Raw genomic sequence first — 72089 nt, 5'->3', positions numbered from 1 at the left:
TGAGGGTAGGTAGCAACACATCTGCCACGCTGATCCTCAAACTGGAGCTCCCCAGAGGTGCGTGCTCAGTCCCCTCCTGTACTCCCTGTTCACCCACGACTGCATGGCCAGGCACGACTCCAACACCATCATTAAGTTTGCAGACGACTCAACAGCCTGATCACCAACAATGACGAGATAGCCTATAGGGAGGAGGTCAGAGACCTGGCCAGAATAACAACCTATCCCTCAACGTAACCAAGACTAAGGAGATGATTGTGGACTACAGGAAAAGGAGGACCGAACACGCCCCCATTCTCATCGACGGGGCTGTAGTGGAGCAGGTTGAGAGCTTCAAGTTCCTTGGTGTCCACATTAACAACAAACTAGAATGGCCCAAACACACCAAGACAGTTGTGAAGAGGGCACGACAAAGCCTATTTCCGCTCAGGAAACTAAAAAGAGTTGGCATGCATCCTGAGATCCTCAAAAGGTTCTACAGCTGCAACATCGAGAGCATCCTGACTGGTTGCATCACTGCCTGGTATGGCAATTGCTCGGCCTCTGACAGCAAGGCGCTACAGAGGGTAATGCGTACGGCCCAGTACATCACTGGGGCTAAGCTGCCTGCCATCCAGGACTTCTAAGCCAGGCGGTGTCAGAGGAAGGCCTTAAAAATTGTCAAAGACCCCAGCCACCCCAGTCATAGACTGTTCTCTCTACTACCACATGGCAAGCGGTACCGGAGTGCCAAGTCTAGGACAAAAAGGCTTCTCAACAGTTTTTACCCCCAAGCCATAAGACTCCTGAACAGGTAATCAAATGGCTACCCGGACTATTTGCATTGTGTGCCCCCCCAACCCCTCTTTTACGCTGCTGCTACTCTTTATCATATATGCATAGTCACTTTAACTATACATTCATGTACATACTACCTCAATTGGGCCGACCAGCCAGTATCCCCACATATTGGCTAACCAGGCTATCTGCATTGTGTCCCACCCACCACCCGCCAACCCCTCTTTTATGCTACTGCTACTGTCTGTTCATCATATATGCATAGTCACTTTAACCATATCTACTTGTACATACTACCTCAATCAGCCTGACTAACTGGTGTCTGTATGTAGCCTCGCTACTTTTATAGCCTCGCTACTGTATATAGCCTGTCTTTTAACTGTTGTTTTATTTCTTTACGTACCTATTGTTCACCTAATACCTTTTTTGTACTATTGGTTAGAAGCTGTAAGTAAGCATTTCACTGTAAGGTGAAATACCTGTTGTATTCGGCGCACGTGACAAATAAACTTTGATTTGATTTGTAGCTGTTGAATATAACACTGAACAAAAATAGAAACGCAACATGCAACAATTTCAACGATTTAACTGAGTTACAGTTCATATAAGGAAATCAGTCCATTGAATTGTATTCATTAGGCCCTGACTAGGCAGGGGTGCAGCCACGGGTGTGCCTGGGAGGGCATAGGGAGGGCCCAACAACCCCACCTCAGACGATCCAGCAGGTGAAGAAGGTGGATGTGGAGGTCCTAGGCTTGCGTGGTCTGCGGTTGTGTGGTCGGTTGAACGTACTGTCAAATTTTTTAAAACTACTTTGTAGGCGGCTTCATTTTGTAAAAAAAATTGTTCAGTACAACAAAGAGTAGCTAGGGAATTATATTACATGTTTTTTTTCCCCCAGCGATCACAATGACAATGTGTTCCCCAGGAAACTAAGCTGTGGAAAATATGAAATATGAGATCTGATTTGATATGAGAATGTTTCATATAATGGGTTCAGCTTGTCAGTCAAAAGTTTGGACACACCTACTCAAGAGTTGTTCTTTATTTTCTACATTGTAGAAGACATCAAAACTATGAAATAACACATTTGGAATCATGTAGTAACCAAAAAAAGTGTTAAATAAATAAAAATATATTTGTAACCTCATTGAGGATAGTCCCACGAAGCGCAAGCCAGATGGGATGGCGTATCGCTGCAGAATGCTGTGGTTGCCAGTCTGGTTAATTGTGCCTTGAGTTATAAATAAATCACAGACAGTGTCACCTGCAAAGCACTCCCACACCATTACACCTCTTCCTCCATGCTTCACGGTGGGAACCACACTTGTGGAGATCATCCGCTCACCTATTCTGCGTTTCACAAAGACAAGGCGGTTGGAACCATAAATCTAAAATTTGGACTCATCAGACCAATGGACAGATTTCCACCGGTCTAATGTCCATTGCTCGTGTTTCTTGGCCCAAGCAAGTCTCTTCTTATTTTTGGTGTCCTTTAGTAGTGGTTTCTTTGCAGCAATTCGACCATGAAAGCCTGATTCACACAGTCTCCTCTGAACAGTTGATGTTGAGATGTGTCTGTTACTTGAACTCTGTGAAGCATTTATTTGGGCTGCAATCTGAGGTGCAGTTAACTCTAATGAACTTATCCTCTGCAGCAGAGGCAACGCTGAGTCTTCCTTTCCTGTGGTGGTCCTCATGAGAGACAGTTTTTTCATAGTGCCTGATGATTTTTGCAACTGCACTTGATTGACTGACCTTCATGTCTTAAAGTAATGATGGACTGTCGTTTCTCTTTGCTTATTTGAGCTGTTCTTGCCATATTATGGTCTTGGTCTTTTACCAAATAGGGCTAACTTCTGTATACCACCGCTACCTTGTCACAACACAACTGATTGGCTCAAACAAATTAACTTTTAACAAGGCACACCTGTTAATTGAAATGCATTCCAGGTAACTACCTCACGAAGCTGGTTGAGAGAATGACAAGAGTGTGCAAAGCTGTCATCAAGGCAAAGGGTGGCTACTTTGAAGAATCTCAAATATAAAATATATTTTGATCTGTTTAACACTTTATTTGGTTACTAAATGATTCCATGTGTTATTTCATAGTTTTGATGTCTTCACTATTATTCTACAATGTATAAAATAGTAAAAATAAAGAAAAACCCTTGAATGAGTAGGTGTGTCCAAACCTTTGACCGGTACTGTACATGTCATCAGACATAGAGCATAGTGTTGTGTAACCTCCACTATAAATTGACAATGATATTGTATGACATGTTTCCATATTCTGCATATTATACAGCATATTGTGCAGTATGCTTCTGAGAAAATCATCATGAAGGTGAGTATAATACAATGACTCCTTGTAACCTATAATAAAGTGTACCTGTCCAGTGTTTTTATTGACGCTCTAGCAACATGACATAGAAACCAACTCGCTTATGCTCAGACATTGTCTAACATCATCTATAGCGCTACGGCCAATTCCCACACAAAAATATTTCACATCCCCCATCTCTCTCAAAGCAAAAGTTTGACCTACGTAAGCAGGCCTATGACATCATAACGAAGTGCCCTTGTGTCTGAGATAGGTGAGAATAAGCAATCGCAGGTTGTGATCGGTTACTATGCACAGTTTCATTAGAACACATACAGAGGAGGATGATGACGGTATATGAAGTATGGTAGTTATCTTGTTGGGAAGGTTGTATGAAGTTCCTATGAAGCGTCTATAGGGAACATTGAAAATAATAGTGTTACGAAGGAAGTTATGGAGGAATCAGGGTTGGTTCAGTTCGAATTGAAGGCAGTCAATTCAGGAAGTAAACTCATTTAAAAACAGGCATTTATTGTGAATGACTTCTCAGTATGCTGAAAAGGAGAAGCTATTTATGTCAAAGGTTTTTACATTTTGGGAATTTTAATTCAAATCCCATCCTTCAATAGGAATTGACCTCAACGCTGTCGAGAAGTGATATTGGAAGGAGTATCTAGAGTAAGTTGCTTATACAGTAATCTTACATTCTAATGAGTTCGCTTCCTCTACAAAAGCTACATTTAAATATGTGACGGTAAAGGTTAAATGTAGCCAAAACTATGCCACCTAAGTTTGCTAAGAGCTTAGGAAATATTTCCAAACAATTACAGTCCACAAATACTTATAAAAACCTGGTGGGAGTTTGCAACCTGCTTCACACAGAGTGGAGGATGTGACTGAATAACTTTAGGAATTTATTTCAAATGTCTCTTTTAAAATGGACCAAATATTCAAAGTTAAGAGAAAACTAATGAAATACTGAAATGCAACAATAATGAAAATACACAATACACTAAAATGACAAGTCCTTGTTGACGTTCCCAATATAATGTAGGCCCGTTGTGCTGATTAGCAGTTGGTGCACTCAAGGAATAGGCTGTGGCGAGAGTTCAAAGGTCTAGAGCAGTAGCATCAAATCCACCAGTAACATCCACATAAGAACTGCATGACAGAGAATACTGGTGACAGTAGGATGCTGTCCAGTCACAGCAAACACAGTAAACCAGAAACTCTACCCTCAGCGCTACAGCAACACAGTAAACCAGAAACTCTACCCTCACTGCTACAGCAACACAGTAAACCAGAAACTCTACCCTCAGCGCTACAGCAACACAGTAAACCAGAAACTCTACCCTCAGCCCTACAGCAACACAGTAAACCAGAAACTCTACCCTCAGCCCTACAGCAACACAGTAAACCAGAAACTCTACCCTCAGCCCTACAGCAACACAGTAAACCAGAAACTCTACCCTCAGCGCTACAGCAACACAGTAAACCAGAAACTCTACCCTCAGCCCTACAGCAACACAGTAAACCAGAAACTCTACCCTCAGCCCTACAGCAACACAGTAAACCAGAAACTCTACCCTCAGTGCTACAGCAACACAGTAAACCAGAAACTCTACCCTCAGTGCTACAGCAACACAGTAAACCAGAAACTCTACCCTCAGCCCTACAGCAACACAGTAAACCAGAAACTCTACCCTCAGTCGCTACAACAACACAGTAAACCAGAAACTCTACCCTCAGCCCTACAGCAACACAGTAAACCAGAAACTCTACCCTCAGCCCTACAGCAACACAGTAAACCAGAAACTCTACCCTCAGCGCTACAGCAACACAGTAAACCAGAAACTCTACCCTCAGCCCTACAGCAACACAGTAAACCAGAAACTCTACCCTCAGCCCTACAGCAACACAGTAAACCAGAAACTCTACCCTCAGCGCTACAGCAACACAGTAAACCAGAAACTCTACCCTCAGCGCTACAACAACACAGTAAACCAGAAACTCTACCCTCAGTGCTACAACAACACAGTAAACCAGAAACTCTACCCTCAGTGCTACAACAACACAGTAAACCAGAAACTCTACCCTCAGTGCTACAACAACACAGTAAACCAGAAACTCTACCCTCAGCCCTACAGCAACACAGTAAACCAGAAACTCTACCCTCAGCCCTACAGCAACACAGTAAACCAGAAACTCTACCCTCAGCGCTACAACAACACAGTAAACCAGAAACTCTACCCTCAGTGCTACAACAACACAGTAAACCAGAAACTCTACCCTCAGCCCTACAGCAACACAGTAAACCAGAAACTCTACCCTCACTGCTACAGCAACACAGTAAACCAGAAACTCTACCCTCAGCGCTACAGCAACACAGTAAACCAGAAACTCTACCCTCACTGCTACAGCAACACAGTAAACCAGAAACTCTACCCTCAGCCCTACAGCAACACAGTAAACCAGAAACTCTACCCTCAGCGCTACAACAACACAGTAAACCAGAAACTCTACCCTCAGCGCTACAACAACACAGTAAACCAGAAACTCTACCCTCAGTGCTACAACAGTAAAGTATGAAGAAAAAAAAGAGACCAAAAAAATGTATGAAATGTATGCATTCACTACTGTAAGTCGCTTTGGATAAGAGCGTCTGCTAAATGACTAAAATGTAAAATGTACAACAACACAGTAAACCAGAAAGTCTACTCTCAGCGCTACAGGAACACAGTAAACCAGAAACTCTACCCTCAGCGCTACAGAAATCCGATAAATCTCGGGGGCCTCTTCACTTCTTCTTCATATCCGCCTCCACTTTTCCACCACACACAGAAATGTTTAGGACAAGCTGATGTCGACAGGTGTACTGTGCGTGATGTTTCTCCTTGAGGAGGATATAGCTGAGCATGTGTCTACTTCTTCACTGTTTGCGCAGGTTGGTAGGTATAGTTGGCAATGGCTGTGGTTGTGGTGATCGTCTGCTGGGAGCAGGAACTGTGTATGAGTCAGTTTCTCTTATAAAGGAACCGCCACTGGCTGCAGGTATAGCCACTCAGGTAATCACCAGGCAACCTAACTATGAGACACACACACACACAATATAAGATTGCAAAACCAAACAGCAGATAGACAGACTTCAGAGATGTTTTTATTTCGTAGCTAAATAAGAAAGGCAACATCAGAAAACAGAACAACAACAAGCTGAATCTGCTAGGGTACTCCACTGAGATGAAAGTCAATGTGGTCACATTGGACTGCTTTATTTCCCATGGTATACCACAATCAATCATCTGAACCACACATCGCATCAGTGCAACAGAGTATTTGCCACCTGTTGTCACATATTCCAACAGGGACGTCAAGTGAAATCAGTGACTTTTGGAACTAACATGTATGAAACCAGCATGTCAGCCAAATGTGCTGACCTTTCGGCAGTTTGGAGCGGATAAGCGAGACAGAAGATTATTGACCTTTTTTTTGCTGATTTCGCGCTAGTTGACAACTCAACCAAATGTAAATGAAAACTAGACCCAGTGGCCACAGAGTACTCTGGGGACATTTTGACCATCTAAAGACCAAATACGCTGACCCTCTGTCATGTAATTCTGTAATAACAGAGCAATAATAGGAATTGGGTCTGGGTCTCTCTCCAAGGTCCCAAGGCTTTATTGCTGGAATGCCCAGAGATTACATGTCCTTGGGTAAACACAGAGCACTTGAAATGGATTGAATAAGGTTGACTTGACTTTTTTGAATCACTTCAAGGACAATTGTTACAGCAAAACAAGTTATATTTGACAGAATTCTATTACGTTAAGATTTCCAACAGTAAGGTTTCAAGAGCAAAGCCGCAATCATTGGAATGAAACCTCAATCATTGGAATGAAACCTCAATCATTGGAATGAAACCTCAATCATTGGAATGAAACCTCAATCATTGGAATGAAACCTCAATCATTGGAATGAAACCTCAATCATTGGAATGAAACCTCAATCATTGGAATGAAACCTCAATCATTGGAATGAAACCTCAATCATTGGAATGAAACCTCAATCATTGGAATGAAACCTCAATCATTGGAATGAAACCTCAATCATTGGAATGAAACCTCAATCATTGGAATGAAACCTCAATCATTCGAAATGACTCCTGCGACATGCTTGAGTGCCGCCTTAATCATTCTTATTAATTCCCGGCATGTTCATATCGTAGTACTGGCCATTTACTTTCAACTTCTCCATTGACAAAATTGCTGCTTTTGAAACATATCCAATGATACAGATTACCAATGCACATTCTAGTATTACCCCATGCGGAGTTGTAATTTCGTCCATCAAGAATCCCAGGCAATCGCTTGCAATCAGTCGTGAGTGAGCCCGTTCTTAGTTAGCTTTAGTTGCACAATTTGACCCTCTAGCGTTGATAAAGCAAAGCTAAACCTGGCTACTGTACCTTCCCAGTGACATGCCAACAGGTAATAGGAATCTGTGCCCACTAAGGAAAGGGCCATCGTTGTGTTGGGTCCTTGATAACTTTGTGTTGATACCTTGATAACTTGTTAGTTTGCAATTGACTTCATACACAGGTTAAATAGGGTCTTGTGTAGACTCATGAAGTTAAGTTTTGTAATACGGGGGGGGGGGGGGGGGGGGTTGATTTGTTCAAAGCGGAGACAAAATTAGCAAATATATCAACTATACCTTTGATGCACCAAGCACTCCACTGAGCTACTTTCTTCCAAGTCTATTCTCCTTGTACTTGGCTTAGAAGATTAGCAGAGCATCATTGATGATGCAACATTTTCAACATATTTCTCCCTTCCTATACATCATTCACCTACTTGGTCAACTTCATCAACTTTTAGACAGAATCCATGATCATGGACACATGGACATGTTATGTTGCCCTCAGGTGAACAAGAGGTTGGACATTTATCTTCTTCACAAACTGTTTTTTATTAATCTGATGTCGTGATGTAGTGGTAAAAAAAAATGGTGGGTGAACTGTGATCGCCTGTCGCACGGAAGAAAATAACACTCCCTATTCTTTCAATGCCCTTTTCTGCAAAAGGTGGGTCAACTGTTGGCCAAACAAAAGGTGGGTAAACTGTTGGGTAAAAGGTGGGTAAACTGTTGGGCAAACAAAAGTTGGGTAAACTGTTGGGTAAACTGTTGGGTAAACAAAAGTTGGGTAAACTGTTGGCCAAACAAAAGGTGTCTAAACTGTTGGCTAAAAGGTGGGTAAACTGTTGGGCAAACAAAAGTTGGGTAAACTGTTGCCCAAACAAAAGGTGGGTCAACTGTTGGCCAAACAAAAGTGAGTAAATCATTCCACCTAAACCCAAGAATCCAGCAATGTTATGTTACAACAGGAAATATACATTTGGTCTCAGTAAAGACACATTTTGTCACTGAGTCCTTGAGAGTTTTCTCTCTTAAAATGCAACTGCCAAGGGATCAAGAATGGAGAGAAGGAGAAGGTTAAACACTGTTGCTCTTTCCTGTTGTTATGGAGGTACATATTCTTCCCCACTGTTTCCACTTCTGGTGTGTGGCATGATTGAGGTGTAACTTCAAAAGAGTTGTGCTGACACACGGATGGAGACAAATGACCTACCAGAACGGATTACTGTGATATTACCTGCTTGCTCCCTGCGGAGAACACAGCATTAGAGAATTAAATGCACTGTGAGCAGGATTGACAATGCTCCCCAGCCACTGCATGCGAGAACGAGCACTCCATCCCCACACTGTGCATCTCACACTGGAGCAGTTTTAGTGGGTATTCCTCTTCTCTATCAATCAAGTTTAACTGCAGGGTAGAATGGAGGGTCTACTTTACGGGCTTGCAGGGTAGGATGGAGGGTCTATTCTACGGGCTTGCAGGGTAGGATGGATGATCTACTTTATGGGCTTGCAGGGTAGGATGGAGGGTCTACTTTACGGGCTTGCAGGGTAGGATGGAGGGTCTATTCTATGGGCTTGCAGGGTAGGATGGAGGGTCTATTCTACGGGCTTGCAGGGTAGGATGGATGATCTACTTTATGGGCTTGCAGGGTAGAATGGAGGGTCTACTTTACGGGCTTGCAGGGTAGGATGGATGATCTACTTTACGGGCTTGCAGGGTAGAATGGAGGGTCTACTTTACGGGCTTGCAGGGTTGAATGGAGGGTCTACTTTACGGGCTTGCAGGGTAGAATGGAGGGTCTACTTTACGGGCTTGCAGGGTTGAATGGAGGGTCTACTTTACGGGCTTGCAGGGTAGAATGGAGGGTCTACTTTACGGGCTTGCAGGGTAGCATGGAGGGTCTACTTTACGGGCTTGCAGGGTAGAATGGAGGGTCTACTTTAAGGGCTTGCAGGGTAGAATGGAGGGTCTACTTTATGGGCTTGCAGGGTAGATTGGAGGGTCTACTTTATGGGCTTGCAGGGTAGAATGGAGTGTCTACTTTATGGGCTTGCAGGGTAGGATGGAGGGTCTACTTTACGGGCTTGCAGGGTGATGTGGAGGGTCTACTTTACGGCCCTGCAGGGTAGAATGGAGGGTCTACTCTACGGGCTTGAAGAGTATGATTGAGGGTCTACTCTACGGATATTCAGGGTAACATGGAATGTTGTCTACGCGCATGTTAGGGTTAGTGCTAAGGTTAGCGTTAGGGCTAATGTTATGGTTATGGTTTCTGCTGGAAGTACAGTGTTCCAATACTTGCTATATTGTAGTCACATGAGTAGTTGCACAGTAATAAGGGCAGTGTAAAGCATTACCTAACTTTGGTGTATCTTAACCCAAATCACAATGTTCCAGGTGTGCAAGTGTTGTTTATCACAACTTTACCTTAGAGCCATTTCGATGTGCCTCATTACTGGAATGTGGAATGGTACGTTTTTGCATAAAGGCATAGACTAAATAAGAAGATGATGGTTAAGATCACAGCATTGTTTCACACTGTAGTTAATTAAGGTCCCTGGTTTCCTGTGAATCCTCCCTCTGGGGAATCCAGTGAAAAAGTATATAATCCAATATGCAAAGTAAGCAGTTTACATCAAATCCCCCTAGCTTTACAACTCTCTGTCCCCAGTTTTAGCTCTCTCTCTCCCCAGCTTTAACTCTCTATTCCCAGCTTTATCTCTCTCTCTCCCTCCAGCTTTACCTCTCTCTCTCCCTCCAGCTTTACCTCTCTCTCTCCCCCCAGCTTTACCTCTCTCTCTCCCCCCAGCTTTACCTCTTTCTCTCCCCCCAGCTTTACCTCTTTCTCTCCCCAGCTTTAACTCTCTCTCCCCCCAGCATTACCTCTCTCTCCCCCCAGCTTTACCTCTCTCTCTCCCCAGCTTTACCTCTCTCTCTCCCCAGCTTTACCTCTCTCTCTCCCCAGCTTTACCTCTCTCTCCTCCCAGCTTTACCTCTCTCTCTCCAGTGAAAAACTGTGAAAAAACGGTTTGACGGGGGCCTGATGAAATATGGATTTACAGACAACTTGACAATTTCTCAGTGTATAATTGTATTTTATCCAATTTAGCTAACCTCGATTCTCCCACCTCACAAATCAAGACAGATTCCCTCGCAGCCAACTAGCTGATGGCTGGGCTTTCATGTTGCCTCCTCAGTGTTCAAACCAAGTCTCTTGGGACTTCACACCGAATCACATTTACTTTGATCAGAAGAAATCTGAATAAAATGTAAATAAATTAAGGATAAATTATTAAACTGGGATGTGTTTAACTGTTTAATTAGATGTCAGAGAGAGAGAGAGAGCGAGAGAGAAAGAGAGCAGTGCTTTTTGTCGAGTTTTAACATGGCTTGCCCTTGCTAATTAATCGAGAGCCAGGGTGTTCTACTCTGGGAAGTGTCTGCCAAATATCCTGCAGTGATTTTGCACATCCCAGAATCCCACCAGAAAATATGGTCATGTCTTATTTTCTTTGATTATTCCTTTTACAATTTTTTTGCCAATGAAATGCCTTCACTCACTGTCATATTGATGCCTACATCTTTGACTTCTCCAGTTCTATCCCTGATCCTGATTTTGTTTCAAGTATGTTGCCTAGTCCAACAGAAACATACTTCCAGCTTTACTGTTAGCAGGCCCTTACTGACATCCATGAGAATCTCTTAAATTCTCATTTACATGTTGCACATCTTCAAAGGTGTGATAACCCACAGACGAGGGCCCAAGTGAGAACAAGAATGCCACGTTTAAACCACAGGAGGCTGGTGAGAGGAGGACGGCTCATAATAATGTCAGGGATGGAGGGAATGGAATGGTACCAAATACATGGAAACCACATATTTGATGTGTTTGATACCATTCCATTTATTCCCATTCCAGCAATTACATTTGAGCCCATCCTCCCCAATTAAGGTGCCACCAGCCGCCTGTGATTTAAACATCCCTCTGACTTTCAGAGCTTTGGAAGTCACTTCTTCCTCTTTCACACACAGAGACATTTCACATCCATCACAATTAACGACCTTGTGTGTTTGCTGCAAATGTGTTTTGGAAATGAAAATGTAAAATGATTTAATACACTAATTATCTGTGTGCTAATTAGGATTTAGAATGTAGCTCCTTGTTAATGGAGACAGACATGGCATTGGGCACCTTGGCTGCTGAAGGGGAAAAGCTCCTGTCAAAAGAAGTGTGACTCCCTCTCTCTCACATGCCTGCTCCGGACTCATTAATTACACTCACTATATGTGTGTGTGCGTGTGAGTGTGTGAGTGTGTGTGTGTGTGTGTGTGTGGTAATGAGTGTGCAAGAGAGGACTTACACAGGGGTGCTGGGTGAACTAGAGAATGGGGGGAAGGAACAAAGGGCCATTTTCTGTTTGTAAAACTCTTCCTAGTGTAAAGATGATCTGTCATGTCATGTACAATAGGTTATTTCTCATAGTGACAGCAGGAAGTAGCCTAGAGCACTGTTGTTATGGTAACATTGAAAACATGGTTTACGGTTGTTGTCAGGTTACAGTTCGCTTGTTCAGGAGGTATTTACATTTTTCTAATGTGGATATGTTCTGAAATGTTTGTTTGACCCACAGCTAGCCTCCCAATTTGGCTTTGGGCACATGACACAGGACGTGACTTTGTCCTTCTCTGTTGAATTCTGGGAGTTCAGTTAAAGCTTGAGGCCATTTTGTCCACTGCTGTATCATATAAACATATATTTTATTTTGCCCGATCAATGAGATTTCATATTTACAGTAAGAAGCAAAGTAAACATCCTTTCCATATGATTTGTCCAATATTGTTTGATTCATACGTATGGAAGATGTGTCACAATTGCTAATAAACACAACAGGAGAAATTGATAATTTGTGGAGACATGTTACTGACATGGTAGCGCTACTGTAGCTAGCAACATGATTGCTTACTATCTGCAAACAATATTTGCTAGCTAGCTAGCTAACTATGGGATGAAACAATTGAGTTATTTACCATTAATTAGAACCACACGTCCTTACTAGCAAAACAGATGCTGTCTCCAAAACTGCAAGGTGTCTCCTGCAATTTTACTTTCCAAGGGTATTGATTTGATGGAATGTATTAAATGTCCCTCTCGTCATCCTAGTGGTTCAATAAAGAGCACACTATAATATATGGATTTACTCATTACATTTTTTTTTAAATCTAGCCAATTTGAAATGAAGGACATCACCTGGAATCACTGAAACAAGGAATTCAGTAGCAGGAAATAAAATGATCAGCAAGAGAGAGCGACCTGACAGACAGACAGACAGACAGACAGACAGACAGACAGACAGACAGACAGACAGACAGAGACAGACAGACAGAGACAGACAGACAGACAGACAGACAGACAGACAGACAGACAGACAGACAGACAGACAGACAGACAGACAGACAGACAGACAGACAGACAGACAGACAGACAGAGAGAGAGACCTGAGAGAGAGACAGACAGACAGAGACAGAGAGAGACCTAAGAGAGAGAGACAGACAGACAGACAGACAGACAGACAGAGACAGAGACCTGAGAGAGAGACAGACAGACAGACAGAGAGAGACCTGAGAGACAGACAGACAGACAGACAGACAGAGACCTGAGAGACAGACAGACAGACAGACAGACAGACAGACAGACAGACAGACAGACAGACAGACAGACAGACAGACAGACAGACAGACAGACAGACAGACAGACAGACAGACAGACAGATAACAAGAGAGAGAGAGAGAGAGAGACATAGAGAGAAAGAGAGAAAGAGAGAGAGAAAGAGAGAGAGAAGATCATGCTGCTGCTGATTGAGCTACATTAAAATGTGCACACAGTGAATATGTTCCCAGTGTTGAATTGTGAATTAGTACCTAAACGATTTTAGATTACATCAGAGGAAATGTATATTTAATCTGTATCTGATGTCAATGTTTACCTCATCAAAAACCTAGGGAGATAGATATTCAGTGTAATTTTCTTGGATTATGATTAAGACAAAATAGATTGGTTAAAACAGATGTCTTGCTAGCAGCTTGTACATTGCATTGTATTGTACATCGACAATGGCTTTTTCAAGTTTTATGTGTGCATTTTTTTAAATGGTCTAACTAATAAAATAAACTAACCTAAAATGGAAACTATCTAACTCCCTGTGTGTTTGAAAGTACAACAAAACAATAGTTATAAATTCTAGTAAAACTAAGTGCATGCTCTTCAACTGATTGTTTCCCGCACCCTCCCGCCCGACTAGCATCACTACTCTGGACGGTTCTGACCTAGAATATGTGGACAAGTACAAATACCTAGGTGTCTGGTTAGACTGTAAACTCTCCTTCCAGACTCACATTAAACGTCTCCACTCCAAAATTAAATCTAGAATCGGCTTCCTATTTCACAACAAAGCATCCTTCACTCATGCTGCCAAACATACCCTCGTAAAACTGACTATCCTACCGATCCTTGACGTAATGTAATTTACAAAATTGCCTCCAACACTCTACTTAGCGAACTGGATGAAGTCTGTCACAGTGCCATCCGTTTTGTCACCAAAGGCCTATAACTTACCCACCACTGCGACCTGTATGCTCTCGTTGGCTGGCCCTCACTACATATCCATCGCCAAACCCACTGGCTCCAGGTCATGTATAAGTCTTTGCTAGGTAAAGCCCCACCTTATCTCAGCGCAATGGTCACCATAGCAACACCCACCTGTAGCACGCACTCCAGCAGGTATATTTCACTGGTCATCCCAAAGCCAACACTTCCTTTGGCCGCCTTTCCTTCCAGTTCTCTGCTGCCAGTGACAGGAAGGAATTGCAAAAATCACTGAAGCGTGAGTCTTATATCTCCCACTCTAACTTTAAATATCAGCTGTCAGAGCAGCTTACCAATCACTGTACCTGTACACAGCCCATCTGTAAATAACACACCCAACTACCTCATCCCCATATTATTACTTACCCTCTTGCTCTTTTGCACCCCAGTATCTCTACTTGCACATCATCATCGGCATATCTATCACTCCAGTATTAATGCTAAATTGTAATTATTTTGCTTCTATGGTCTATTCATTGCCTACCTCCCTACTCTTCTACATTTTCACACACTGTACATAGATGTTTCTATTTTTATTTTCTATTGTGTTATTGACTGTACGTTTGTTTATGTGTAACTCTGTGTTGTTGTTTTTGTCGCACTGCTTTGCTTTATCTTGGCCAGGTCGCAGTTGTAAATGAGAACTTGTTCTCAACTGGCCTACCTGGTTAAAAAAAGGTGAAATAAAATAAATACATAAAAAAGTATATGTAATAGAAGTTATGCTAACCTCAGAGACCAATACCCACATAAGCAGCTCATTTATAGGTGAGCTTTTGGTCCTGGTCAGACAGTTACGGTTGAGTAAGTCACATCTGTACACACCAGATGACTTGCTGAGGCACCGGCTGTAGTTTAAAATGTCATGATTTAATGCATGCACAAGTACAAATGTCTTTCTTGCAGCTTCAAACCCAACAATGCAGTAATCAATATCAATGTAGCACTAAAAATAACATAAGGCAGAACAAAAACACACAACAAATAAAAATATGAAATAAGAAGAACACGAGTAAGTAAGAAGCTACACTATCGGTCAAAAGTTTGGACACACCTACTCATTCCAGGGTTTTTCTTAATTTTTACTATTTTAGTGAAATAATAGTGAAGACATCAAAACTATGAAATAACACATAAGGAATCATGTAGTAACAAAAAATGTGTTAAAAAAATCAAATTATATTTTATATTTGAAATTCTTGAAAGTAGCCACCTTTTGCCTTGATGACAGCTTTGCACACTCTTGGCATTCTCTCAACCAGCTTCACCTGGAAAACTTTTCCAACAGTCTTGAAGGAGTTCCCACATATGCTGAGCACTTGTTGGTTGCTTTTCCTTCACTCTGCGATCCGACTCATCCCAAACCATCTCAATTTGGTTGAGGTCGGGGGATTGTGGAGGCCTGGTCATCTGATGCAGCACTCCATCACTCTCCTTATTGGTAAAATAGCCCTTACACAGCCTGGAGGTGTGTTGGGTCATTGTCCAGTTAAAAAACAAATTATAGTCCCACTAATCACAAACTGGATGGGAGGCCGTATCGCTGCAGAATGCTGTGGTAACCATGCTGGTTAAGTGTGCCTTGAATTCTAAATAAATCACAGACTGTGTCACCAGCAAAGCACCCCCACACCATAACACCTCCTCCTCCATGCTTCATGGTAGGAAATACACTTGCGGAGATCATCCGTTCACCCACACCGCATCTCACAAAGACAAGGCTGTTGGAACCAAAAATCTCAAATTTGGACTTCAGACCAAAGGACAAATTTCCACCGGTCTAATGTCCATTGATCGTATTTCTTGGCCCAAGCAAGTCTCTTCTTCTTATTGGTGTCCTTTAGTAGTGGTTTCTTTACAGCAATTTGACCATGAAGGCCTCATTCACAGATTCTCCTCTGAACAGTTGATTTTGAGATGTGTCTGTTACTTGAACTCTGTGAAGCATTTATTTGGGCTGCAGTTTCTGAGGCTGGTAACTCTAATGAACTTATCCTTTGCAGCAGAGATAACTCTGGATCTTCCATTCCTGTGGCGGTCCTCATGAGAGATAGTTTCATCATAGCTCTTAATGGTTTTTCGACTGCACTTGAAGAAACTTTCAAAGTTCTTGAAATGTTCTGTATTGACTGACCTTGATGTCTGTAAGTAATGATGGAATGTCATTTCTCTTTGCTTATTTGAGCTGTTCTTGCCATAATATGGACTTGGTCTTTTACCAAATAGGGCTATCTTCTGTACACGCCCCCTACCTTGTCACAACACAACTGATTGGCTCAAACGCATTAACAAGGAAATAAATTCCACAAATAACTTTTAAGAAGGCACACCTGTTAACTGAAATGCATTCCAGGTGACTACCTCATGAAGCTGGTTGTGATAATGCCAAGAGTGTGCAAAGCTGTCATCAAGGCAAAGGGTGGGTATTTGAAGAATCTCAAATATAAAATATATTTTGATTTGTTTAACACTTTTTTGGTTACTACATGATTTCATATGTGTTATTTCATAGTTTCGATGTCTTCACTATTATTCTACACTGTAGAAAATAGTAAAAATAAAGAAAAACCCTTGAATGAGTAGGTGTGTCCAAACTTTTGACCGGTAGTGTATATACAGGGTCAATTCCAATACCATATTTACAATGTGCAGGGATGTAGGTAGATATGTATAGGGGTAAGGTGACTAGGCATCAGGTGACTAGGTATCAGGATATATGATAAATAGAGTATCAGCAGCGTATTTGATGATTGTATGTGAGTGTGTGTCCGTGTTATGTGTGTTGGAGTGTCAGTGTGTGTGAGTGTGTCGAGTCCTGTGAGTTTGTAGAGTACTGTGAGACTGTAGAGTTCTGTGAGTCTATAGAGTTCTGTGAGTGTGCAGAGTTCTGAGAGTGTGTAAAGCTCTGTGAGTGTGTAGAGCTCTGTGAGTGAGTAAAGTTCTGTGAGTGTGTAGGGTCCTGTGCAGCCCTGTCGATGTGGATGGGGGCCTAAGGCAGGTGTTCAGTCACTGGGTCCTAAGCTTTGTGACGAGCTTGGAGGGGACAATGGTGTTGAACTCTGAGCTGTAATCAATGAACAGCATTCTCACATACTGTAGGCATTCCTCTTATCTAGCAGTGTGGAGTGCACTTGAGATTGTGTCGTCTATGGATCATTCAGGGCGGTTTGCAAATTTGAGTGGGTCTAGGGTGTCTGGGATGATGAAGTTGATGTGTGCCATAACCAGTCTTTCAAAGCATTTCATGATTACAGATGTGAGTGATACAGGGCGGCATGAAGCCTTAGAGATCTTAGGAACAGGAATAATGGTGGTCAGTTAAAGACGTGAGGATTACAGACTGGGACAAGGAGGGGTTGACAATTACAGTGAATATGCCTGCCAGTTGATCTGCGCATGCTCTGAGAACACACCCTGAAATACCGCCCGGCCCCTCGGCCTTCTGAGTGTTATACTGATTAAAGACTCATGTTGGCCTCGGAGAGCGAGATCACCCAGTCCTCTGGGTCCATGGGAGCCCTCATGCATTGTTGTTATTGTCAAAGCGTGGATAAAATGCATTGAGTTCCTTTGGAAGAGAGGCATCATTAGGCGGATCACGGCTGGGTCTTCCTTTGTAGTTCTGTAATGGACTGTAGCCTCTGCACAGCCTGTGTAATATGATTCCACCTTATTCCTATATGTGACCCGATTCAGGAAACTAGCCGTATGTCATAAGTCACGACTTCACAGGAGAGCTGTTAGAATGTAAAAAATATTTTTTTAATCAAAATACGTTTTTTTGGCCAGAAATGTCTACTCGAACATGTGAGCTTCCATGTGCCTTAATATCAAACTTGTATGCCATCTGTAAATACAAATAAAAAATTGAAATTACAAGCCAAGTTGGTTTAGCCACAGAAAAAGTGAGTAACCTTCCCACTAGCCATGATTGGCTGAGATAATGAATGGGCTGGACATGCCGAGAGATGAGTTTGGATTGGTCTACCATATAGCACACGTCTGTCTATTGGAGCTGGTCAGTATTTTTAGGTAATCGTTTATCGCGTAGTAAAACTGAATAAACCTAATGTCAAGTTAAAGTGTACTGTTAGCTAGCCAATGTTAGCTGGCTGGCTCACTAGCTAACGCTATGTGTATGCTCTTCACTTTCTGGAGTTTTGAAATCAGTGGAATTCGATGATGATAGCTAGGAGATAGGAGATGGAGAAAACACCAGTCTGGATTACATCGTCAAACTAAGGCAACCATGCATGGCATTAAACAGGAGACGCGTCCAACCATGATGTATACTGGTAAGATTTTGAGATATTACACGTTTCTAATTTTGACAGAAAGTTTTTTCATTTCAGGTGTACTGTTAGCTAACTAATGTTAGCTGGCTGGGTCGCTAGCTAACGTTATGTGTATGATGTTATTCTTCGTATCTCAGACACATTTGCTTGACTAGTTATAGCCATAGAACCTGGTTGGTTAGCTACCTGCAGATTCTGGCAGGGTAGTAATGCCATGAGTTGGGATTATGGTCCATTGTTTAGCTAGCTAGCTACATGTCTTACCAAAGACCACTCTAATTTTGACAAAGCATTTTCATTTCAAGTTAAAGTGTACTGTTAGCTAGCCTCTTGATGGGCTCGTCCCGTATGCGGGACGGACATCCAGCGAAAAAATCCTATCGCCATTAGCATAACGAAATGTAATATATATATTTTTTCAAATATAGGACTATGTTATATCGTTTTATAGATACACCTCTCCTGAATCGAACCACGTTGTCCGATTTCAAAAAGGCTTTACAGCAAAAGCAAAACATTAGATTATGTTAGAGGAGTATATCGTAAAAGTAGCCACATAGCCATTTTCCGACCAACCACATGCATCACAAATAACCAAAAAACAGCTAAATGCAGCACTAACCTTTTACAAACTTCATCAGATGACACTCCTAGGACTCCTAGCATCAGATGACACTCCTAGTATTGTTACACAATACATGCATTCTTTTGTTCGATAAAGTTCATATTTATATATAAAAACAGCATTTTACATCGGCGCGTAACGTTGACTAACTATTTTCCCTCAAATGCATCCGGTGAAACAGCGCTACAATTTACTAAATTACTATTCGAAAACATTTTTAAAATGTAATATTGTCATTCTAAGATTTATAGATGAATATCTCTTGAAAGCACCTGTAATGCCAGATTTAAAAAGAACTTTACTGGGTAATCACACTTTGCGATAAAAGGGGATGCGATACTCAGAAAATAGGCTAGCAATACAGGTCAGCGCCATCTTGGAACAATCGCATATCAAATCTAGTCTTGTATACTATTGTCAATAATTCCTTACCTTTGATTGTCTTCATCAGAAAGCACTTCCAGGAATCCCAGGTCCACAACAAATGTATTTTCGTTCGAAAAAATGAATCCTTTATGTTCCAATAGCTTGTTCTTGTAAGCGCGTTCTGAAGGCTGCTCCAAAACTTCCGTCGGGCGCGGGACACCTCTTTCGAAAAAATGAATTTTTTTTAAATTTAGGTTCGTTCAAACATGTCAAACGTTGTATAACATAAATCTTTAGGGCCTTTTTCAACCAGAGCTCCAATAAGATTCAAGGGGGATGATTGCATTGTCTTTCAAAACGTTTCGAAAGGGGAGGGTAGCCAGGGGCGCCGGTGTCATAATGGTGATGGCCCTCCTCATGTGATCACTTTCCACAGCGTCTCATTCATTCAGTTTTCACAGTAGAAGGCTCAAATCACTTTGTAAAGACTCGGGACAGCTAGTGGAAGCAATAGGAAGTGCTCAATGAACCATTACTCACTGTGTGAATTACAGGCAAAGTGGTGAAGTTGAGTCCGCAATTCAGAATTCCACATCCTGTTACGATCGGTCTCGGGGTTTTGACTGCCATATGAGTTCTGTTATACTCACAGACACCATTCAAACAGTTTTAGAAACTTTAGGGTGTTTTCTATCCACAAGTATTAATTATATGCATATCCTAGCTTCTGAGTTTGAGTAGGAGGCCGTTTAAAATGGGCACAAATTTTTTTCATAAATCGCTGTAGCGCCCCCTATCCTAGGCGACAGTCAAGAGGCTAGCTAGCTAACAATAGCTGGCTGGCTCGCTAACTAACATTACGTCATGCGTTGGGATTCATTATTTACCTAGCTAGCTATCTAGCTACATTTCTTAACAAAATACTCTCATCTTAGTGTGCCAGAGCACAGAATAACTGAACGCATTTCTGAACGCTCAACACCAGTGGAATATGTCGAGTGTCAGTAAACGTTGGCAACAAAGCGTAATTCAATTGTTGCCAACTGCACAGTTATGGTCACCAACTCTCTGGATAACATGAAAAAAGCATAACCAGCTTTGCTAGGGTGAGTAAAATGGTCAGAGTGGGGTGTTCTCTCATTATGTGTCTGGAAGTAGCTAGCCAATGTTAGCCAGTTAGCTTGGGTGCTTGACTGTAGTTCTGAGGTCAGAGCTTTCGGGACAACCCTACATATTGGCCAGAGCGTCCAGTCTGCACTCTGAATGCGAAACCACAGACAGAGCGATAGGGCGAGTAATGTTCAGTGAGCTGTTCTCTCTCTCTCTCTTAGATGTCTGAAAGTAGCTGGCAAGTTAGTACAGAAGAGTTGGATCAACCCTTAAAAATATGGGTGGGGCTAAGGCTTAAGAGGGTGTGAACAATGCTGAATGGGTGTAGACAAAGAAGGGCTCTCCAGTAGTAGTACTAAAACATTGAAAGACGTTTTTCTCAAAAATGTACAAGTTGATCAACTTTCAAAGCAGAATGACTTTCCCATTGTTTCCTCAAATGCAGTGTACGATATACCATTTTGTAGCTCTGAGTCTCAAATGTTGCTACACGAGACCAAATCCAGGTGGTGAGTCACATATTGTCCTTTTGCTCATTTGATGACTGCGGAGGTCGTACAGGAACTTCTACTCTGTCTCTCTCTGTCTCCTCCCTGTCCCTCTCTCCTTCCTGTCCCTCTCTGTCCCTCTCTGTCTCCTCTCTGTCCTTCCCTGTCTCCTTCCTGTCCCTCTCTGTCCCTCTCTGTCTCCTCTGTCTCCTCTCTGTCCCTCTCTGTCCCTCCCTGTCTCCTTCCTGTCCCTCTCTGTCTCCTCTGTCCCTCTTTACATCAGCTGATGTCACAAAGTGCTATACAGAAACCCAGCCTAAAACCCCAAACAGCAAGCAATGCAAATGTAGAAGCACGGTGGTTAGGAAAAACTCCCTAGAAAGGCAGGAACCTAGGAAGAAACCTAGAGAGGAATCAGGCTCTGAGGGATGGCCAGTCCTCTTCTGGCTGTGCCGGGTGACGATTATAACAGTACATGGCCAAGATGTTCAAACGTTCATAGATGACTAGCAGGGTCAAATAATAATAATCACAGTGGTTGTAGAGGGTGCAATATGTCTGCACCTCAGGAGTAAATGTCAGTTGGCTTTTCATAGTCGAGCATTCAAAGTTAGAGAGAGCAGGTGCGGTAGAGAGAGTCGAAAACAGCAGGTCCGGGACAAGGTAGCACGTCCGGTGAACAGGTCATGGTTCCATAGCCACAAGCAGAACAGTTGAAACTGGAGCAGCAGCATGACCATGTGGACTGTCCCTCTCTGTCTCCTCCCTGTACAATGCATAATTGACATGAAAGCTTCCCTGTAGCTACATTTTTACATTTTAGTCATTTAGCAGACACTCTTATCCAGAGCGACTTACAGTAGCAAATGCATACATTTCATACATTTTTTATTTATTTTTTCCCCCATACTGGCCCCCCGTGGGAATCAAACCCACAAACCTGGCGTTGCAAACACCATGCATTGCAAACACCATGCTCTACCAACTGAGCCACAGGGAAGATTGCTTTTGATGGTCCATTCAGGGGCGGCAGGTAGCCTAGTGGCCTAGCATTGGCCTAGTAACCGAAAGGTTGCAAGATCGAATCCCTGAGCTGACAATGTAAAAATCTGTCGTTCTGCCCCTGAACAAGGCAGTTGACCCACTGTTCCTAGGCCGTCATTAAAAATAAGAATTTGTTGCCTAGCTAAGTAAAGGTAAAATTTAAAATTCAAAAATTCAAATTCAAATGGAGGTATGAAATTGTGAGATATGTACCCTGTGTGCATGGATACAACAAAGTGATCTTGACCCACGACTGCAATGGTTAAGGGAACCCGTCTCCTCACTCCCTGGTGAGTGTGCCAGTCATTCCCAAGTGGTTATCCTGTGCAACATGTCATAGAGGAACACAAACCCTCTTATCAGTCTGAGACATAAATGGACTGGCCATACTCCAGTTCGGGCAAATGCCAGATGGGCTGGTTCAACTTTAGCTCTGTGGGACTGTGTAAATTCCTGTTTTTTTATGTGCAGAATGATCATTATTTAATCTAATAATGGTCTCAATGAAAAACATTGGCATGTGTGGCAGGGCCTCAAGAAAGAAAATTGGCCGGTGTTGGGACCTCAAGGAAAAAAATGGGCCGGTGTGGGGACCTCAAGGAAAAAAATGGGCCGGTGTGGGGACCTCAAGGAAAAACATGGCCCGTGTGGGGACCTCAAGGAAAAAAATGGGCCGGTGTGGGGACCTCAAGGAAAAACATGGCCCGTGTGGGGGCCTCAAGGAAACAAAAGTGGTCTGGTGTGTTAGAAATGCCCGAGACAATTTTTTATCCCATTCCGTCCCTGTTTTGAGGCAACACAGAAGAGTGCAGAGCGTGTGGACAGGTGATGCTCTCCTCTCACCCTCAAGTAACTACTCAGTGACCTGAAACAGCCAAAACTGTCTTTGTTTCAACATGTCCACAAAGTCTGAGGTCATGAGCCGCAGTGAGTGAGTTGATTTTATCCAAGCCAAGCGTTGCACTAGGTAGATTTGTGTTTTTATTATATTCAAGAAAAGACAAGAAAAGCTCTGTTACAGTCAAGTAAACTCAAAGTCTTCAGACCTTGTCATTTTTTATTTAATTTCTGTCAAAAACTCACCCAGACATTGTCGAGGGGCATTCATTTCATCCTGAAATGGAAACCAGTCAAGTTTCAATGCGTGCCCCATTTTCAGAACGCGGCACATGAGTCTCTCCGCGGCTCTGCAAGACTGTTAGCCTAGTGACCTTTAGCTGATTGGCAAAGAGTGCCGGCTATAATAAAAACACCATTGCAAAAGTTATTCTCTCGCTAAACTAAGGTGCTCAATTAAATGGCTCAAATGACTCTGTCTAATGGCTGGTGGGACGTCTATGGTAATGCACTCGTAATGTGATGATGAAATGCCATTGGACGCAAGGCGAAGCACGAGAACGCCCCAATTAACCTTCAGATGGCTGATTTCTCTGCAAGTCACTTTACATACTATAGCCTTCACACTGTATAGTTGATTCTCTGTAGAGGCACATTTCTTTGAACTTTGTAGCTATCTGAATGGTGCTAAAACAACACCATTGTCTGGTTTAAGTTCTCGTATAAGTTCTCCAAAATACTTCCTGAGTTTAGTTATAGGGAATGATGAATATTTGTATTCTAGTATGTTTCCATGAAAACTCTCTGAATTGTGCTTGCTTTAGTCAACAATATTGTCAACAATATTGTCTAGTATGGTTATGGTGCTCCAAAATGTTTCCAGGTTTAGGGTAGCAATGTTGAATATTTAATTTCCCCCAAGAAAATTTTTATTTTTTAATGAATTGGGACTTTTTGAATTGTGATTACTTTAGACAACAACTGTGTCTGGTGTGGTTGTCCAAAGTGTTTCCACGTTTAGGGTAGCAATGTTGAATATTTTTTTTAAACACTTTTTGGCTTGGCTAGATAGCTTTTGTTTAAAAAATGCATCTGGATACAGTACCATCTTCTTTGGTTCACCTGGCTGCCAATTCCTGATCTTTTGAGAACATCATTTGAGGAGTTGCCTGAAGCGTAAGAGGAATGGGAGACAGAGGAATACAACAGTGCTGAGGCAGAGGGCTCATAGTGAGGATGACTGGCTACTATTCTGAACTTTGTGTGGTGAGCTTTCTGCCACCCGGAGCTGCTGAGGGATCACGCATCAAGTGGTGTTACACAGAGTGGAAGAGGACAAGTCCAGTGGCTATAAGAGTCAGGCTGGTTCCCAGAGGTGCCCTCTACAAGATCATTAGCACACTCCGTCACTATCATCTACCATCCTCTGACCAGCTCTCTCCACTCAAGCCATAAACTGACCCTCTCTATCTTCGTAGGATGCAGATTTCAAAGACTTGGCCTCTATTGGTTGACCTGTCATGATATATTGCTTGTTTGTTTTTTGGGATTCTATGAAAAGCGCTATAGAAATGTAATAAATGATTAATATTATTATCCTGAACCTCAGCAGTCTCATTATAGTGGCTTCGACAAGCCTCACAGGAGACAGTGGACCTGCACTGTGAAATCATTCTGTGAGCTTCTCGAGTTGACACAAACATGGAATATTGGCAAGATTTGCTGCCTTGGATTATGCTAGGATTCCTCGCATGATGACACTTCCTTTATAACATCATTTTTTAACATACTTTTTTTTTGTCGATTTAATGTAAATGAGCAGTCCAGTCACAGTTTATTTAAAGTGCATTTAAGGGCTCATCTAACACTTTTTAAGATTAAAAAGAGGAAACACAACAAAGCAGAAAGGAGAACAATGTCAACAATAGTAAAACAAAAATCAACAAGAGTATAAACAATAAAAAAACAATAAAAAAATTTTTACCTTATTTTTAACTCCTCCATACCAGGCACACAAAACTCTTTTTTTTTACATATCCAAAATCACCTGAGGCATTGACATTTTTCTTCCTGTATGATTCATTCACCCATGTCATTCATAACCCATATCATTCATAACCCATATCATTCATAACCCATATAAATTCATAGTATGTATGCGTGGGTCCCATTTTTCAATCTGGGCTTGTTCAATTGTGTGTAGCCTCAGTGGCAGGGGAAAGCTGTTCTGACATTGTGATTCCCAGTGAAATTGCTCCGAAGAGTTCAACTACAAAAAAAAAAACCAAAACAGTGACAACATTTTGGCATCCCAATTGACATTCTAGAGGAACACATGATTAGAGTGATGGGAGCTGTTGGCGAAAATGTAACTGCTTTTGACAGTTATTCTTCTGGTTTGTACAAATACATGCCTGGAGCTATTTGAGATAGGCCTACAGGCTATGGTGGGGCAAAAAAACATACTGCCTAATATTTTAGGAGCCCTACCAGTGGATTTACAGTTCCATGCTGCAGTGCAGTTATAATTTCCATGGGTTTCCGTCTCTTTCTTGATAAAGTGGAAGAGGTCTGACGTGTCACAAAAGAACAGTAGGTTAAAGGTTAAACCTTGGGTCTTGATTTGCGTTGGTACACTAATTACAGCAACTACATTTGATGTTCTTGCTACCAAGACAGGTGATATACATCCAAGGTTATTACATTTCTGAATGGACGAAGCAGCTTGCAACAATTAGATGAGCCAGCGCTGGTAGAGAGTTCTGTGTTGGATTGGTCATGCAAATGGAAGGTGCTGTAAGTGCATCAAACTTAGCATACTTAAGATGGGAAACCGATGGGTGGACGCCATGGTAGATACGTCTAAAGAGACAGTTAACTTGTGTTTGTCTAGTAGCTCTTTCCTGCAGTCAGATGACCTAGAGGCGTCGGGGGTGCATGCAATGTTAATCATATTTTTCAGAATGTCATAATTAATAAACATTATTTTAAAAACCCGCCGAAAAACCAGTGTTTCTATGTCAAGCGGTTTTGTTACATTTCAGTCTTCTGTGATGTATATGAAAAGTAATATTGGGATGCAAACTCAAAATGTAATACATTTCACCTCTATATGTGACATGGTACAGTTTTTTTAAGCCCATAACCATGTGTGAGGTGTATACTTTTGTTTCAAAGTAGATTTGTTAAAGACGACCAAGAAACACTGTGTGACTCTGATTTAGCCCACCACAGTAAAAGGTTAAATACCATCAGTAACGCAACACAACTAACACACAACACAACTCTGATGAACGTACAATGAATGTATTTGTTATTACCCTGCTACAAAATGGTGGTCGCTCTACTTCAATTCACAAACAATTGTGGTAGCTCTACTTCAATACATTTACAGTTGTTCTGGGTAACCCAATACACATCATAGAGCGGTTCTCCCAAGCGATTCAACTCCAAAAGTCCAATAGAGGTCAGGCAGCCATGGACTGAGCAGAAAACACGAGGCCATCACGTTGACCCGCAATAACATCTGCTAAATATGTGTAAGCAACCAATAAAATGTGATTTGATTTACTTTCCTCCATTGTACTATATGTCCATACTGTTCAGCATTCCATAGTACATGCAGCACCTTAGCTGGAAGCTCAGCCAGTACCTTGCCCTGAGGCTCACCTCTCAACTCAAACCTCATCACCTTCCTTTTTTTCACCCCCAACTTTAAAGGGGTACCATAGGTACTGTAGCAGCAAGAGGAGACATAGAAATACCAATGGGATTGGTTTGAGAGGTTTGAATAGCCCCACACCAAGTACAACTAATATACTGAACAAAAAATAGAAACGCAAGTGTTGGTCCCACTTTCCATGAGCTGAAATAAAAGATCCAAGAAATGTTCCATATTCACAAATTTGTTTACATCCCTGATAGTGAGCATTTCTCCTTTGCCAAGATAATTAATCAACCTGACAGGTGTAGCATATCAAGAAGCTGATTAAACAGCATGATCATTACACAGGTGCACCTTGTGCTGGGGACAGTAAAAGGCCACCCTAAAATGTGTAGTTTTATCACACAACACAATGCCACCGATGTCTCAAGTTTTGAGGGAGCTCTGGTGGGCAGGAATTAAATGTTCATTTCTCTACCAAAAGCCACCTTCAACGTCATTTTAGAGAATTTGGCAGTACATCCAACCGGCCTCACAGCCGCAGACCACGTGTATGGCGTCTTGTGGGCGAGCGGTTTGCTGATGTCAACATTGTGAACAGAGCGCCCCATGGTGGCGATGGGGTTATGGAATGGGCAGGCATAAGCTACAGACAACGAACCCAATTTCATTTTATCGATGTCAATTTGAATGCACAAAGACTGTGACAAGATCCTGAGGCCCATTATGTTCTGTATTCCCAGTCATGTGAAATCCATGGAATAGGGTCTAATTTATTTATTTCTGTAGTGAACACGATGGGAGACAGAGAGCTGGTTTCAAGCGCAGGGCGCAGGAGGTGGTTATTTATAAAGGACCACAGGAGGAGGCAGGTAGCTGGGTCCAGGGGCAGGCAGAAGGTCATACACAGGGGGTCCAAAAAGGCAACAGTACAGGCAGGGAAAAGGCTAGTAACATTGTCCGGGATATCAGACAATAGGTTGATAACAGGACATCCGATAGGCTAAAGTACAAGCATGGAAAAAGGCAGGCAAAAACTATCATACACGGGAGGATTAAATGACAGGAAACCCATCGCTCCAAATAGAAGTGTGCCACAAAATAAACAACACCTCACAATGATGGGGTGCAAAGAACTGAACTAAATAGTGTGTGATAATAACATACAGGTGTGTGAACAGGTGATCAGAATTCAGGTGATTGGGATCTGGAGAGTGAGCTGCGTTCAGGGGATCTACGTGTTTGAGAGTGTGAGTTGGAAGCAGACGTCACAATTTCAATAGACTGATTTCCTCATCTCAACTGTAACTCAGTAAAATCAATGAAATTGTTGCATGTTGCGTTTATGTTTTTGTTCAGTATATTTGCTTATGGAAATAAAGTGCGAACACACAACTGTTTTTGAACAAAAATATTCTTCTTTCACAAGAAGCAGTTGACAGACTCAATGAAAATATAGCCTTTTACTTGTAACAAGACATTTACTTAGAAAAAGACCTAGCAACTGTCTCAATACAGTACTGCAGTCCTACAACTGGTTTGAATGGAGCCTCCACTATGCATAGAAAAGGTGGAGGAAAACCTTGACCTGTCTCTAGCTGTGGCTGCAGTAATGGGAGAGGGGGAGTACAGGGGGAAGAGAGGAGAGGAGAGGGGAGAAGAGGGGAGGAGGGGGGAGCGGAGGGGGAAGAGTGGGAGTCACAGATGACCCCCCTCCCTAGAAAACCCTTCCTTTACCTCTCAGTGTAATAAGTGCCTCGGAGTGAAATTGGAGTACAGTATGTCCTTCCTAGCCCTTTCTCAGATGGAATTAGTTTCTGCTATGACATGTGGGGCCTGGTCTACCACATCTCTGCTGACACTGGCACTCATTAGAAGGAGACCTGGTGTCCGTAACCATGGAGAGCAGGATGGAGTCTAGGCTGACCAAGCCAGGCTCTGGGGACCATTGTACTTAAACATGAATCGCAGCACATGAGACAGATGGTTTCCATGGTAATGCATGGTCCCACTGCTCCTCGCAGCCACCCTCAACAGTCCCCCCCCCCCCCCAAAAAAAAAAACACTGTATTCCAATCAATGGTGAAGCAGTTAGGGGTTGGTAGGGAAGTTGTTACCAAGGTAAATAGCAAAGTGGATATGCTTTACTTTACAGTGTAGGCAAGTACAGTAACTGTTAACTGTGCATAATGCTGTATGTTTAACTGACTTTTATATTTCTTTCAAGGCACTTGAATATAGTTTTGAAATCCAAGGACAAGTTATTCACACAGCTTTTGAAATTCAAATTCAATCATAACATAACATATTGTTCAAATGATGTCCTTATTTTGCAAAACCCATGCACCAACACACAATTACTTTGTGGAGGGCGTAAGGACAAGGATTTTCTGCTTTCTTTCAGAGTGTAACCATTGGCGTGGTAAAGGATATTTGTATGGATAGTTATGTAAGCTATTTATCTACAAATAAAGCCCATTGAATGTACTGTAACATGTGAGGGCATTTTCATTTTGTTATATAAACTCAGCAAAAAAAGAAACGGCCCATTCTCAGGACCCTGTCTTTCAAAGATAATTCGTAAAAATCCAAATAACTTCACAGATCTTCATTGTAAAGGGTTTAAACACTGTTTCCCATGCTTGTTCAATGAACCATAAATAATTAATGAACATACACCTGTGGAACATTTGTTAAGACACTATCAGCTTACAGACGGTAGGCATTTAAAGTCACAGTTATGAAAAATTAGGACACAAAAGAGGCCCAGGGTCCCTGCTTCTCTGCGTGAAGCAGAAAAACACAAAAAAAAGATGCCCAGGGTCCCTGCTTCTCTGCGTGAACGTGCCTTAGGCATGCTGCAAGGAGGCATGAAGACTGCAGATGTGGCCAGGGCAATAAATTGCAATGTCCGTACTGTGAGACGCCTAAGACAGCGCCTCAGGGAGACAGGACGGACAGCTGATCATCCTCGCAGTGGCAGACCACGTGTAGCAACACCTGCACAGGATCGGTACATCTAAACATCACACCAGCGGGACAGGTACAGGATGGCAACAACAACTGCCCGAGTTACACAAGGAATGCACAATCCCTCCATCAGTGCTCAGACTGTCCGCAATAGGCTGAGAGAGGCTGGACTGAGGGCTTGTAGGCCTGTTGTAACGCAGGTCCTCACGAGACATCACCGGCAACAATGTCGTCTATGGGCACAACACCACTGCTGGACCAGACAAGACTGGCAAAAAGTGCTCTTCACTGACGAGTCGCGGTTTTGCCTCACCAGGGGTGATGGTCGGATTTGCGTTTATTGTCAAATGAATGAGCATTACACCGAGGCCTGTACAGTACTCTGGAGTGGGATGGATTTTGAGGTGGAGGGTCCGTCATGGTCTGGGGCGGTGTGTCACAGCATCATCGGACTGAGCTTGTTGTCATTGCAGACATCTCTTAAATAATTCTGAATAGATCCACCATTGAGCACAAAAACGACCCTTTCCTCCTCCCTCATGCGGTACCCTTCCTGCAGGCTCATCCTGGCATGACCCTCCAGCATGACAATGCCACCAGCCATACTGCTCGTTCTGTGCATGATTTCCTGCAAGACAGGAATGTTTCTTTTGTTGCTGAGTTTATTACATGTTCCTACACAATACCATGCAAGAGCTGTACAAATACATCAATTGTGAAAAAACATTTAACCTGTTGGGTCTAGGGGGCAGCATTTGCACGTCTGGATAAAAAAAATGTACCCGATTTAATCTGGTTACTAATCCTACCCAGTAACTAGAATATGCATATACTTATTATATATGGATAGAAAACACTCTAAAGTTTCCAAAACTGTTTGAATGGTGTCTGTGAGTATAACAGAACTCATTTGGCAGGCAAAACCCTGAGACATTTTCTGACAGGAAGTGGATACCTGATGTGTTGTATTGACTTTAAACCTATCCCATTGAAAAACACAGGGGTTTAGGAATATTTTGGCACTTCCTATTGCTTCCACTAGATGTCACCAGCCTTTACAAAGTGTTTTGAGTCTTCTGGAGGGAGATCTGACCGAACAAGAGCCATGGAACGATGATGTCCCATTAGACACCTGGCGCGCTAGTTCATGTTGGGTACCCTCGTTCCAATACGTTATAAAAGAGTATGCATTCGTCCACCTTGAATATTATTCATGTTCTGGTTAAAAAAGGCCCTAATGATTTATGCTATACAACGTTTGACATGTTTGAACGAACGGAAATATATTTTTTCCCCTCGTTCATGACGAGAAGTCCGGCTGGCTTACATCATGTGCTAACGAGACGGAGATTTTTGGACATAAATGATGAGCTTTTTTGAACAAAACTACATTCGTTATGGACCTGTGATACCTGGAAGTGACATCTGATGAAGAGAATCAAAGGTAATGGATTATTTACATAGTATTTTCGATTTTAGATCTCCCCAACATGACGTCTAGTCTGTATCGCAACGCGTATTTTTCTGGGCGCAGTGCTCAGATTATTGCAAAGTGTGATTTCCCAGTAAGGTTATTTTTAAATCTGGCAAGTTGATTGCGTTCAAGAGATGTAAATCTATAATTCTTTAAATGACAATATAATATTTTACCAATGTTTTCTAATTTTAATTATTTAATTTGTTACGCTGACTTGACTGCCGGTTATTGGAGGGAAACGATTTCCTCAACATCAATGCCATAGTAAAACGCTGTTTTTGGATATAAATATGAACTTGATAGAACTAAAAATGCATGCATTGTCTAACATAATGTCCTAGGAGTGTCATCTGATGGAGATTGTAAAAGGTTAGTGCATCATTTTAGCTGGTTTTATGGTTTTGGTGACCCTGTCTTTGACTTGACAAAACATTACACACAACTCTTGTAAATGTACTGTCCTAACATACTCTAAATTTATGCTTTCGCCGTAAAACCTTTTTGAAATCGTAAAACGTGGTTAGATTAAGGAGATGTTTATCTTTCAAATGGTGTAACATAGTTGTATTTTTGAAAAATTTGAATTTTGACATTTATTTGGATTCAAATTTGCCGCTCTTGAAATGCACCTGCTGTTGATGGAGTGCACCACGGGTGGCACGCTAGCGTCCCACCTAGCCCCAAGAGGTTAATACCATGTGAAACAGGTGATACAGCCCTACAGGATGCTCCCAATTGTGCAGCTGTAAAAGTTTGTGAGGGTTTTTGGTGACAAGCCACATTTCTTCAGCCTCCTGCGGTTGAAGAGGCACTGTTGTGCCTTCTTCACCACACTGTCTGTGTGGGAGGACCATTTCAGTTTGTCTGTGATGTTTACTCTGAGGAACTTAAAACTTTCCACCTTCTCCACTGCTGTCCTGTCAATGTGGATGGGGGGTGCTCCCTCTGCTGTTTCCTGAAGTCCACGATCATCTCTTTCGTTTTGTTGACATTGAGTGCGCGGTTGATTTCCTGACTCCACACTCCGAGTGCCCTCACCTCCTCCCTGTAGGCTGTCTTGTCGTTGTTGGTAATCAAGCCTACTACTGTTCTGTCGTCTGCAATCTTGATGATTGAGTTGGAGGCGTGCATGGCCATGCAGTCATTGGTGAACAGGGAGTACAGGAAGGGGCTGAGCATGCACCCTTGTGGGGCCCCAGTGTTGAGGATCAGCAAAGTGGAGATGTTGTTTCCTACCTTCACCACCTGGGTTCGGCCCATCACTGTAGTCCAGGATCCAATTGCACAGAGCGGGGTTGAGACCCAGGGCATCAAGCTTAATGATGAGCTTGGAGGGTACTATAGTGTTGAGTGCTGAGCTATTGTCAATGGACAGCATTCTTACATAGGTATTTGTCTTGTCCAGATGGGATAGAGCAGTGTGCAGTGTGGTGGCGATTGTATCGTCTGTGGACCGATTTGGGCAGTAAGCAAATTGAAGTAAGTCTAGGGTGACAGTTAAGGTGGAGGTGATATGATCCTTGACTAGCCTCTCAAAGCACTTCATGATGACAGAAGTGAGTGTTACGAGGCGATAGTCATTTAGTTCAGTTACCTTTGCCTTCTTGGGAACAGGAACAATGGTGGCCATCTTGAAGCAAGTGGGGACAGCAGACTGGGATAGGGAGAGCTTGAATATGTCCGTAAACACACCAGCCAGCTGGTCTGCGCGTGCTCTGAGGACGCGGCTAGTGATGCTGTCTGGTCCAGCAGCCTTGCAAGGGTTAAACACATTTAAATGTCTTCCTCACGTCAGCCACGGAGAAGGAGAGCCGATGGTTCCTGGAGCGGGCTGCGTCGGTGGCACTGTAGTATCCTCAAAGCGGGCAGGTGTTTCGTTTGTCTGGAAGCAAGACGTCGATGTCCGTGACGTGGCTGGTTTTCCTTTTGTAGTCCATGATTGTCTGTAGACCCTATCACATGTCTCGTGTCTGAGCTGTTGAATTTAGACTCCACTTTGTCTCTATACTCTCATAGACTTCCTGACGGGCAGCCCCAGGTGATAAGGGTAGGCCTTATCACCCGGGGCTGCCCGTCAGGAAGTCTACGATCCAGTTGCAGAGGGAGCTGTTTAGTCCCAGGGTCCTTAGCTTAGTGATGAGTTTTGAGGGCACTATGGTGTTGAAGTTGTTGTGAATAGCATTCTCACATAGGTGTTCCTTTTGTCCAGGTGGGAAAGGGCACTGTGGAGTGCAATAGAGATTACATCATTTACATTTACATTACATTTAAGTCATTTAGCAGACGCTCTTATCCAGAGTGACTTACAAATTGGTGCATTCACCTTATGATATCCAGTGGAACAACCACTTTACAATAGTGCATCTAAATCTTATAGGGGGGGGGGGGGGGGGGGTTAGAAGGATTACTTTATCCTATCCTAGGTATTCCTTAAAGAGGTGGGGTTTCTGGTGTCTCCGGAAGGTGGTGATTGACTCTGCTGTCCTGGCGTCGTGAGGGAGCTTGTTCCACCATTGGGGTGCCAGAGCAGCGAACAGTTTTGACTGGGCTGAGCGGGAATTGTGCTTCCTCATAGGTAGGGAGGCGAGCAGGCCAGAGGTGGATGAATGCAGTGCCCTTGTTTGGGTGTAGGGCCTGATCAGAGCCTGAAGGTACGGAGGTGCCGTTCCCCTCACAGCTCCGTCGGCAAGCATCATGGTCTTGTAGCGGATGCGAGCTTCAACTGGAAACCAGTGGAGAGAGCGGAGGAGCGGGGTGACGTGAGAGAACTTGGGAAGGTTGAACACCAGACGGGCTGCGGCGTTCTGGATGAGTTGTAGGGGTTTAATGGCACAGGCAGGGACCCCAGCCCACAGCGAGTTGCAGTAATCCAGACGGGAGATGACAAGTGCCTGGATTAGGACCTGCACCGCTTCCTGTGTGAGGCAGGGTCGTACTCTGCGAATGTTGTTGAGCATGAACCTACAGGATCGGGTCACCGCCTTGATGTTAGTGGAGAACAACAGGGTGTTGTCCAGGATCACGCCAAGGTTCTTAGCACTCTGGGAGGAGGACACAATGGAGTTGTCAACCGTGATGGCGAGATCATGGAACGGGCAGTCCTTCCCCGGGTGGAAGAGCAGCTCCGTCTTGCCGAGGTTCAGCTTGATGTGGTGATCCGTCATCCACACTGATATGTCTGCCAGACATGCAGAGATGCGATTCGCCACCTGGTTATCAGAAGGGGGAAAGGAGAAGATTAATTGTGTGTCGTCTGCATAGCAGTGATAGGAGAGATCATGTGAGGATATGACAGAGCCAAGTGACTTGGTGTATAGCGAGAATAGGAGAGGGCCTAGAACAGAGCCCTGGGGGACACCAGTGGTGAGAGCACGTGGTGCGGAGACAGATTCTCGCCACGCCACCTGGTAGGAGTGACCTGTCAGGTAGGACGCAATCCAAGCGTGGGCCGCGCCGGAGATGCCCAACTCGGAGAGGGTGGAGAGGAGGATCTGATGGTTCACAGTATCAAAGGCAGCCGATAGGTCTAGAAGGATGAGAGCAGAGGAGAGAGAGTTAGCTTTAGCAGTGCGGAGCGCCTCCGTGACACAGAGAAGAGCAGTCTCAGTTGAATGACCAGTCTTGAAACCTGACTGATTTGGATCAAGAAGGTCATTCTGAGAGAGATAGCAGGAGAGCTGGCCAAGGACGGCACGTTCAAGAGTTTTGGAGAGAAAAGAAAGGGATACTGGTCTGTAGTTGTTGACATCGGAGGGATCGAGTGTAGGTTTTGTCAGAAGGGGTGCAACTCTCGCTCTCTTGAAGACGGAAGGGACGTAGCCAGCGGTCAAGGATGAGTTGATGAGCTAGGTGAGGTAAGGGAGAAGGTCTCTGGAAATGGTCTGGAGAAGAGAGGAGGGGATAGGGTCAAGCGGGCAGGTTGTTGGGCGGCCGGCCGTCACAAGACGCGAGATTTCATCTGGAGAGAGAGGGGAGAAAGAGGTCAAAGCACAGGGTAGGGCAGTGTGAGCAGGACCAGCGGTGTCGTTTGACTTAGCAAACGAGGATCAGATGTCGTCGACCTTCTTTTCAAAATGGTTGACGAAGTCATCCGCAGAGAGGGAGGAGGGGGGGAGGGGGAGGAGGATTCAGGAGGGAGGAGAAGGTGGCAAAGAGCTTCCTAGGGTTAGAGGCAGATGCTTGGAATTTAGAGTGGTAGAAAGTGGCTTTAGCAGCAAAGACAGAAGAGGAAAATGTAGAGAGGAGGGAGTGAAAGGATGCCAGGTCCGCAGGGAGGCGAGTTTTCCTCCATTTCCGCTCGGCTGCCCGGAGCCCTGTTCTGTGAGCTCGCAATGAGTCGTCGAGCCACGGAGCAGGAGGGGAGGACCGAGCCGGCCTGGAGGATAGGGGACATAGAGAGTCAAAGGATGCAGAAAGGGAGGAGAGGAGGGTTGAAGAGGCAGAGTCAGGAGATAGGTTGGAGAAGGTTTGAGCAGAGGGAAGAGATGATAGGATGGAAGAGGAGAGAGTAGCGGGGGAGAGAGAGCGAAGGTTGGGACGGCGCAATACCATCCGAGTAGGGGCAGAGTGAGAAGTGTTGGATGAGAGCGAGAGGGATAAGGATACAAGGTAGTGGTCGGAGACTTGGAGGGGAGTTGCAATGAGATTAGTGGAAGAACAGCATCTAGTAAAGATGAGGTCAAGCGTATTGCCTGCCTTGTGAGTAGGGGGGAAGGTGAGAGGGTGAGGTCAAAAGAGGAGAGGAGCGGAAAGAAGGAGGCAGAGAGGAATGAGTCAAAGGTAGACGTGGGGAGGTTAAAGTCACCCAGAACTGTGAGAGGTGAGCCATCCTCAGGAAAGGAACTTATCAAGGCGTCAAGCTCATTGATGAACTCTCCAAGGGAACCTGGAGGGCGATAAATGATAAGGATGTTAAAAACCTCTTACATCTAGACGTTCCGCTAGCGGAACACCTGCTCCAATATCCAATAGGCGTGGCGCGAATTACAAATTCCTCAAAAATACAAAAACATATGACTATTTCACAGCATTTTAAAGACAAGACTCTCCTTTATCTAACCACACTGTCCGATTTCAAAAAGGCTTTACAGCGAAAGCAAAACATTAGATTATGTCAGCAGAGTACCCAGCCAGAAATAATCAGACACCCATTTTTCAAGCTAGCATATAATGTCACAAAAACCCAGTAGACAGCTAAATGCAGCACTAACCTTTGATGATCTTCATCAGATGACACACCTAGGACATTATGTTATACAATACATGCATGTTTTGTTCAATCAAGTTCATATTTATATCAAAAAACAGCTTTTTACATTAGCATGTGACGTTCAGAACTAGCATACCCCCCGCAAACTTACGGGGAATTTACTAACAATTTACTAAATTACTCACGATAAACGTTCACAAAAAGCATAACAATTATTTTAAGAATTATAGATACAGAACTCCTCTATGCACTCGATATGTCCGATTTTAAAATAGCTTTTTGGTGAAAGCACATTTTGCAATATTCTAAGTACATAGCCCAGCCATCAAGGGCTAGCTATTTAGACACCCGGCAAGTTTAGCCTTCACCAAAATCAGATTTACTATTACAAAAGTTTGATAACCTTTTGTTGTCTTCGTCAGAATGCACTCCCAGGACTGCTACTTCAATAACAAATGTTGGTTTGGTCCCAAATAATCCATCGTTATATCCGAATAGCGGCGTTTTGTTCGTGCGTTCCAGAAACTATCCGAAATGGTAAATCAGGGTCGCGCACATGGCGCAATTCGTGACAAAAAATTTCTAAATATTCCATTACCGTACTTCGAAGCATGTCAACCGCTGTTTAAAATCAATTTTTATGCAATTTATCTCGTAAAAAAGCGATAATATTCCGACCGGGAATCTCCTTTTCGGTAAACAGAGGAAAAATCACAAAGACGGGGGCGGCCAGTGCACGCGCCTAAGCCCACAGTCCCTTGATCGGCCACTTGAGAAAGGCGATAATGTGTTTCAGCCTGGGGCTGGAATGACGACATTCAGCTTTTTCCCGGGCTCTGAGAGCCTATTGGAGCCGTGGATCCTTTGTAATGGAATGAGATGTCAAAGAAAGACAATAAATGGTCAGACAGGCCACTTCCTGTAAAGGAATCTCTCAGGTTTTGACCTGCCATTTGAGTTCTATTATACTCACAGACACCATTCAAACAGTTTTAGAAACTTTGGAGTGTTTTCTATCCAAAGCCAAAAATTATATGCATATTCTAGTTACTGGGCAGGAGTAGTAACCAGATTAAATCGGGTACGTTTTTTATCCAGCCGTGAAAATACTGCCCCCTAGCCATAACAGGTTAAGCTTGAAAGGGCTGGTAACTGTGGCAGCATGGAATTCAAAGGAGGCGATAGACAGATGGGTCAGGGGAGAAAGGGAGAATGTCCACTTGGGAGAGATGAGGATCCGAGTGCCACCACCCCGCTGACCAGAAGCTCTCGGGGTGTGCGAGAACACGTGGGCAGACGAGGAGAGAGCAGTAGGAGTAGCAGTGTTATCTGTGGTAATCCATGTTTCCGTCAGCGCCAAGAAGTCAAGGGACTAGAGGGTAGCATAGGCTGAGATGAACTCTGCCTTGTTGGCCGCAGACCGGCATTTCCAGAGGCTGTCGGAGACCTGGAACTCCACGTGGGTCGTGCGCGCTGGGACCACCAGGTTAGAGTGGCAGCGGCCACGCGGTGTGAAGTGTTTGTATGGCCTGTGCAGAGAGGAGAGAACAGGGATAGACAGACACATAGTTGACAGGCTACAGAAGAGGCCACGCTAATGCAAAGGAGATTGGAATGACAAGTGGACTACACGTCACAAATGTTCGGAAAGTTAAGCTTACGTTGCAAAAATCTTATTGACTAAAATGATTAAAATGATACAGTACTGCTGGCTGGTGAAGTAGGCTAGCTAGCAGTGGCTGCGTTGTTGACTTTGTTTGAAAGTGTAGCTGGCTAGGTGACCTCGATAGTTTCAGTACTACACCTTATCATGATACAAAGGCAACTATGTAGCTAGCTAACATAACACTAATCAAGACGTTCCTTTGTAATGTATTTAGTTTCTACAATGCTGCTCGTCGGTAATAGTTGGCTAGGTTTGGAAATACGAAAATAGCTGGCCAACTAACCTCGATAATTACTCTAAACTACACAATTATCAAACTATGACAAACTATGACAAAGACAACTTATTGACTAAAATGACTAAAATGTGGATCTGTTGGTGCGGTATGCCAATTGGAGTGGGTCTAGGGTTTCTGGGATAATGGTGTTGATGTGAGCCATGACCAGCCTTTCAAAGCATTTCATGGCTACAGACGTGAGTGCTACGGGTCTGTAGTCATTTAGGCAGGTTAACTTAGTGTTCTTGGGCACAGCGACTATGGTGGTCTGCTTGAAACATGTTGATATTACAGACTCAGACAGGGAGAGGTTGAAAATGTCAGTGAAGATACTTGCCAGTTGGTGAGTGCATGCTCTGAGTACACGTCCTGGTAATCCTTCTGGCGCTGCGGCCTTGTGAATGTTGACCTGTTTAAAGGTCTTACTCACATCGGCTGCTGAGAGCTTGATCACACAGTCGTCCGGAATGCATCTTTCAGTGTTACTTGCCTCGAAGCGAGCATAGAAGTTATATAGCTCATCCGGTAGGCTCGTGTCACTGGGCAGCTCTCGGCTGTGCTTCCCTTTGTAGTCTGTAATAGTTTGTAAGCCCTGCCACATCCAACAAGTGTAGTACGATTCGATCGTAGTCCTGTACTGACACTTTACCTGTTTGATGGTTCGTCGGAGGGCATACCGGGATTTCTTATACGCTTCCGGGTTAGAGTCCCGCTCCTTGAAAGCGGCAGCTCTACCCTTTAGCTCAGTGCAAATGTTGCCTGTACCATGGCTTCTTGTTGGGGTACGTACAGTCACTGTGGGGACGACGTCCTTGATGCACTTATTGATGAAGCCAATGACTGATGTGATGTACTCCTCAATGCCATCAGAAGAATCCCGGAACATATTCCAGTCTGTGCTAGCAAAACAGTCCTGTAGTTTAGCATCTGCTTCATCTGACCACATTTTTATAGACCGAGTCACTGGTGCTTCCTGCTTTAATTTTAGCTTGTAAGCAGGAATCAGGAGGATAGAGTTGTGGTCAGATTTGCCAAATGGAGGGCGAGGGAGAGCTTTGTACGCGTCTCTGTGTGTGGAGTAGAGGTGGTGTAGATTTTTTTTAACCTCTGGTTGATTTAAGTTTCCCTGCATTAATGTCACCGGCCACTAGGAACACCGCCTCTGGATGAGCGTTTTCCTGTTTACTTACGGCGGAATAGTAGTTTCAACCTCAATCTGTGGTGGTATATAGACAGCTACGAAAAAAACAGAAGAAAAATCTCTGGGTAAATAGTGAGGTCTGCAGCTTATCATAAGATACTCCACCTCAGGCGAGGAAAACTTTGAGACTTCCTTAGATATCGTGCACCAACTGTTGTTTACATAAATGCATAGGTCCCCGCCCCGTGTCTTACCAGAGGCTGCTGTTCTGTCTTGCCAATAGAGTGTATAACCTGCCAGCTCTATGTTCTTAATGTCGTCGTTCATCCACGACTCGGTGAAGCATAAAATATTACAGTTATAATTTCCCGTTGGTAGGATATAGGTGCTTTCAGTTCGTCCCATTTATTTTCTAGCAATTAAACGTTAGCTAGCAGAACGGAGGGCAAGGGCAGATTAGCCACTCGTCGCCTGGTCCTCACAAGGCACCCTGATCTTTTGCTTTCTCCAACGAATTACGGGGATCGGGGCCTGGTCGGGTGTCAACAGTATATCCAGTATATATACTCTTTTCGGTCATAGGAGACGGTAGCAGAAAAATTATGTACAAAACAAGTTACGAACAATACAAAAAAACAAACAAAATAGCATGATTGTTTGAGGGCTGATAAGACGGCAGCCTTACTCACCGGCGCCATCAGTTCCTGTATGTTGTTACAATTACACCCTGAGTTGTTAATCATGAAACGTACACCCCCGCCCTTCTTCTTCCCTAAGAGATTTTCATTCCTGTCGGCGCGATGCAAAAATAACCCAGGTGGCTGTACCGACTCCGACAGCATATCCCGAGAGAGCCATGTTTCCGTGAAACAGAGTATGTTACAATCCCTGATGTCTCTCTGGAAAGCAACCCTTGCCCTAATTTCGTCTACCTTGTTATCTAGAGACTGGACACATTAGAGAGTAATATACTCGGAAGCGGTGAGTAGTGTGTGCACCTCCGAAGTTTGACCAGAAGACTGCTCCGTCTACCCCTTCTCCGTCAGCGTTGTTTTGGGTCAGCCTCAGTTCAAATTGCCCTGCGTGGTTCGGACAAAGGATCCGCTTCGGTAAAGTTGTATTCCTGGTCGTTGTGCTGGTAACTTGACGTTGCTCTGATATCCAATAGTTCTTCCTGGCTGTGTGTAATAACACTTAACATTTTCTGGGCTAACAATTAAGAAATAATACATAAAAAAACGAAATACTGCAAAGTTTCCTAAGGTCTAGAAGCAAGACAGCCCTCTATCGGCACCATCAGTTGACATGTTGTAAATGGGAAACAGGGTAGAGTATGCACGTGTGGTTTCAGCACAATTGGAATGGAAGGTTTCCTATGTGCTGTGACGCCTCTCTCCTTCCAGCCAGCCAGCGGACCTCTTAATGATGATAGATTGGATATGAGGACTAAACAATTGCAATAGCATTCGACAGGCACAGCCTGTCCATTGACTACTACTCTGGATCAGGCACAGCCTGTCTATTGACTACTACTACGGATCAGGCACAGCCTGTACATTGACTACTACTCTGGATCAGGCACAGCTTGTCTATTGACTACTACTCTGGATCAGGCACAGCCTGTCTATTGACTACTACTACGGATCAGGCACAGCCTGTACATTGACTGCTGCTATGGATGACAAAGTAAATGAAAAGGGACAGTAGGTGATGTGAATGTCAAAGGTGTTTTTATCTGAAGGGGATTTCTTTCATGGAACATAAACATACTGTACATCAGTTCCAGTGCCTCAATATTCTTTCTTCTGTTCCTTGTCAATCAATCATGACCCTGACGCTTCCACAGAGATTAGGCTCGTCAACACATTATTCCAATAATGTCTTATTCCTGTCCTTCCTGCATGATAGGTTCACATTCAAATCAAATCAACTGTAACTCAGTTCCAAATGATATAGAGAACAAGTTTTGACACGTTCATTGCATTTACCAATTTTTTCCTAATGATATTCCAAGCTATAATTTAATAATAACTTTTTTGTTATCACATAACTGTCATAAACTAAGATACCTGGGCCAGTAGTCATTGAGCGTCTCAAAGTAGCAGTGATGATCTAGGATCAGTTTTGTCTTTTAGATTGTAATGATTAAGGTTATATGGACAAGGAGAACTTGATCCTAGACACTTTTTGAATATGGGCCTAGATGTACTAAAATAAGTGGGCATGATACGCGTTCCATCAATACTACTCATATTAACAAGGCAGTAGAACTCAAATTAACAAGGCATTGAAACGGATATTAACAAGGCATTGAAACTGATATTAACAAGGCACAGGAACTCATATTAACAAAGCACTCACATTGGACTGGAATGGTGATTTACTGCTATTCACTTCCTGCATACTATGACTCCTGAGAAGGACCTGAGGATTGTAGCCTTGGGGAGCTATTTCTCTCACTCTCAACCTCATTAGCAGTCCCTTCTCTTTTCTTCATCTTAGTGTATTGGTAGTTGTGGGGCTGAAGGTCAAGGAAACGTCACCCTCTTCTGCTTTGCTTCCACTGCTGCATGACTGCTTTGGACTTCATCAGAATGCACACATTATGCACAACCAGCTAATATGTGGCCAGCGAATTATCCCCCCCCAGGAGACATTTGTTGACACTTTACTGTAAAAAAAATATAAATCTGCCTAATTGATTCTGCTTTTTTCTCTTGTATGGTATTTAGTAATAAAAAACATGTTTTAGAACACCTATTCAGGTGGCAATGTTGTTGCCAACTGTGTCCAGAATGAACCGAGTGCTGTTGACAGCACCATTTTAAAGTCTGAAAGAGAGAGAGAGAGAGAGAGTGATGTGATGAAGAAACAGGAGGAGAAAGAGAAGATTCAATATTCTTTCTTCTGTTCCTTGTCAATCAAACATCATTGATGTGACCCTGACGCTTCCACAGAGATTACGTGTCAGAGGCTCGTCAACACATTATTCCAATAATGTTTTATTCCTGTCCTTCCTGCATGATGGGTTCACATTCAAATCAAATCAAATGCTATTTGTCACATGCGCCGAATACAACAGGTGTGGACCTTACCGTGAAATGCTTACTTACAAGCCCTTAACCAACAATACAGTTCAACAAAAAGAGTTAAGAAAATATTTACTAAATAAACTAAAGTAAAAAATAAAATAGTAACAAGATAATTACATAACAATAACGAGATAATACCAAGAGTGTGTAAAGCTAAAATCAAGGCAAATGGTGGCAATTTGAAGAATCTCAATCTCAAACTTCTTGGGTTACTATATGATTCCATATGTGTTATTTCATAGTTTCAATGTCTTCACTATTATTCTACAATGTAGAAAATAGTAAAAATAAAGACAAACCATTGAATGAGAAGGTGTTCTAAAACTTTTGACCGGTAGTGTGCGCATAGATAATAAACAGCGATTAGCAGCAGTGTAAAAACACTGGGGGGGGGGGGGGGGGGTCAATGTGAATAGTGTGGGTGGCCATTTGATTAATTGTTCAGCAGTCTTATGGCTTGGGGGTGGAAGCTGTTAAGGAGCCTTTTGGTCCTAGACTTGATGCTCCGGTACTACTTGACGTGCGGTAGCAGAGAGAACAGTCTATGACTTGGGTAACTGGAGTCTTTGACAATTTTTTGGGCCTTCCTCTGACACCACCTAGTATATAAGTCCTGGATGGCAGGATCTTGGCCCTAGTGATGTACTGGGCCGTACGTACTACCCTTTGTAGCACCTTACGGTCAGAATCCGAGCAGTCGCCATACTAGGCGGTGATGCAACCGGTCAGGGCAGCTGTAGAACTTTTTGAGGATCTAGCGACCAATGCCAAATCTTTTCAGTCTCCTGAGGGGGAAAAGTTGTTGTCGTGCCATCTTCACAAGTGTCTTGGTGTGTTTGGACCATGATAGTTTGTTGGTGATGTGGTCACCAAGGATCTTGAAACTCTCAACCCGCTCCACTTTAGCCCCATCGATGTGAATGGGGGCCGATTCGGCCATCCTTTTCTTATAGTCCACAATCAGCTCCTTTCTCTTAATCACATTGAGGGGAGGTTGTTGTCCTGGCACCACACTGCCGAGTCTCTGACCTCCTCCCTATAGGCTGTCTCATCGTAGTCGGTGATCAGGCCTACCATTGTTGTGTCATCAGCAAACTTAATGATTGTGTTGGATTCGTGCTTGGCCACGCAGTCATGGGTGAACAGGGAGTACGTGAGGGGACTAAGCATGCAGCCCTGAGGGGCCCCAGTGTTGAGGATCAGCATGGCAGATATGTTGTTGCCTACCCTTTCCACCTGGGGCGGCCCGTCAGGAAGTCCAGGATCCAGTTGCAGAGGGAGGTGTTTAGTTCCAGGGTCCTTAGCTTAGCGATGAGCTTTGTGGGCACTATGGTGTTGAACGCTGAGCTGTAGTCAATGAATAGCATTCTCACATAGGTATTCCTTATATCCAAGTGGGAAAGGGCAGTGTGGAGTGTGATGAGATTGCGTCATCTCTGGATATGTTGGGGCAGTATGCGAATTGGAGTGGGTCTAGGGTTTCCGGCATGATGGTGTTGATGTGAGCCATGACCAGCCTTTCAAAGCACTTCATGGCTACCGATGTGAGGGCTACAGGGCGGTAATCATTTAGGCAGGCTATCTTCGCTTTCTTGGGCACAGGGACCATGGTGGTCTGTTTGAAACATGTAGGTATTACAGACTCGGTCAGGGAGAGGTTGAAAATCTCAGTGAAGACACTTGCCAGTTGGTCCGCACAGTTTTTGAGAACACGTCCTGGTAATCTGTCTTATTGATGAAGCCGGTGACTGAGGTGATATATTCCTCAATGCCATTTGATGAATCCCGGAACATATTACAGTCTGTGCTAGCAAAACAGTCTTGTAGCGTAGCATCCACTTCATCTGACCACTTCCGTATTAAGCAAGTTACTAGTACTTCCTGCTTTAGTTTTTCCTTGTAAGCAGGAATCAGGAGGATATAAATATGGTCAGATTTTCCAAATGGAGGGCGAGGGAGAGCTTTGTATGCATCTCTGTGTGTGAAGTAAAGGTGGTCTAGAGTTTTTTTCCCTCTGGTTGCACATGCTGGTAGAAATGATTTAAAACTGATTTATTTTTGCCTGCTTTAAAGTCCCCAGCCACTCGGAGCACCGCTTCTTGATGAGCATTTTCTTGTTTGCTTATGGCCTTATACAGCTCATTGAGTGCCAGCATCGGTTTGTGGTTGTAAATAGATGGCTAAGAATAAAATAGATGAGAACTCTCTTGGTAGATAATGTGGTTTACAGCTTATCATTATTCTACCTCAGGCGAGCAATACCTCGAGACTTCTTAAATATTAGACATCGCTGACCAGCAGTTATTGACAAATAGACACACATCCCCGCCCCTCTTCTTACCAGACGTAGATGCTCTGTCCTGCCGATGCACAGAGAAGCCAGTCAGCTCTATATTATCCATGTCGTCATTCAGCCACATCTCGGTGAAGCATAAGATATTACAGTTTTTAATGTCCAGTTGGTAGGATTGTAGATCGTGCAGTTTGTTTTCCAATGCACGTTGGCCAATAATACAGAGGGTAGTGATGGTTTACCTGCTCGTCTGCGAATTCTTACAAGGCACCCCGCCCTCCTCTCCCTTTTTCTCCATCTTTTCTTCACGCCGATGACGGAGATTTGGGCCTTGTCTCAACAAAGCAGCATATCCTTCACGTAGGACTCATTAAAGAAAAAATCTTCGTCCAGTTCGAGGTGAGTATTCGCTGTTCTGATGTCCAGAAGCTCTTTTCGGTCATAAGAGACGATAGCAACACAATTATGAGTTACAAACAATGCGAAAAAACATACAAAATAGCACAGTTGATCAGGAGCCTGTAAATCAGCAGCCATATCCTCCGGTACCATTACTCTCAATCAGACAAAATTGGGGTTCCTTCCTTGGTGAGTTATTACACCAACAACTGATGAATCACTGAGTAGCCAGTGTGGGTGGATTCCACATTTTTATTTTGTAGATCAGACTCCAAAATACATCCCTGCCTTGAACTTGTCATGTTTGATTTATTGCATTTTTGAATTGGACACCCAAATGGAATACTAATATGCCTTGGTGCAGTAGAATGAATTTTGCCCCACCCACACACTTTTGAGCAAAGGTGTATTTTATTTGCTCTTGTTCACCCATATGGACTTTGAGTAGCAGAATAGCTCCTGTCCTTAACATGAGAGGAAAACAGTTGATTGTGTCACTGGATATTAGCATGAGAGGATAAACAGTTCATTAGATTTAGCTGACAGGGAGCCCATTGGAGAATAACTGACACTTTTTATTTGAATACAATTGCAAGATATTGTTCTGGGGTTTACCAGACACTCGGCACACACCGTTTCAAAGCACTGGCTGGTACATCTCCTGCACAGCATTTTTGTTTGACTATCTAGCTCATACTTTTTTATACCCATTTAAGTTCATGTGGTATTACAATTAATCAATCTCCAAGATGTCATCGTTACTGTACACGTTTGGATAAGACTGTGGTAAAATTTTACCACAATGCCCCCCCTCTCACAAAAAAAATACAAAAAACAATTTTGTCCGCTTGAGAATCTTATAGAATATTATGTCTGTGTGAACTCTCCTTATGACTTTTGTCACGGAAACATAAGCAGTTTCACAGCACATTTGCATTACAAGGGAAGATCAAGGGACTTGCATGGCAACGAGACATTGTCGAATAATCTTAATAATATAGATCCAGACCATTCTCCAAACAAAGCCTACAGAACTCTGCCTCAGACTTAACATGTATGGCTGGGATTCAGTCCTGTCGCGGTTTATAGGCAATGAGACTTTTAAAGGCCGCTTTCCCACGTTCACAGAGATCCCATTCACGGTGAATACTGCATATGTCGGCTCAATCTGACATTCTTTTAAAAGCTGCAATGCCTATAACCTGTGATCAGATTGAATCCCAGCCTAAATCTTTAGGCGCACAGAGACTTTATATCTCCAATCCCTGAATTCCTGACTCCTGTTTTCAGCACAGTGGTGTCAACAGTTAAGTACTTGTGGATCAAATAGAAAATAGATAAAACCTTTTACGCGGCTTGAATGACAATTTCAGCCTGACATTCTGAGCGCAGTTCCATCTGTGTTGTGTGGTCTTTTGTCATGCAGGACTTATGGTTGTAGACTTCTGAAGGACATCAACACAATCAGCTCCCCACTCGGGCTCCCGAGTGGCGCAGCGTTCTAAGGCACTGCATCTCAGTGCTAGAGGCATCACTAAAGAACCTGGTTCAATTCCAGGCTGTATCACAACCGGCTGTGATTGGGAGTCCCATAGGGCGGTGCACAACTGGCCCAGCATCGTCCAGGTTAGAATTCGGCCGGGGTAGGCCGTCATTGTAAATAACAATTTGTTTTTAAATGATTTGCGTAGTTAAATAAATACCAAAAGAATAAAAATAAATGACATTTACAGATTACACAAGACTAAAACACAAATAATATATTATAATGAAAGGTTAATTTCAACAACATGGTTCCTTCTGAATGGTTGGCCTCATATTATATGAATGAAGTATGTATAAGTCATGTGCTAAGGACATACTATTTTCACTGCAGACAGATCAGACCATGTTAAATTAAAATAAAACAAACATTTACAAAAACGTCTTCTACATGTTTTGTGCAAGTGCTCATGAATTGTCTCTAACACTCAAATGACAACTGTTTTCACATTCACAAGTCATTTTCTCCAAATCAAAACACTGTTTTCACATTCACAAGTCATATTCTCCAAATCAAAACACTGTTTAAACATTCCTAGGTCATTTTCTCCCAATATAACCATGTCCAATACACCATGGAGAAGAATAGAGCCTTTGATATGTTTGAAAGGCATCAGGTTGAAAGGTTCATTCCAACACATTGCCTGTTCCTATGGGACCGGCCCTTATTGAAGCAAGGAAGGCTATTTCATTAACACAGGACACATAGTAATTAAACACCATATTGGAAGGGTCAGCCACACTAACAAGCATCTGTTCAGAGATAAGACATCCGTAGTTTTAGAATGAGTGTCTCAGGGAGGTTGGATCCCATTGGCACCTTTCAATAATGTGGAAAAATGATATCAATTTCAGACTGCCTGAGGAACGCTCAAGGTTTTTCGGAATTGGAAATTGTGTTTCCCATGAATCCCACGAGTTAGCGTATAAGAGGCTAGTAGTATTACAGTTTTTTGCTTTGGCTCAATTCTCAAATTAGATTTTTTTTTTTTTAACAATAAGTTCAAATCTCTGAACAATTAGTTTCTTGTTCACACCAGATTTGAATTTCTTATTCATTTAAGCAAATTGCACGTATTTTGTCACATGTGAGCCAAAAAGGAAGTACAATTGTCTACAATTTGCACAATAACTACATGCACACAGCTGATCAAAATTGATGAGTTGATTCTCAGTGAAATTATCATACACTTCACAACTTCTAAACATTCTTTCATCGTGTGAGCCATCACATGCAAAATTATCCATTCAATTATCAAAATCAGTCAGATATACATGTATATTCCATAAATATCTATGACATGGAAGGTTTATGATGTCTGCTAAATTGGCAAATGACCTGCCAGGTGACATGGTAATGAAATAGGAATCACAATCTTACCAATCAAGTTTGGAAGCATATATATGGAGCTTGCCCACAGCACAATCACCACCATTTTTGAACATGGAGGAACATCACAACACTGAACAGCAGCTACATGCTCATGGGAGAGCAATAAGATGTGTAAGAATGTGTGGTGGTGGTGTTAAGGGAAAACATAATAGAGGAAGAGGTAGAAGGCAAAGAATAAGAGTCCCTGATGAAATCAGAGCCACAATTGTGGACTGTCATAAACCATGGTCTTACAATGGAAGAGGCTAGTTGGAGAGTACAGCCTGTAAACAGGTCCACAGTGTCATCAATTGTGCAAACATTCCGTAGGGAAAACAGGTAAATATGTCCTTTACTTTTGTTACAGCATTTCATTCACAACAATACAGAAACTATTGTAAAGGTAAATGCAAGTCTGAAAATCACAATGTACCATAAGATATGTTTGACAAAAATACAGTAATACAGCACATTTTGAATACAACATACTAACATGATCTATTTGTGAATTCTACATGTCATATATAGGACTGCACAACAACCTCATGCTGATGGCAGAGCAGGAGTATTCAGCCATGAGCAAGAACAAGACATTTGCAACATGGTCATAGTGTCACGACTTCCGCCGAAGTCGGTCCCTCTCCTTGTTCGGGCGGCGTTCGGGGGTCGACGTCACCGGCCTTCTAGCCATCGCCGATCCACTTTTAATTTTCCATTTGTTTTGTCCTTGTCTTACACACCTGGTTTCAATCCCCCAATTACTTGTTCATTATTTAACCCTCTGTTCCCCCATGTTTGTTTGTGAGTGATTGTTTATTGTATTGCGGTCCGTTATTGTGGCCTTGTATTTATTTGACGTGTATTGTGATGATTGTTGAGTAAATTGCGTACATTACTCATATCTGCTGTCCTGTGCCTGACTCATCTGCACCAGCTACACACAGACGCATTACACATAGCCAACAATTCCATCAGGCCAAAGTGCAATCGTAAATGACAACAATATCTTCGCAAATATCAATTCTGTCAGCTTTTCCACTATAGACAGAATTTAAAAAAAATCTAAATGACTATGAAACAACTGTACAAGGTGCCATTTGAGAGGAATAGTGACAGAGTGAAGGAGCTGCGGTACCAGTATGTCTAGGTAGGACCTGCAGTACCAGTATGTCCAGGTAGGAGCTGCGGTACCAGTATGTCCAGGTAAACCATTGGTGTGCACATGGTATATTGTACAGGGAGTTTTACTGTACTTCAATGATGCCTGTATATACTTCTTGAAGTTGCAGATACCCATAAGAACAGTAAACATTTATACTATACTAAACTGTCTGATTGTAGAATAGGCTATGTAAACTAACTTTATATTTTGTTTCTATGTTACTATATAGAGAATAATGGAGCTGGAAGGACATGAAATGACTCACATTCTTGTTTTTGTGGATGCGGCTGGGTTTAATCTGGTCAAAGGAAGGGGACGTGGCCGAGAACTCATTGGACACCGAGCCACAACTGGCACACCAGGCCAACGTTGGAGCAATATTACAATGTGTGCTACCATTTCTGAGAATAGTGTGAGCACACATATTCCACACATTGGGCCCTATAAACACTCAACTTCTGGCCTTCCTAAATACACTTTACAGAAACCTAATACCAGAACACCAAAGAGGTTAAGTTAGACCAGATTTGCCAAATTATGTAATTATGTGGGATAATGTCAGCTTCCATCGAACCAACATTGTTAGGGAATGGTTTGCCGCGCATGAAAGGATAACAATGGAGTTCCTTCCACCATCCTCCCCATTCCTGAATCCGATAGAAGAGGTTTTTTTCAGCATGAAGGTGGAAAGTATATGACTATCGGGCCCAAGATCAGATGTCTCTGTTAGATGCCATGAATGCTGCTTGTGAGGACATCACAGGCGATCACTGCAAGGGATGGTTGCGGAACACAAGGAGATTTTCCCCCCGGTGCATCGCAAGGGAAAACATCAGAAGTCATGTTGACAAAAATCTCTGGCCACATCAACAAGAGCGACAGGATGTCCACCAAGAAGATAGGAACTTGTAGTGTTACATACTGTGAGGTACAATTTATTGTTTTTTACAGAACTACCGCAGGTTCTCTCATTGTTGCGTTTTTTTGTTGTTGCATGGATGTCATTGTGGCAAATTCTGTTCACTATATATGACTTTACATGTAAGAAATATGTAAAAATGGACATGCAGATGTGAATTCTCTTTTTCTGTTTATATGGAACACATTGCTACAAAAATAAATTGACTGTATACATACACATGTGCATATCCTTTTTCTGTGTACTACAGTATTGACTTGTATAGTACAATTAGCAGTCAGTGTCAACAAAAAAGTAGAATAAAACTGAAATTTGTATATAAAACATTTCCAGGGTTGACTGCCATGGTGAAAAAAACGTCTAAACACTTTGACCAGTACAGCTCACACGATGACAAAAACAAGTTTCGATAACAAGGTTTTGAAGCATTAATTAAATGTTTTGGTTGAGTTACTACATTTTGCAGACTGCAATAGAGTTGTGATGTCCCATAAAACAGTTGTGACAATTGCATTTACAGTTTAGAGAATGTTAGTTTTTGTCAATTGCTTAGACACAGTTCCTGGAACAAATCACAATTTTCTCAAATCTTCACACACAATTAAAAAAAAAACTCACACCCAACGGTACAAACATCTAACTTCTGGGTCCTATTTCAAACTCTGCCCTCAGACAACACACCCAAGCTGTCAAAAGCACAGACTACACGACTGTTTGTTACAGACTGGATGGATTAATTCAAAACACTGCTACCAAAATATTTAGAATAGGTTTTCAGATAAATAATTTGGAACTTTGTAAAATCACAGCACTGACTATCCAGATAACTCTTTCAGGAACACCCTGGCGAGAGACATTCAAAACACTACTGTAATAAATACCTCTTACATTAGTGGATAAGGGAATACTACTGTAAGATGTTTTGGTGTAAAAAACCTGATCTTTGAAATGTCACACTGACAAAACATGTAAGGAAGAGTCCATGCACAGTAAAATACCCAATTTCCAAAAGCTTTATCTCCAAATGCAGCAAAATTACAGGTTACTCAGCATCAGCGTTCTCATCATCTCATCTCACGTCTGGGTCAGGCCATAATACCTCATCAACGTCACACATTATGTTTGCTCTTGCCAGGCAGCGTGGGAAAATGCCCTTGTGTGCCTTAAACCCTGGATAGACTCCAGACACAGCACCACAGGCGTCCCCCATCTTAAATAAGCATGCCCCACTCAAAAAATGTAGAACCAGGAACAGATTGGTTCCCTTGGTTCTCTCCAGACCTGACTGCCCTTGACCAGCACAAAAACATCCTGTGGCGTTCTGCATTAGCATCGAACAGCCCCCGTGATATGCAACGTCTCAGGGAAGTTAGGAACAAATACACACAGGCAGTTGGGAAAGCTAAGGTTAGCTTTTTCAAGCAGAAATTTGCATCCTGTAGCACAAACTCAAAAACGTTCTGGGACACTAAAGTCCATAGAGAATAAGAGCACCTCCTCCCAGCTGCCCACTGCACTGAGGATAGGAAACACTGTTACCACCAATAAATCCACAATAATTGAGAAATTCAATAATCATTTTTCTATGGCTGGCCATGCTTTCCACCTGGCTAGCCCTACCCTGGTCAACAGCCCTGCGCTCCCCACAGCAGCTCGCCCAAACCTCCCGCACTTCCCCTTCACCCAAATCCAGATAGCTGATGTTCTGAAAGAGCTGCAAAATCTGGACCCCTACAAATCAGCCGGGCTAGACAATCTGGACCCTCTCTTTCTAAAATTATCTGCCGAAATTGTTGCAACCCCTATTACTAGCCTGTTCAACCTCTCTTTCATATCGTCTGAGATTCCCATAGATTGGAAAGCTGCCACAGTCATCCCCCTCTTCAAAGGGGGAGACACTCTAGACCCAAACTGCTACAGACCTATATCTATTCTACCCTGCCTTTCTAAAGTCTTTGAAAGCCAAGTTAACAAACAGATTACCGACCATTTTGAATCTCACCGTACCTTCGCTTTGCAATCTGGTTTCAGAGCTGGTCATGGGTGCACCTCAGCCACACTCAAGGTCCTAAACGATATCATAACCGCCATCGATAAGAGGCATTACTGTGCAGCCGTATTCGTCGACCTGGCTAAGGCTTTCGACTCTGTCAATCACAACATTCTTATTGGCAGACTCAGCAACCTTGGTTTCTCAAATGATTGCCTCGCCTGGTTCACCAACTACTTCTCTGATAGAGTTCAGTATGTCAAATCGGAGGGCCTGTTGTCCGGACCTCAGGCAGTCTCTATGAGGGTGCCACAGGGTTCAATTCTCGGGCCGACTCTCTTCTCTGTATACATCAATGATGTCGCTCTCGCTGCTGGTGATTCTTTGATCCACCTCTACGCAGACGACACCATTCTGTATACCTCTGGCACTTCTTTGGACACTGTGTTAACTAACCTCCAGATGAGCTTAAATGCCATACAACTCTCCTTCCGTGGCCTCCAACTGCTCTTAAATGCAAGTAAAACTAAATGCATGCTCTTCAACCAATCGCTGCCGGCACCTGCCCACCCGTCCAACATCACTACTCTGGACGGTTCTGACTTAGAATATGTGGACAACTACAATTACCTAGGTGTCTGGTTAGACTAAACTCTCCTTCCAGACTCACATTAAACATCTCCAGTCCAAAATTAAAACTAGAATCGGCTTCCTATTTCGCAACAAAGCATCCTTCACTCATGCTGTCAAACATACCCTCGTAAAACTGACCATCCTACCGATCCTCGACTTTGGCGATGTCATTTACAAAATAGCCTCCAACACCCTACTCAACAAACTGGATGCAGTCTATCACAGTGCCATCCGTTTTGTCACCAAAGCCCCATATACTACAAACCACTGCGACCTGTATGCTCTCGTTGGCTGGTCCTCGCTTCATACTCTTTGCCAAACCCACTGGCTCCAGATCTACAAGTCTCTGCTTGGTAAAGCCCCGCCTTATGTCAGCCCACTGGTCACCATAGCAGCACCCACCCGTAGCACACGCTCCAGCAGGTATATCTCACTGGTCACCCTCAAAGCCAATTCTTCCTTTGGCCGCCTCTCCTTCCAGTTCTCTGCTGCCAATGACTGGAACAAACTGCAAAAATCTCTGAAGCTGGAGACTCTTACCTCCCTCACTAACTTTAAGCACCAGCTGTCAGAGCAGCTCACAGATCACTGCACTTGTACATAGCTCATCTGTAAATAGCCCATCCAATCTACCTCATCCCTATACTGTATTTATTTATTTATCTTGCTCCTTTGAACTCCAGTATCTCTACTTGCACATTCATCTTCTGCACATCCTACCATTCCAGTGTTTAATTGCTTTATTGTAATTACTTCGCCACCGTGGCCTATTTATTGCCTTACCGCTCTTATCCTACCTCATTTGCACATGCTGTATATAGATTTTTCTGTATTATTGATTGTATGTTTGTTCATTCCATGTGTAACTGTTGTATGTGTCAAACTGCTTTGCTTTATCTTGGCCAGGTCGCAGTTGCAAATGAGAACTTGTTCTCAACTGGCCTACCTGGTTAAATAAATAAATACATTTAAATTGCCTCCAGGAGGTTTTGCTGTGCGTAGGGGTTGCTGTCATACTCTCCACCGCCATGCTGAGAAAAAATATTCAATCAGATTCAGAATTGGGGAAAATGCTGGCAAAAAAAGAATGGTGACCCTGGGGTGGTCATTGAACCAGGCGCGAACCAGAGCAGCCCAATGGAAACTCACATTATACCAAATGACAACATATTGGGCTTTCTCTGGTTGCCCTGGCTCCCCTTCCTGTTGAATAATGTTATTGTGCAGCTGATCTAGAAGTTGAAGGAGTTGTGCCGTGTTGTATGGACCCACTTTGAAATGGCGGTGGAGGATGCCACGATTGCTGCACATAGGGTGACGTTGCCTCCCCTCTGGCCAGGAACTTGTCTGATGGCACAGTGACCAATGATGTTGCTCCCCCTTTTGCGCCTCTGTTAAGTTTAACCCTGCTTTGTCGATGAAGATGTACTCCTGTGGGTCAGCCATGGCATCCAGCTCAAAGATTCTCTCCAGAAGTAAAAAACACATTTTACTGTACTACAAATACAGTACTGTAGTGTACTACTGTACTGGAATGAAAGACTGTACTGAAGTTACTGTAACACATTACCATGTAGCACTGTATTGATATGCTGGAGAGATGGGCCATACTGTACATACTGTAAAAATTCTATACATTGTCACAGGCCGGCTCATAGCCTGTGGCAAAAATGAGGGGACATCAACAACAGGTATAGGCCAATCGAAAGGTTCTTTATTGTAAACAAAAACGATTAACTTTAAACAAAGAAAAAGGAATGAGGTGTGGAAATGTCATAATGTAGGGTGTATGTAAGGTGCATAGATGCATTATTCTGTGTGTAGGAACATGACTGAGTGGAAACTAAGTAAACCTACAAAAGGAACAAACAAAACAGGATCATACCTGGAGGAGCAGGGAGAGAGAGAGAGAGAGAGAGAGAGAGTGGTTAGTGAAGCAGCTTATACGCTGAGCCCAGGTGGCTCCAATCACTAACGACCCTCCTCTGCCTGCAGGAGGAACCGCCCCTGCACTGCAGAGGGGCCGTGACAATTATAGCAATTACCTGCACATATTGTAATCGTTGCGCCTTAACTTTGTTTGAATTCCTTTCAAAAGGCACACAGTACAGCTGCTTTGACCTTATGTGGTTCTTCTGAACGATCCGGTCAATGGTGGAAATGCTGATGGTGTCAATTCCTTGGAAGACTACCTGGTCTTCAATTATTTGGGTTTGAATTTCCCTCAAACGGATGGCATTATTGGCAATCACCATATTCACCAGGGCAGTCTCCTGCTCAGCTGTGAGAAGTCTCCGCCTTCCTCCAATAGATGGCCACCTCTCAGTTCTGCAAAAATTTAATTTGGCCATTACTGACCTATGGTCATCCATTACTGTGGTAAAAACTACACTCAGAACAAAGTGGAGATTCAGTATTTATGGACTACAACATTACATGAATCACAGTAACAACAAGGCAAATGACCTGTTTTCCCTTCTGAAAGTACTGACAATGGATGCAACCGTGTAACAGCTTAGGTTGGGTTGCTGTCCAGCTTCTCTCATAGTCCTCCCATGTATGAGCAGATGATGAACTACAGTAGGGTGGCACGGATTTCATCTGAGATTACTTGTCTTTGTTGTTGTTGTTGTCCTCGTCCTCTCTGTTGTCTTGCAACTTCGGCATTGTTCGGATCCATTGTTCCAAAGCACATGGACATGCTTCTAGGCCCTATTTATTGATCCAGCAATTCCGATTGGTGTGTTAACATTTTTTGAGGCTGTTGCCCCAAAACCATACAAATTACAAAGCAGTGAGTACAGCTACCCTCCAGAAACTAGGAGTTTATTAACAGGATACTTTATTGAGGAGATAGAAGGGAAGGATAGAGAAGAATTGTTAAAGGAACCGTACAGGGTTACTAAAGTCATTTTATTGATATCATTTTAAACAGCAAATACTCACTTTCACTCATTGCTAAAGAAATACATCGCACCAATCTCCAGACTGTTCTGTGTATCCAGAGATGGTGTAGAGAAGATAGGAGAAAGACATGGAGATGGTGTAGAGAAGATAGGAGAAAGACATGGAGATGGTGTACAGGAGATAGGAGAAAGACATGGAGATGGTGTACAGGAGATAGGAGAAAGACATGGAGATGGTGTACAGCAGATAGGAGAAAGACATGGAGATGGTTGTCACGTCCTGGCCAGTATAAGGTTAATTGTTTTGTAGTTTGGTCAGGACGTGGCAGAGGGTATTTGTTTTATGTGGTTCGGGGTGGTGTGTTTGTGTAAAGGGTGTTTGATTTAGTATTTCCGGGTTTTTGGTTGATGGTCTATGTGTTTGTATTCTATGGTTAGTCTGGTGTGTGTGTTTCTATGTTTGGTTAATTGGGGTTGGGACTCTCAATTGAAGGCAGGTGTTGTCTATCTGCCTTTGATTGAGAGTCCCATATATTAGGGTGTGTTTGTGTGTGTGATTTGTGGGTGATTGTTCTGTGTTGAGCCTATGCTTTGCAGACTGTCAGTTTATCGTTCGTTTTCTTGTTTGTTGTTTTTGTATTCGTGTTGATTTAATGAAATGTTCAAAATGAACAACTGCACACCTGCTGCGTATTGGTCTACCTTTTCTGATGACGATTTCGCATTATCGTCAGAAGACGAAGATACTTGTGACAGAATCACCCACCACTCAAGGACCAAGCAGCAGAAGAAGGTGCAGAGGGAATTCGAGTTGGACTGGCGGGAGAAGTGGACCTGGGAGGAAGTTCTGGACGGGGCCGGACCTTGGCACCAGGCTGAGGATTATCGCCGCCCGCAGTGGGAAATTGAGGCAGCCAAGGCAGAGAGGCGGAGGTACGAGGCCAAGTACGCGCTGAGGGAGAAGCACGAGAGGCACCCCCAAGAACATTTTTTGGGGGGGCACACGGGTAGTTTGGCTAGGCGTAAGAAGAGCCGGAAGCCAGCTACCCGTGGTTATATGGAGGAGCGTATGGGGTGGAGAGCGCTATGTTTCGCTGAGGAGCGCACTATTTCACCCATACGCAGGCACAGTCCGGTGCGCGTTATTCCAGCCCCTCGCAGGTGCCGTGCTAGAGCGGGCATCCACCCTGGTAGGAGGATGCCTGCGCAGCGCATCTGGTCGCCGGTACGCCTCCGAGGACCAGGCTACCCAACTCCCGCTCTACGCACGGCTACCATCAGGCCCCTGCACAGCCCAGTCTGCCCTGTACGAGCACCCCGCTCGTACAGGGCTACTAGTTCAATCCAGCCAAGACGGGTTGTGCAGGAGGTAAGATCGAGACCGACTGTGCGCCTCCATAGCCCTGGGTTTCCAGCTCCTGTCTCTCGTGCGGACCCGGAAGTGCGTCAACCCAGTCCGACTCGTCCTGTTCCCGCTCCCCGCACTAGCCTGGAGGTGCGTGTACATAATCTGGTAAGCCCAGTACCAGCACCACGCACCAGGCTACAAGTGCGTCAACCCAGCCACGCCAGTCAACAGTCACCAGAGCTGCCCGCCAGTCAACAGTCGTCACCAGAGCTGCCCGCCAGTCAACAGTCGTCACCAGAGCTGCCCGCCAGTCAACAGTCGTCACCAGAGCTGCCCGCCAGTCAACAGTCGTCACCAGAGCTGCCCGCCAGTCAACAGTCGTCACCAGAGCTGCCCGCCAGTCAACAGTCGTCACCAGAGCTGCCCGCCAGTCAACAGTCGTCACCAGAGCTGCCCGCCAGTCAACAGTCGTCAGAGCTGCCCGCCAGTCAACAGTCATCAGAGCTGCCCGCCAGTCAACAGTCGTCAGAGCTGCCCGCCAGTCAACAGTCGTCAGAGCTGCCCGCCAGTCAACAGTCGCCAGAGAGGTCAGACTGCGCTGAACTGCCGGAGTGGCCAGACTGCGCTGAACTGCCGGAGTGGCCAGACTGCGCTGAACTGCCGGAGTGGCCAGACTGCGCTGAACTGCCGGAGTGGCCAGACTGCGCTGAACTGCCGGAGTGGCCAGACTGCGCTGAACTGCCGGAGTGGCCAGACTGCCCTGAACTGCCGGAGTGGCCAGACTGCCCTGAACTGCCGGAGTGGCCAGACTGCCCTGAACTGCCGGAGTTGCCAGACTGCCCAGACTGTCCCGAGTTGCCAGACTGCCCAGACTGTCCCGAGTTGCCAGACTGTCCCGAGTTGCCAGACTGCCCAGACTGTCCCGAGTTGCCAGACTGCCCAGACTGTCCCGAGTTGCCAGACTGCCCAGACTGCCCCAAGTTGCCAGACTGCCCCGAGTTGCCAGACTGTCCCGAGCTGCCAGACTGCCCAGACTGTCCCGAGCTGCCAGACTGCCCCGACAGCCTGGAACGGCCTGAGCCGGAGCCACCTCCAGAAATAGGTGGGTTGGGGAGGGGGGGTGTAGCACAGTTCCGTCGTTGACGGCAGCCACCCTCCCTTCCCTCCCTTTAGAAAAGGGGATTTTTTTTTGGTGTTGCTTGGGGTTATTTTTTGTTAAGGTGCTTCTGGGGTAGCACCTTTAAGGGGGGGGTACTGTCACGTCCTGGCCAGTATAAGGTTAATTGTTTTGTAGTTTGGTCAGGACGTGGCAGAGGGTATTTGTTTTATGTGGTTCGGGGTGGTGTGTTTGTGTAAAGGGTGTTTGATTTAGTATTTCCGGGTTTTTGGTTGATGGTCTATGTGTTTGTATTCTATGGTTAGTCTGGTGTGTGTGTTTCTATGTTTGGTTAATTGGGGTTGGGACTCTCAGTTGAAGGCAGGTGTTGTCTATCTGCCTTTGATTGAGAGTCCCATATATTAGGGTGTGTTTGTGTGTGTGATTTGTGGGTGATTGTTCTGTGTTGAGCCTATGCTAGCCAGACTGTCAGTTTATCGTTCGTTTTCTTGTTTGTTGTTTTTGTATTCGTGTTGATTTAATTAAATGTTCAAAATGAACAACTGCACACCTGCTGCGTATTGGTCTACCTTTTCTGATGACGATTTCGCATTATCGTCAGAAGACGAAGATACTTGTGACAATGGTGTACAGAAGATAGGAGAAAGACATGGAGATGGTGTACAGAAGATAAGAGAAAGACATGGAGATGTGGAGAAAAGACCATGATGATGCAGGGAAGGGTTTAACAGGTACGTCCAGTCAACACTCAGCAAGAGGCATTTCTATGGTTACTGTGCGGCTTCCCATCTCTTTTCCATTTCTTCAGAAAGCCATTTTCCACTCCGGTTCATTTTAATATCGATGAAGGAATACATTTCAATGGTTTGAAGTTACACAGGACTGACTTATTTAGCATATGGAAAGCCAGGCAGTGATTTTAATACCATCTGTCATGTTGCCCTTATGGTCGGGTCATAGTCTTACATGAACCAGGAAGCCTATGAAGGACGTGGATACAGAAAGAGGCATCAAACTACCATTGTGGTGGGGGTGGTTTTCTCATGTGTTTGCATAACAGCGTACTTCTGATTAAAATATGGTCTGCCATTTAATTTATAGGGTATCTGAGTGGTTGTTAGCTCATTGTGATAACAGGCATAGTCCCAAGAGACATGTAACAGTAACACTTGAATTCCCGCTAAGGTCAACCCAACAAATTGCATAAGATTGAAGCTTGGTCACCACACACTCCTAGAGGAGAGCATACTAGTCTGGCTTTCGCTCATAAAACATATTCATAATTAAAACATTAGCGCATCTGCATTTTTCATAATGTGTTTTTTTTTATGTATGCAGTCATACATTTTTTAAGAGATTCGATCCACCTGCACTCAATCTGTGCTTCGTACTGTAGCTCATGTGCCTCTAAAGTTGAATCAGACTGATCTCAAGAGTTTGGCGGGTGCCTATAAATACTTGTTTAACTTACTTTCTAAAAACATTACCCCTCTTTTAACCTCTCTTTTACCCCCTCCTTTACCCTCTCTTTCACCCTCTCTTTTTAGACATAAAACGTGTCCAAAACTTGAACAACCCCCCCTTATTTGTTGCTATAACAACCCACAATTTAACTTCTTCCCGATGCTAGTCTACAACAGGTGGAGTGTTTGTTATGAATTTATGTTTGTAATTGATGCGAATGTCAAATGAATATCTAACATCACACTAACTTTTAAATCAAGCTAACTTCTGTCAAAAACCTGTCATGTTTTGACATCAGTAGATTTTAAATGGCATACATCAGTGCTGTTGAAGAACAGGAAAAAGAGAGAAAGTGTTACCCTAGCAACAACAGGTATTCATTTGTAGTTTTTACTGTATATTCAAAGCCTGGGATAATTGAAAGAGTAGAGTAGAACGCAAACGCTGCTCTCTGCACTGTAATGCTTTGATCTTCTCCACTTTGCTGTCAATGATACCAACCTCATTCAAATGGTGTGAGTGTGTGGCTTATCAAATGTATCATCCCATTCTGATGGATGGGTATAACATTGATGGTAATGGTTGAGAAATACAGTATGTCGCCTAGCTAAATGAATACACACTGCAAAAAACAATGTGCTTGTTCTATTTCAAAACAAGTTGAGGCAGCTATATGCATAATGTTTTTGAGAATTTCAAACATTAGGTGTTTGTATGTAGAATATACTTTGCTTTTAGCGTTTCACAAACAATAGTATATTAAGTGCAAACAACTTACAGTATCAACTTACAAATCTAACTTAATTGTATGATTTACAGAACAGTTACTGTAAGCTGGATCTACTGATTAGTTACTTATGGTTATCAGGTTTGTCAAATATATTTAAATTAGGTTCCTATGATTTGAAATAGTTTTTATTTTAAGTGCAATGTGTTTCTGCAAGAGAAAACAACTGGCAAAATAATTACGTTTCAATGCAAAGTCAACAAAAGGGACATTTCATCACTTTCCAACCTCATAGTTGTCCTCTAGCAGCTCCCAAACATCAACATATGTGAAAATGTCATGTTTTATAGTAAAAAAAAAGTGTTTTGAATGAAACTGGAAACTGATTTTACAATATGTTCATCATGTGATTTTAAACCAACATAAGCAGAATTCCAAGTCGGGACCTCTGACCTCTTTCTAGAGCTCCGACCTGAAGCTCACTGATGTCATGATTCCACATTGTTGTTGTTTTTCGAGTTCACAGTTGTCTTGAAAGCACTATAAATCCAGAGAATGACAGACTTTGATGACAAAGTTTGATGACAAAATGTGTCCACAAGAAGGACAGCCGAGTCACCTTCCTGTTCAAGTGAACACAACACAAGGTGAGTCCAAAAATCTCTTGTATGCTGCTGCATAAATTATGTAATATGCCAGGGAGATACAGTTGAAGTCGGAAGTTTACATACACCTTAGCCAAATACATTTAAACTCAGTTTTTCATAATTCATGACATTTAATCCTAGAAAAAATTCCCTGTTTTAGGATCACCACTTTATTTTAAGAATGTGAAATGTCAAAATAATACTAGAGAGAATGATTTATTTCAGCTTTTATTTCTTTCATCACATTCCTAGTGGGTCAGAAGTTTACATACACTCAATTAGTATTTGGTATCATTGCCTTTAAATTGTTTAACTTGGGTCAAACGTTTTGGGTAGCCTTCAACAAGCTTCCCACAATAAGTTGGGTGAATTTTAAGGTTAAGAATATTGGCACATTCCTCCTGACAGAGCTGGTGTAACTGAGTCAGGTTTAAAGGCCTCCTTGCTCCCACATGCCTTTTCAGGTCTGCCCACAAATTTTCTAAAGGATTGCGGTCAGGGCTTTGTGATGGCCACTCAAATACCTTGTCTTTGTTGTCCTTAAGCCATTTTGCCACAACTTTGGAAGTGCGCTTGGGATCATTGTCCATTTGGAAGACCCATTTGAGACCAAGCTTTAACTTCCTGACTGATGTCTTGAGATGTTGCTTCAATATATTCCACATAATTTTCCATTGTCATGATGTCATCTATTTTGTGAAGTGCACCAGTCTCTCCTGCAGCAAAGCACCCCCACAACATGATGCTGCCACCCCCATGCTTCACGTTTGGGATGGTGTTCTTCGGCTTGCAAGCATCTCCCTTTTCCTCCAAACATAACGATGGTCATTATTGCCAAACAGTTCTATTTTTTGTTTCATCAGACCAGAGGACATTTCTCCAAAAAGTACTTTCTTTGTCCCCATGTGCAGTTGCAAACCGTAGTCTGGCTTTTTTTATGGTGGTTTTGGAGCAGTGGCTTCTTCCTTGCTGAGCGACCTTTCAGGTTATGTCGATATAGGACTTGTTTTACTGTGGATATAGATATTTTTTTACCTGTTTCCTCCAGCATCTTCACAAGGTCCTTTGCTGTTGTTTTGGGATTGATGTGCACTTTTCGCACCAAAGTACGTTCCTCTCTAGCTGACAGAACGCGTCTCCTTCCTGAGCGGTATGACGGCTGCGTGGTCCCATGGTGTTTATACCTGCGTACTATTGTTTGTACAGATGAATGTGGTACCTTCCGGCATTTGGAAATTGCTCCCAAGGATGAACCAGACTTGTAGAGGTCTACAATTGTTTTTCTGAGGTCTTGGCTGATTTTCTTTTGATTTCCCCATGATGTCAAGCAAAGAGGCACTGTGTTTGAATGTTGGCCTTGAAATACATCCATAGGTACACCTCCAATTGACTCAAATGATGTCAATTAGCCTATCAGAAGCTTCTAAAGCCATGACATCTTTTTCTTAAATTTTCCAAGCTGTTTAAAGGCACAGTCAACTTAGTGTATGTAAACTTCTGACCCACTGGAATAGTGATACAGTGAATTATAAGTTAAATAATCTGTGTGTAAACATTGTTGGAAAAATGACTTGTGCCATGCAGAAAGTAGATGTCCTAACCGACTTGCCAAAACTATAGTTTGTAAACAAGAAATTTGTGGAGTGGTTGAAAAACGAGTTCGAATGACTCCAACCTAAGAGTATGTAAACTTCCGACTTCAACTGTATGTATAGTGTACTGTAGCTAAGAAATGAATACTAGTGTATGTTGTGTAGTAAACTGTAAGTACCCTATGTTCCACACCCTAATAATTTTGTCCCTTTCCTCCTCATAACTTAGCCTACTGTTCTGAGTTGGTGGTGCACTTGTAGCCTATAGCCTGTTTTAGAGAAATATAATCATTGAATATTGTAAGAGCTTGTTTTATCTGCTTATATGCCCCCTTTATTTATCCCAAGGTTCTGACTTGGTGTACACGGAGAATACTGTAATAATGGCCCATGTTCTGAATTCCTTTTGCTGTACATTTCAAAAGTGCTGAAGTGATTGCCTCTTATTCACTCATCCTTCCATTATGTAATAGTTTGTACATCTCAATTGTCAGTAGAAACCACATTTGTTGAAGCAAGTCAGCCATATCAGCTATGTTTTTTTTCCTGCAAGACAAGGCTCCGCTGATAGCCAGGTGTAGCAGTGGTAAGGATTCACCCCATGGTACTGAAAAGAAAGCTCTGATGTTGGGACATCTTTATGTAGGCCCTAACAGTTTGTGGGCACCGTTTGTCGCCGTTATAGTGCAAATAATGTATTGTTTAGTGTTGTGTTGTGTAGTGGCTGGCATGCATTCTTCTTCTTCTTTTTGCCTCACTAAGATTTACATGCTAAAATTGCCACTGAGTCTGTCCTATGTAAAAACAGCCACATGGGCACTCCAACCTGCACACCATGTAGGTCGTGTTTCAGTTGACAAACGATTGCACTTGGTAGGTTCAAGGTCCACAAGTGTCCCTGAACGTATTTGTTTTTACAATGTGATGACGGTGATTGCAGTTGCCACATAGGAAGGAGCCAACAAGGTGTTGCATATTGGGTGGAACAGACCTTCAGGATAATATCAAAAGTTTAAATGCATGCCTTATAAAATGAACACATTCAAATCATGTAAGTTCATATTTAAGTAAAGTTACCTAATACGGTAGACATATGTGAGCATCAGGGTGACCATGTGCTTTTGCCGAACAGCGAATGCTGCTAATGGGTAGATGTCTGCCAATGCCCTTTTGCTCAAGGACTTTAACCTTCCCTATGGATTCCAGTTGAAAACCACTGAGGTGCTCATTGTCTCACGCATTCTGACACTTGACAATAAAAGCACATTTGCAATGAACAAAGTTAATTACAACTATTTCTACAAAGTCCGGTAGTACTCCAGTGTACCCGTGATCAAGATCATTCTGACAGAGTAATTGCTACCATTGCAGGAAATTGTGTTTGCCAACTGAACACGTCTCATCTGGGGAATGTTATTTTATATTATCCTTTAACACTTCTAAAGTCACTGTGGACAGCTTTGTGACAGAGAGGACAGGTTTGACAACATCTGTGCCATACAGATAGTACGCAAACATTAGTTGATGCTTAGCTGCAAGAGACAGTAAAATGTTTGAAAGCTGTTGATCTGTTAAACAATTTGCTTAAAAAAAGCTGTGTTTAGCTTTGAAGCGCATAGTCCACAAAGCTATAAGAGGTTCAAATGCCTTTATCAGTTGCGGGTAGTGTTCAATGAAATGATACTTTGTGGGAAGTCTTTCCTGAGGGGAAACCTTCAAGAATCTAAGCCTGTGCTCAGATATCTTTGTGTCAAGGTACCAAATAGTCTCCTCTGTGTGAAGTGGGGCAACCACAAGTTCAACAATATCTTTGAGGTCCAATATCATCTGCCACGATGGTTCACCAACAACTATTTTTGCTTCCAATCTTGCTGAAGCACAGATCACTCGTTGGGCTATCCCTCTGTGCTGACACAGATCTACTACTCACACGAATCCTCTCAGGATCCCTCCCCTTTGACCTATCTTCCTCAACTGTTTTCACTGCCTCAGCATACGACACCCTCTGCTCTAACCCTGGTAACCTCCACCTGTCTCTCTCGCACCGGACATTTCTGATCCCCAACCTCATGGACACTCCAACAATTAACACATCCCGATTCTTTCCCCAATGCTACACATTCCTTTCTCTCATGCTTTTCTGCACACTTCTCACACCTAGGAAACCTCCCTCCTACACACTGCTGCCACATGCCCATAAGCTTGACACCTATAACAACGTAATGTATTCAGCATATAAGCTTGTACAGTATAACTTTGTTGGGCAGAGACTCAACATCAAAACTCAAAAGAACAGACAATGACTTTTCTGTTTCACCATTCACACCACCCTGTCTGTGTCGCACCAAACCACGAGCATCACAAACACCGGGAATGTTTCCCTTCAGTTGGTCCACTTTCACATTTACCCCCACCCCAGTAATCACTCATAGTCTTGAGAGCAAAACAAGTCACATCTCTTGTCCCAATTAGTTTGGTTTAAAGCACCTGCTCCCTCTGACCAGCAGAAACACAAACATTATTCAAAGAACACTTCTGGTTAACTTCACGGATTCCACAGAATCCAACTCCTTTTTCACCCACCCTGCAACCACAAATGGATCAGCCAAAAGGCAGAGTTCCACTTTCTCCAAAGATTTCACAGACTCATCTGTGCAAGCCTCGGGCTCCAAAGACTTTAACACACCTGCTACCTCTGATAATTTGCCCTCATTCACTTCCATTTTTCGGATGTGAGACAGCTGTCATTTCCCGGACGGCTGTGAGACAGCTGTCATTTCCCGGACGGCTGTGAGACAGCTGTCATTTCCCGGACGGATGTGAGACAGCTGTCATTTCCCGGACGGCTGTGAGACAGCTGTCATTTCCCGGACGGATGTGAGACAGCTGTCATTTCCCGGACGGCTGTGAGACAGCTGTCATTTCCCCGGACGGCTGTGAGACAGATGTCATGTCTGGACAGATTTTTATTTTTTATTTTATTTCACCTTTATTTAACCAGGTAGGCTAGTTGAGAACAAGTTCTCATTTGCAACTGCGACCTGGCCAAGATAAAGCGTAGCAATTCGACACATACAACAACACAGAGTTACGCATGGAATAAACAAAACATACAGTCAATAATACAGTAGAACAAAAGAAAACAAAAAGTCTATATACAGTGAGTGCAAATGAGGTAAGTTAAGGCAATTAATAGGCCATGGTGGCGAAGTAATTACAATATAGCAATTAAACACTGGAATGGTAGATGTGCAGAAGATGAATGTGCAAGTAGAGATACTGGGGTGCAAAGGAGCAAGATAAAACAATAAATACAGTATGGGGATGAGGTAGGTAGATAGATGGGCTGTTTACAGATGGGCTATGTACAGGTGCAGTGATCTGTGAGCTTCTCTGACAGCTGGTACTTAAAGTTAGTGAGGGAGATATGAGTCTCCAGCTTCAGAGATTTTTGCAGTTCGTTCCAGTCATCTGTCTCATCAGATGTGAGACAGATGTCATGTCCGGACAGATGTGAGACAGATGCAGCATGTACAGCTTACATACATTTTTTTGTTGTTGGTTATATTCAGAAAAAATCATTTAGATTTTGGAATATATTGAAGTGCCTTTACATTTTGGATTATCATGCTTTTTGAACTCAGAAAAATTGAAATTTTGAAGTTTTGAAGAAAAACTAGTCACCTGCATTTTTATGTGAAAATCATACATGTTTTTGGGTAATATTTACTAACCTCCTGAATATTTTTTTACAGTGCATTTTGTAATAGTAGAAAAGATGCATATGACAACAGAAGCCTCCCATATGTTTTTAACACCACTTTCACAGCACAACTTCAATATTAAATTATTCCTTTGAACAGTGTGAAAGGGGAGAGGGATAGATGCCTTTAGAGAAAGAGAGATTTAACCCGAGGCTGTGTTCCTCCGTTGGGTTCGTTGTCACGCTCTAGCCTCCAGGTGTCCAGGCAGCCAGCGCTATCCTGACAACCTCACTGACAGACCTGTCACTGGGAATTTATTTATTGGTTAAAGACGCCTTCCCCTCTCTCACTGCCTCTCTCTCTCTCTCTCTCTCTCTCTCTCTCTCTCTCTCTCTCTCTCTCTCTCTCTCTCTCTCTCTCTCTCTCTCTCTCTCTCTCTCCTCTCTCTCTCTCTCTGTCTGGGGAGGCTTAACAGCTGCTCTTGCAGGGGCGTCCCAGGAGACTGCTGACACTATTCATCATTCCTTAATTAGCCAGTTTGCTCCACTAATTAACTCTCTCTATCCACAATTATTGAATTTGGGAGGCTGTGAATGGCATTTGTTTCACTCTTGTGGACACTCATTCTTGTTCTTGTTCTTCTTTCTCTCTCCCTCTCCCTCTCTCTCACACTCTCTTTATTTCTCTCTCTTTCTTTCTTTCTTTCTCTCTCCTCTCTTTCTTTCTTTCTCCCTCTTTCTTGCTCTCTCTCGCTCTCTCTGTTTCTCTATTTCTCTCTTGTTCTATATTTATTTCTCTCTAAATGGAGCCAATTTTTCTGATGTTCATAAATGCATCCATACACATTTACTTCGAGGTGATAAAGGGTTAATCTGTCAGATCACAACCTATATCTTAAATAATGAATGAAGTTAGCAGATATGTGAAATTTAGCCAGTGCAAAGCACCTATGTTTCAGGGCGTAAATAAATATTTTGCTGGATCAAACTAGTATCTCTGGCATCCAGAGGAAATATATACCATAGCTTAATCATCTGTGGCCCATTCATCTTTGATTTAAAAAAAAAACAGTTTGGGGAAGTTTCCAAATCCATTTACATCACTCAAACGGCACTGAGGTCAAACCAGGAAGTTAATATTAGTGACCAGCTGGCAGATGTGACCAAAACTGATATGTCATGCCAAGATATTCAATTATATCTGCATTGCAGGGACAATATTCCATACATTAGCGCTGTGACATTCATGGGTCACACAGAAATGCTGAAAATGAAAAAGGAGATGAATTTGTAATGACCTGTTAGGGGAAAAATCAAATCACAGTTAGCTGCCACTTCACGGCAGACCCACTTTGACTTATCTATATTCATACCCAGGGTGAATGACATTGCCCTGTGCTTCTTTGCATTGTCTAGAAGAGTCACATGTGGGTTATTTCTCTGTCAATCTGGCTGATGACTGCAGAGGCGCAGACGCAGGTGGGAATTAAATACATACCCCCAGGTTTGCACTTTATTACACACAGATAGACCTGAGGGCTGTTTTACTGAAAGTCTCATTGACAGACAATCATATACCTGGCAGAGAAAAGATGACATCTGCATGTGATAAAGTGTTCATCCCCAAGTGAAATGAGCCAATGGGACTAAGTGGTCAATTTGTGATGTAGTTACATAACACAACTACTGTCACGTTCTGACCAGTAACGGGGTTATTTGTTATTGTAGTTTGGTCAGGACGTGGCAGGGGGTGTTTGTTTTATGTGGTTCGGGGTTTGTTGGGTTATGTTATTATGTAAGAGGGGTGTTTGTTTAGAGTGTTCCGGGGTTTTTGGGCTATGTTAGTTCTAGTCTTTCTATGTCTATGTTTAGTTAATGGGGTTGACCTTCAATTGGAAGCAGCTGCTCCTCGTTGCTTCTAATTGAAGGTCTTATTTAAGAGGGGTGTTTGTTCTATGGGATTTGTGGGTAGTTGTCTCCTGTTTAGTGTCTGAGCACATGATAGGACTGGTGGTGTTGTTTTTGTATACGTGTTTTGTTTGTTTTTCCTTCTTTTATAATAAATAAAGAAGATGAGTATACACGTTCCCGCTGCACCTTGGTCCAATCCTTACGACGCCCGTTACAACTACACCAGAAAGTAAAAATAAATTACAAACGATAAAGTAAGTTAGTGTATTACACACTACTCATGAATAGAGTGATTATGGTGTTGTTGTATACACAATTCAAATCACTGCTAAATATTAAAATCGTTAATAAATGCTTGTCTAACACTGAACTGAAATTCCGAATAATATTCCTGGTCGGTCCAACAATAAAATGCTGAAAAAGCCGAAAAAAAAGACATTGTTAAAGCATTGTGTTCCACTGGAATCTTCTTGAAGTTCAGAAGATATTCTAATATATGCAAGCCTTTAAGTGGAGTGAACGATGCTATACAACACTGCCAGAGTAGATGCTGCATATTTAAAACAGTATTATTCTGATTACAACCGCTTGCAAGAGGGATCAATCAGTGCTGATGAACTCATATTAAAACCTTGGTTAACCCTAGATAGAGAAAGGGGTAGGGAGAGAGAGAGAGAGAGAGAGAGAGAGTGAAACAGAAAGTGAAAGAGACAGAGATAGATCTTGCTTCAGCACTGGTTCCAATTTAGTCTGTATGTTTGCAGAGGCCATGGCCCAGTGACTCACTGGAGCCAGGCCTTGGAGATGGAAACACACACGTTGTTTTTTGTAAAACAATCGGCAATTAATTGCCTATGGAAATTCCATTTACAGAGCCGTTTAGATTTGGGCAGAGCATGGAGCAAGCTTTCTCTGCTGTTGTCACACAGAATAACCTGAGAGCAGCACCACACTGGTGCTAATCTGCACCCTGTCATAGAGTGAGCAGCAGTCAGGTGCTAAACTACAGAAGGACAGCTGGAGGAGCGGCAGACACAGAGAGAGGCCAGCTGCATCAGCAGAGAGACACAGATTGAGACAGAGAGAGAGAAAGACAGAGAGACAGAGAGAGAGATAAAGACAGAGAGAGACCGAGAGAGGGGGAGAGAGATAAAGACAGAGAGAGAGAGAGACAGAGAAAGACAGAGAAAGAGAGACCACCATGCTGGCAGAGAAAGTGGTGACAGAAGATTGCCTTCTGGTGCTGTAGCAGCTCCAATGACTCATTATGAGAAAGGGTTTCTCTTTTTCAGGCCTATTACTCCCAAAAAATGTTGTCTCTCCTCAAAACAGGTTTGTTTGGTGTCAGAGCAAGAGAGGCAAAACAACTAGACATGAGACTGATAGGCTGATCTCCATATCAATTTCACCCACAGAGACACTTGTGTAAACAAATGCTGTAGTAACCAGGGAGGCAAGTTTTAGCACTAACTGGTATAGGGTGTTTTGCCCAATGTCCTTCATCCTTGTATCTATGGTGTAGTCCATTGAGAACTGTACAGAAGGGGAATCGTAGTTCTTTTGGAGTGGGGTAATCCGTCAAGAAAGGGAATTGAGAAGTTAATGCACTCAAAGCAAATGTCAGGCTTTGATTACTTTGTCAGGATCACTGACCAGGAAAACGTATTACCTGTAGTGCTATGTTTAAGTGTGGCTATTTTGCAAAGTCATTTTCAGATTACCAAGGATGAAGTGGACCCCATTGGTTCTGTTGGATGAGCATGGAGTTGGAAACCATGGGAGGAGCACCATCAGAAAATGAAAATTGTGTGATACTGCTTAATCGCCAGTACCATTTTAGGGCCATTTAGATTGTTTATTGACAGATATAGGGAGATATATGTGTTTCTCATTTTGACTCGTATAACATTAATATAAAATTGACTGATGATTGCTCAGTTGCCATGGTCATAGGGTTACGATTGTGCACAAACATCAATAACATAAATGTCTTTATGGATGTCATCAAATAAACACACCAGGCATCCACACATTTTGTATAGCACATATTTTTTATTTGCTTATGTGAGAAAACACTGAATTCTACACTTAGCCTTCCATATTCCATAGTCTACCAAACAGATTGTTAGACAATAATCGCTTGCCTCTGAGATCAAAAGAAAACTAATTTCACAGGAAAATATTTTGGGATGGTAATGTCACTTCACAGGGCTGCACCTGCTGTGAACCACTCCAGATCTGTCATCATCATGCACATTGAAATACAAATTGTGGGCGGAAGCATAAGCATTGATTGACCTCATTCCTTATCAACACACCGTTTATTAGCTCATCACAGTGGTTTGTCTTGTTCAATGTGAGTTTAAGATATGTTTTTTCTCCCTCCACCCCATTCATTTGAGGGAGACAAACAGGTGCAGCTCTTGCTCTTCAACTACCCACGCATGTCATGTCATACAGCACTTTGCTCACAACCAGGAGTACTGCTGTCATGCAGTTGGCCTTTTCCCTTTCCCTCCCGACATCCCCTCCACTCCACTCCACTCCACTCTCTCACACTGATGTCCATCAGAGGTCCTAAGTCATGCTGCATTGGGGCCAAGGGAATTGTGTTGTCAGAGATTTGCAGGGCTTTAATGCCTGTGTTGCTGGACATGAAACCTCTGACTCTGCTCTTCTCAGAGAAAGGCTGTCCACTATCTGTCTAACAGGAAGACATCTTTCTTTGAGAGGATGGATTTACTGTTGCTTTAATTGTTACTCTCACTGGACAAACACATATCTTCAATATATATATATATATGCAATTTAGCAGACGCTTTTATCCAAAGCGTGTGTGCTTACATTTGAAGAATGGGTGGTCCTGAGAATAGAACCCACTACCCTGGTGTTACACGTGCCATGCTCTACCAACTGAGCTACAGAGGACCATAACATAGGAAGAATACTGGTATACTATATGTATGTCGTGCTGTCTGAAATTCAGTTCTGTTCAGCATCTTTTTGAAGAAATACTGTAGAATAACAGGTAGCGAGATGAACATAGTTGTTACGGATGGGATATCTAGGTATTAACCACTCAATCAATTCATCTCATTTTTAATTGTTGAAGAATTTTTGTCATGCTGACTACAAGGGGAGATAAGATAAGATGAATGGACTGCAAGCAATTACATTACCGAATAGAGCAGAAGTATCTGTCTGAAGGCCAGACTCAGCCAATCATACTCAACTGTTGTTTATCAAATTTGACAATCAATTATTTCTTGTTTGGCCGCACCATATTGTAGGATGCATCAACTCTGAAAATTAATTCAGAAAGTGAACAAAGATTGTTTAGATTTGGCATCCAAAGCCTGGTGCAGAAATGGTAGAAATAGTAAATACTGTACATGCTATTTGTATGTCAAATTACATAAATTGTGTTTTTACAGATTTACAGAGTATACATTATGGGATGTACAATAGCCTCAATAGTTGGAAATGAACCAGGTTGTAAATAAATAAATAAGTGAGGCTCTAAATAACCAGTTTAGCTCAGTGAACAGAGCATATTGGCATGGTGGTGCCATCAGCCCCATCAGCAGCACCACATGTTCAGTGAAGTGTCCTTTTACAGATGTAGAATCTTAATTTGGTCACCTTGTTGTTGCAGGAAATGTTCTGCACAGCAAGAAATGCAAACTTGTAGTGTTTTCAAGGTTTAACATAGCTTCTTATTAAGTTTGTAATTTACACTTTTCAATGTAAGACTTGATTTGACCTAACTAAACATGTATCAACCCTGACAAAAATGTCCATTAATTGTAATCCACATTTCCTGTTGCTTCAGGATTATTTTCCTTCTGTGAGAAACTGGTCAAATTAAGATCATACATCTGTACGTCAGCATCAGTTGACATGGAAACAAAGCACAGTGAATTCCCATCGCATTCCGTCTGTT

The sequence above is a fragment of the Salmo salar genome, chromosome 27 (assembly GCF_965601325.2).
Source record: "Salmo salar chromosome 27, fSalSal1, whole genome shotgun sequence".
Classification (NCBI taxonomy): Eukaryota; Metazoa; Chordata; class Actinopteri; order Salmoniformes; family Salmonidae; genus Salmo; species Salmo salar.
Note: the sequence above shows the minus strand (reverse complement) of the source record.